This window comes from Rhamphochromis sp. 'chilingali', assembly GCF_963969265.1.
Source record: "Rhamphochromis sp. 'chilingali' genome assembly, chromosome: 9".
Taxonomy (NCBI): Eukaryota; Metazoa; Chordata; class Actinopteri; order Cichliformes; family Cichlidae; genus Rhamphochromis; species Rhamphochromis sp. 'chilingali'.
In genome coordinates, this window is record NC_137936.1 from 30,051,987 (window position 1) to 30,123,054 (window position 71,068).

A 71,068-nucleotide genomic window follows, 5' to 3' on the forward strand; every position below is an offset into this window, starting at 1 on the left:
AGAGGAAATATTGTTTGTTTTTCAAAAAGATTAGAGAAAGAAATTTTGCACTTAAAATTACTAATTCTGTACTAAACATTTTACAGCATAATCTGAGTTACCTTGCCTGCAAAACACACAGAATTTAGGCACTATTTAAATTGGCTTGAAATATAATTACTACTTCTTTCCTCTAAAACAAAATTACTTATGCACCACCTAAAATTACTTCTACATATTTCAAATTACATACAGACTACTTAAATTTACTTAAAGCATAATTAATTCCTTATTTCCTGTAAAAACGTGGCTCGTTACCCTCTTATTCTAGTGTACGTCCTCTACCTATTTGCAGGTAAATATAATTACTTTGTAATTTGACATAAAATATGCTAAAATTTCACTTAATTACAAGTACACCCTTAGTTGTGGGACATGTTAAAAAGTGCCACCAACTCATACATTAAAAGTTTGTCATTCCCCACTCATGCAATGGGATCATGAGTGTTAGCTTAGTCAAAGTTATTGATCCGAGCATCAGGCAGCAGATCTGCTCACTGTAAGGTCACCACTTTCCCTGATTCACATAATAAGTACCTCTCCATCTCCCTCCAGGTCTCCTCCTCTGGGACTTAATATCACCCAGGCACACAGGACTAAGATGCTGGCTCCACATGCTTTATTGTGTCAGAGAGCCCGCTGATTGGTTCAGACTGTGGGAAATCTCAGCCAGACTTAAACCCACACATTCATATGGAGATGGTGAAGTATAAATAAGAGGGATGAAGCCAGCAGAGATCAGAACACAGATCTCCACAGAGATCTCTGCAGGACATAAAACCAGGAATGGCGCCTAGAATCACTGCAGCAATGACCAATCCCCAGGAACATCAGACTCTGGCTCACAAGGTAAACTGAGGATTTTATTTGAACCAGTTTTGATATTGATTATAGGCACTTGCATTTTTTAAATTTTAACAAGTTTATTAACAACTTTGTTCTTCATTCTGCAGCTCAGAAAACCTCAGATGATTAAGCATAGAGCAAATCAATAGCTGCAACGAGTCCAAGTCTCTCCTTGGTCCAGAGTTCCTCAAACAGCAATGTGAGAAGGCAAACATCCTGGAAATGAGAGTTTGTTTCCTGATGCAGCTATAGCAGCAGAGAGACCTACTGACTGGCTTCAAGAAGATGGAGTTTTCCTCTGAGAAGAACTCTCAAGAGGTTGAGTTCCCTCATCTGAACTCCACAGTCCAGACAAGTGTCCAGTCAACAGCGCCCTCTGGGGGTGTGGTAGACACCTACAGACTGGAGTTAATAGATGAGCTAAAAAGGCCACATTGATCAAACATGATAGGACTGAATTCTTTGAAATTCAATGAACTTCTTCTTCTGTATGCTCAGAAGGCTTTACTTTGTGTGTTCTTGTGTGTGTGCAAGATGACATTTCCAGGGGAAATGACGGCAACAGTACCTTTCGTGTTAAGGAAGAAAACATCTTGTCATGTATGTAACATGAATGAAATCTGAAATATTCTTTATCCTTACTGTACATGTTATAGTAGCTTTCATTACCTTTTGGTTATGATATTTGTGACTTAAGTGTCCTCTTTAAGGACAGATTGTAACAAAAATGTAATAATGATTCAAAGCTGATCTGTTATAGGATCCACATGTTTACGAGGTTTTTTTTCTAAAAGGTTTTCTTACTGTCACAATTTTCTTGATCCTTATTGTGGGTTAAAAATGTGATTGTGATATTTGCACCTCTTGATCAATATTGACCTGTAAGGTCAGTTTTTGTTTAGTGAGTTTTTAATTAATATTTTTGTGTTATTTCAAATTAATTTGTCAAAGACACTGAGTACTGTAACTGCTGTAAACTTTGTCTTTCATAAAGACAGCTCTTTCTGATTACAGCTTTTCTTGTCGAAATCCACAAGTTGCTGTTGTGATGTATCATCACTTCCTGTTGGAGCTTTTATCATTGTTGAATAAACGGACTGCCTGCTGAAAACAATGTCTACTCATTATTTTATGTCATCACTAACATCTTTATAAAGATCAAAGACAAATGTTCTTCTATTTCTTAACTGTTAAGTTGACTGTAAATGCCTGTAAAATGTTGCTGTTGTAGCCAAACATACATGTTTAGTGCAAAACAAAGCACTTTTATGTTATTATTAGGAGTGTTATTAATATAATTTTACTCTGTTTGATTATAGTAAGTCATGTCATCAAACCAAATAAAATTCAAACACATGTTGTGCATATCTATTTATATCACCTTTAGGTGAATAAGAAGTTTAACGTTTTTGGAGTCTGGATTCACGTGACACTCTGATGTGACACTCAATAAGGCACACTTCTATTGCTCTTCCATGGAAAGCAGTCAAAGGACAGAGTGTGGGAAACCAGAAGAAGCTGACTCACAGACCCCCAGGGCAACAATAGATCAAGACCATTGCCCTGAAGGGACAGAGGATAAATGGGAGCATGACTTCAAAAACTGATGTTTTTAACTGTTATATTGGCTATTCCTCTTTTACCCAAAGTAGGATCACCATATCACTGTCTTGCACTACAACTACAAATTTTATAATAAGGTGTAAAACATATTTCATATGTAAAGTAGGAACAATGATGTGATGTAAAACAAAATTTGAAGACAAAACATCTTTAAAGTGTATGCAATTTTTAACAGAAGGGACAATTCAAGAATATTTGTATATTTTAAGAGATTTACCAATCATGGACAAAAAAAAGAATCAAGAATAAAGGAGGAAGCGTGGGAAAATTTTGGAGAACAGTGTTGACTGTAAATGACTATCACTCCACTAGCAGCTTGATAATTCTCCAGAGGGATTTGGCACACTTCGGGAAATTTTTCCCTCCCGGAAAGCTTCCCACCCTCACAGCTGAAACTACAGTCAATTATCAATCGTGATTGTAAATTTAAGTAGGACAGGCCAAAATATTTTGATCTTACTCTTGGTGGATTTTACAGTGTAATTGTAAGTTTAACTATCTGTCACAGCCATCCAATGGGATCTTTTCCCTCCAGATGGTTGGTGATGTAATGCTGTCTTTCTTTGACAACACACAGGCAGCATCTGTCACAGACGTCCCTTTGTAGCTCATTGAACACAGCACAGAGAGTCAGTGTGGGATACTGAAATCAACTTGCTACTCCCACTGACTTTACAGCATGTGTCAAAAGGACAGCAGAATGGTTCAGCAGTAATTTTAATAAAATCAATAGGCACAACACTTATAATGGTTTATTAAAAGATTAGGTTGTAATAAATTGAATATTTGATTAAATTTTCCATTAAAATTACACCAATTTTTATATATATAATTGTCTTGCTTCCCGTGAGCTAGCCAGGGAGCACAGCCGTTTATTGACATCTGCAGAAGAACACTGCCGCTAGCTAACTGCTCAGTGCAGCAACAGCACAGCAACAACAACAACAACAACAACACACAGGGCGCCCTCTGACCCCGGAAGGACACACCGTCGCAGTGAGAGGGCGTCACCCGTCACTATGGCAACATAAACAAAACATAACTGTACAAACAGAACCCCGAACAGCCCTGACCTGCTACAATATATATCCCGCTGCTTTTACACACGCACTCACATAACGCTCAGCGATTCTCTGCGCGATCAACCTCTCACATGTTTAAGCTTGCTGCGGGAGATTTCACTTGTCATGTTTGCATAGTAAGCTAATGATTGATAAGACGATGTCAGAGGAATTGGTGCGCAAATTATCATCACTCACCAATCAGTGCTGTCGCTCTCTATACACAGTTCGTGCAATTGCAAAGTGAAAGCAAAAAACAAGGCAAATTCAAACGCGATTTCAATAGGTCACATATTGGCAGTGGCTCACCGATGCCAAAGACATAATTACCCAGCTACATTTCCGAAAGAATGCAAAAGCATTGACATATATTTTTCCTTCCTACGATAGCCCGACGGGCAGGGCAGAGATAGATTTTGGTAGCCCGACTGGAAAAATCGCTAGCCCCGGGACGTCGGGCAGGCGATTTTGCGAGCCCTGTATCTGATTGAGGAATCACTCATCTTTGGAAAAGAGAGTTTATTACAGAGAAATGGCTTTTTCCAAAATAAAAGCTATACTATACGCTTCTTCTGGGCTATATTCTCAGCAGCATATTAAACATATCAGGTCCCCATGAGGAGAATCATGTGCTAACGGCTGTCTAAATGACTCGGGTAAAGTTAGTAGCATGCTTGTTATTTTTGTCTGTTTTCACTTGTCTTTGCACTAGGATGATGTCGGTGTAAATGTGCAGTCATATTTGTTGTGTTCCCACTAGTGCTGTCAGCGTAAATCTCGTTGAAATGACGTTAACGCCACAACACGGCAAATCTCCGTTAATGAGCTACGGCGGATGGCCTGTGCATGGGGCTGGACGGCCAACACGTTAACGAGCTAACTGCGCTAACACACTAGCTCCCACCCATGTAATTGAGCATTGCGTGGCACATCCAACATACTGTTTTACTTTAGTCCATGACGCGCTTACCTTCAGGGTAATACGTCACATGAAAACCAAAATAGTTCCAAACGCCAGATCTGAATGAGGGTGGGGGAGGTTCAATTTGCCATGTTGCAAGGAGAGCTTAACTTCTGTCTCGCTAGCTTGCCCTGCGCTCAGTGAATCTGCGTTCGACTACTCCGCCTAGGCTGCACTGTGGAGCGCAGATCCACTGAGCGCTCAACACAGACAGCATAGTCAGAAGGAAAGTTGATAAAATAAATTAAAAATTCATTTTGTATTGTTCGATACATATGGGTACCGAACCGAAAGCACTGTATCGAACGGTTCAATATCGATACGAGTATCGTTGCACCCCTAATATACACACACATATATATATATATATATATATATATATATATATAACACCCAGCACGCCCCTGCGGGCGGTTTATCCTTCAAGCTCGGGTCCTCTACCAGAGGCCTGGGAGCTTGAGGGTCCTGCGCAGTATCTTAGCTGTTCCCAGGACTGCGCTCTTCTGGACAGAGATCTCCGATGTTATTCCCGGGATCTGCTGGAGCCACTCGCCTAGCTTGGGAGTCACCGCACCTAGTGCTCCGATTACCACGGGGACCACCGTTACCTTCACCCTCCACATCCTCTCGAGCTCTTCTCTGAGCCCTTGGTATTTCTCCAGCTTCTCGTGTTCCTTCTTCCTGATATTGCTGTCATTCGGAACCGCTACATCGATCACTACGGCCGTCTTCTTCTGTTTGTCTACCACCACTATGTCCGGTTGGTTAGCCACCACCATTTTGTCCGTCTGTATCTGGAAGTCCCACAGGATCTTAGCTCGGTCATTCTCCACCACCCTTGGGGGCATCTCCCATTTTGACCTCGGGACTTCTAGGTTATACTCGGCACAGATGTTCCTGTACACTATGCCGGCCACTTGGTTATGGCGTTCCATGTATGCCTTGCCTGCTAGCATCTTGCACCCTGCTGTTATGTGCTGGATTGTCTCTGGGGCATCTTTACACAGCCTGCACCTGGGGTCTTGCCTGGTGTGATAGACCCCAGCCTCTATGGATCTTGTACTCAGAGCTTGTTCTTGTGCTGCCATGATTAGTGCCTCTGTGCTGTCTTTCAGTCCAGCTTTGTCCAGCCACTGGTAGGATTTCTGGATATCAGCCACCTCCTCTATCTGCCGGTGGTACATACCGTGCAGGGGCCTGTCCTTCCATGATGGTTCCTCGTCTCCCTCCTCTTTCTTGGGTTTCTGCTGCCTGAGGTATTCACTGAGCACTCGGTCAGTTGGGGCCATCTTCCCAATGTATTCTTGGATGTTCGTTGTCTCATCCTGGACTGTGGTGCTGACACTCACCAGTCCCCGGCCCCCTTCCTTCCGCTTAGCGTACAGCCTCAGGGTGCTGGACTTGGGGTGAAACCCTCCATGCATGGTCAGGAGCTTTCTTGTCTTTATGTCAGTGGCTTCTATCTCCTCCTTTGGCCAGCCTATTACCCCAGCAGGGTACCTGATCACGGGCAGGGCGTATGTGTTGATGGCCCGGATCTTGTTCTTACCATTCAGCTGACTCCTCAGGACTTGCCTGACCCTCTGCAGGTACTTGGTGGTTGCAGCCTTTCTAGCGGCCTCTTCATGGTTCCCATTTGCCTGCGGGATCCCCAGGTACTTGTAACTGTCCTCTATGTCTGCAATGTTGCCTTCTGGTAGTTCAATCCCCTCAGTTCTGACTACCTTCCCTCTCTTTGTTACCATCCGACTACACTTCTCCAGTCCGAACGACATTCCAATGTCATTGCTGTATAGCCTGGTAGTGTGGATCAGTGAATCGATGTCTCGTTCACTCTTGGCATACAGCTTGATGTCATCCATGTACAGGAGGTGGCTGACAACTGCTCCGTTCCGTAGTCGGTATCCGTAGCCAGTCTTGTTAATGATCTCACTGAGGGGGTTCAGGCCTATGCAGAACAGCAGTGGGGACAGAGCATCTCCTTGGTAGATCCCGCACTTGATGGTAACTTGTGCTATGGGCTTGGAGTTGGCCTCTAGTGTTGTGCGCCACATCCCCATTGAGTTCCTGATGAAGGCTCTTAGGGTCCCATTGATCTTGTACAATTCTAGGCATTCCAGTATCCAGCTGTGGGGCATTGAGTCATAGGCCTTCTTGTAATCAATCCAGGCAGTGCACAGGTTGGTCAGTCTGGTCTTGCAGTCTCGGCTGATTGTTCTGTCTACCAGTAGCTGGTGTTTTGCACCTCTGGTATTCTTGCCAATTCCTTTCTGTGTCCCGCTCATGTATTGACCCATGTGCCTGTTCATCTTAGCCGATATGATGCCTGACAGGAGCTTCCATGTAGTACTGAGGCAGGTTATTGGTCGGTAGTTGGAGGGGACCGGTCCCTTCTTGGGGTCCTTGGGGATCAGGACCGTCCGGCCTTCAGTTAGCCATTCCGGGTGTCTCTCGTTAACTAGCAGCTGGTTCATTTGTGCTGCCAGACGCTCGTGGAGTGCAGTCAGCTTCTTCAGCCAGTAGGCGTGAACCATGTCGGGCCCTGGTGCTGTCCAACTCTTCATACTGGAGACCCTTTCTTGGATATCTGCCACTGTGATGGTTACTGGACCCTGTTCAGGGAGGTCGCTGTGGTCTGCCCTCAGATCGACTAGCCACTGAGCATTGCCGTTATGGGTTGCATCCTTCTCCCATATGCTCTTCCAGTATTGCTCCATCTCCAGCCTTGGTGGTGCTGTTCTCTTATTGTTCCCTTGCCACTGAGAGTACACCTTTGCTGGTTCTGTGGAGAACAGCTGGTTTATTCTCCTGCCTTCTATCTCTCTGGTGTACCTCCTCAAGCGGCTGGCCAAGGCTGTGAGTCTTTGCTTGGCAGTTTCCAAGGCCTCAGGTATGGACAGCTTGCTGTATTTCTTAGGCACCTTATTTGTCGCACCTTTCTGCAACTCTGTTAGTTGGCTAACCTCCCTCCGTGCTACTTTGATCTTGCCCTCTAGCCTCCTTCTCCATGGAGGGTACTGCCCCTTGTGGCTGTTCAACTTGTAGCCAAGCATCTCACTGATCACTGCTGCCGTATTGTAGATCAGCTTGTTAGTGTCGGTAATCGTGGTTGTAGGTATTGCCCGTAGTGCTGCATTAACATCATCTAGCAGACCTTCTGAGGGTACTTCACGTAATCTTGGTAACCGGCTACGGGGGATCCAGGTTTCAAGCTTGGCCATGATCCTATTTTTCAGGTCAGTTCCTCTCGCACTCAACGATCCTTCTCCTATCGCACTTGGGGCTATGTACCCAATCTCGGGTGGGGGTGATGATATCTCCCCCCTGACCTGGCGTCCTGACTCCTCCTTGCCGTAGCATTTGTGTTGTACCTCGTCAATCTCTAGCTGTGAGAGCAGTCCCTTCTTTCGAATGTTGGAACACTATATATATATATATATATATATATATATATATATATATATATATATATATATATATATATATATATATATATATATATATATATATATATATATATATATATATATATATATAAATTCCCCCATAGGTGAAAATTCCCCAACGGGATGATAAGCGTGCGCTTAGTCAAAGTTATCGATCCCAGCATCAGGCCTCCCTGGGAGGTCACCACTTTCCCTGATTCACATAGAACTCTGAACCTATCTCTCCCTCTCCCTCCAGTCCTCCAGCTGTTTCCCTGAAACCTATTATCCCCTGGGCATACTGGAGCATGTTGCTGGCTCCACATGCCTTATTGTTTGACAGAGCCCGCTGATTGGTTTAGACTGTGGGAAACCTGAATCAGAGTAAGACTCACACATTCATATGGAGATGCTGTAGTATAAATAGGAGGGATGAAGCCAGCAGAGATCGGTGCTATCTACAGAGACTTCTAGAGCACAGAAATCCAAGCATGGCACCTAAAGTCACTGCAGCAATGACCAGTACCCCAGAGCATCTGACAATGACTCACAAGGTAAGTGGAACATAGAATTTACATAATATTCACAGCATGCCAGTAATCATGAAAGCTTGTGTTCTGTTAAGGCTAACTTCATCCTCCCAAATGATGTTATTAATGACTTTGTTCTTTTTTCTGCAGCTCAGAAAGCCTCTGGTGGAGAAGTTACGCAGAGAGCGAATCAACACCTGCATTGAGCAGCTCAAGTCTCTCCTGGGTCCAGAGTTCCTCAAACAGCAGCCAGACTCCAACCTGGAGAAGGCAGACATCCTGGAGATGACCGTTTGCTTCCTGACACAGCTACAGCTGCAGAACCAGCAGCAGAGAAACCTGCTGAACAGCTTCAGCAAGCTGCAGACAGCTTCTGATGAAAATCTGAGAGAGGATGACCTCTTTCCTCTGAGTTCCACAGTCCAGACAAGCACCACGAAAGACAACAGCGCCCTGTGGAGGCCGTGGTAGAGACTCACATAAAGTAGTCCCTAATACAATGGTTTAAAATACCATATTGGTCAAAGATTACTGGACTGAATTCCTTGAAATTCTTTGTACTTTTTCTTCTGTAGTTACAGAAGTCTTTACTTTGTGTGCTTAATGTGTAATTTCCTGGTAAATGACACCAGTACTGTTTTTCATGTTAAGAAAGAAAACATCTTGCCATGTATGTTGCATGAATCAAATTGATTGCATCAGCAATGATTATTATTTCTTTATTATTATTATTATTTACATTTTTATGTAGATGTTATTATTACATTGTGATTAGAACCTTTGATCTGTTTTAAGGTCACTTTTTATTTTGTTTAGTAATTTGGCGTTTTGTCTTTCATAAAGACAGCTGTTCCTTTACTCGCTTTGAGTACAGTGTTTCTTGTAGTCATTTACAAGTTATTGCTGTGATGTATCATCACCTGCTGTTTGAAGATTTATACTTTATGCGCCTCACTTTGTCTCATTGAATAAACAAACACTGCCAGATGGAAACGATGTCTCCTGATATCTTTGGGTATTTTTTAAGGGCATTTGATCATTTTTGAGTAGAAGCTGAAGTTTCACTCTGCACGTTTAATCTAACTCTCTGCTTTCAAGACGCTTTATGGTCAACCTTTCAAAGAGAAGAAGCAGTTTCTGATAGGTTACAGCTTTTGGAACTTTTGAATTCATTTTCAGATCTCTTTTACTTATTTGTAGTTTATATTTTTTATTTAAACGAGATACAGTTAACATGACAATTCAAAAGTCTACATCAAGAAACACCATCATTCCTATGGAGTATTATCTATGCAAGGTTTTATGCTTGTACCAAAGAAAAGTTAAGATAAAAAGCTGGTTTACAGTGTTTTGTTTTTTCAAAAAAGCTAAACTTTTGTTGTCCATGTGTCCATGTGAACTGTAGACTCAGGGTCTTGGTCTTAACTGAGAGGTGGGGCCCTCAGTCCGACAGGTGTGGTCTTCTGCTGCTGTAGCTCATTTTTTTTTCAAGGTTTAACAAAGATGCTCTTCTGCATAACTTGGTAGTTATAATAATTGGTTTCCCCTCCTCTCAGCTCCTCTGAGGAACACAGATTAACACACAAGGGATCTGAGAGGTGCACAGAAGTGAGCTACACAATTTGCAGAAGGGGCAATTTGAGATAGGAGACTTAAAGGTACAGTAGTGGCAGAGGAGAATGTAGCATCTGATGGTATCCTGTAGGATGGCTTTGGAAGTGATGCTACATAAAACAGCGCTCACTTCAAGAAAAATAAGTGATGATAGAGGCAAAAATTAAACAGTGTAAGTTGAAGAACATTGTCCATAGTTTTTGTGGAATGAGTAAGTACAGGAAAGTATTCAAAGGTTAAGGCGATTAGGGACATAAATAGACATGGGAAGAACAAGTGAAGAGCGTGTGTTGACAAAATAGAAGGAGCACTTTGAGGAGCGGATGAATGAAGTAAATGAGAGAAAGAGAGAGGCAGAGAGATGGAGAATAGTTAGTGAAGAGGAAAGTTCAGAGAATTAATAAGGAGGAAATGAAGGCAGCTAAAAAAAGTATGGAGATTGAAAAGCCGGTTGGTCCAGATGACTGGATGCCTGGAGAATGGAGAAGAAGTGTACTGGTACAAATTTTCAAGGACAAAGTGAAAAAAAGGTTAAAACGAAGATTAAACCAAGGTTAAAAGCAAAGGAGAGCAGCAGAGATGATTCATGTGGATTCATTCATGTAGAGAAAGAGCACCGCAGATACAGTATAATGCTTGCTTTGTGAGTGCTGGGGTTGCACTGTCTTTGTGGATCTAGAGAAAGCATATGATAGGGAGCCAAGAGAGGAACTACAAATGAGAAAGTAGTTGTAGCATATATTTGAGGCTGGTGATGGACATTTATGAGGACAGGAAGACAGACATGTAGTATGCAGCAGGTGAGAGAAAAAGGTTCAAGATGGGGATGGGATTACATCAGGGATCAGCTCTGAACCCCTTCTTGTTTGCAGTGGTGATGGACAGGTTGACAGACGAGGTCAGGCAGGAGTCTCCCAAGTGGCCACATGAGAAACTGGGACTGTTTTGGAGGCTCCCACCAATATGTTTATAAAGAGATTAAATTAATATTGAGCAGAGCTGAGTTCATCTTATTGGGGTGGCCCTCCAGAGTCCTATTAGACAAAGTATAAAAGTTTAACTTTTATACTTTGTCTAACTTTACCTTCACACAACCAATATATAAATGCCATGAAATGTGGAGGGACCCATTCGGTAGTTCTGTCAACTGGGCTCCTTCTGTCTTTCAGGTACTGGGGTACTGCATGTCTACTTTTTGGTACTTTTTCTTTTTTTGATAAATAGCAAGCGTATTATTCTGTCAGTATTGCGCAAAATCACTTCCAGCACTTTGTTGAAATAACATGTAAATAGATAGATAGTTACCCTGAGAAGGTATACCTAGTAAAGTATCTGGCGAGAGTATCCACGTGGGCACACCAACTAGTTAAAAATCAGTAGCCACTTTCAGTCTTACAATACTACTATTGTAGTCTGTCAAAAGAACATTTTACTATAAAACCTTTGAGAAATGTCTGTTTTCTGTTTCTGTAATGACTGATGTAATGTCTTTTTATCTTTATGTTGTGCTTTTAAATACAGTGAGCACCCTAAAAAAATGCAAAACTGACATATAACCAGGCTCAAGTGGGTATACATTCTCTGCTTATCTCCTCTCCATCTGTCTGTGCTGTCTGTGTAGGGGCTCAGGTTTCTCATTTCCCTGCCTCTGAGCCCCCCACAGCTCCATGCACAAGGCCGAACGTGCCCCAGTCACACGCCCTCCTCTTTCTCTGCTGCTGGGAGCCACAGCGACACACGGCTTCCCACACTTCTGTATGCAGCCTGCTCAGCAGCACACACAATAGAAGTGTGTCTGCTCTAACAAAGCCTCGGGACCATTCTCAGGCAGGGAAAGCACAGAGGCCCACTTCACAACCATCTGGTTTTGCTATAACTGGCTGCTGAGAAAAAGAGACTGAGAAAATATTAAACATTAAAAATATTAATAATGCTTTTACCTCATTTTGAAAGTTATTTAATATTATTCATTTGAGTTGTCTTTTTTATCATTAGAAATAATTAAAGACAGAAACAGTGGTGCTATTTGAGAATAAAAAGCCACGTATTTAAAAAATGTTGTAGTGAGTATTTGCTGTTGCAGTTGAGATGTTAATAATATGTTAGTAATGAGTTTTATCATCCACACAGCACATTTTACAGTCTTTTTAGTGTCGATTAGATTTGTGTCGTTGAAGTGTCTGTCCTATGTCCCATCATGGTCCATGTGCATAGTCTAAGCTTCACAGAAGGAAACAAAATTTTCCCGTGTCCACTTCAGGAAGAGCATTTTCCCACTGATCTCTCTTATGTATGGCATACAGATAAAGCATCCCACCTGTTCTCTATGACAGCCATTAAATGTGCTCTATTGTCCTGAGCTCTGAGGCCCCTGATTGGCCAGAAAGCAGTGAAAGCGCAAGATGAGCAGCATAAATAAGGAGCAGGCACACAGAAGTAAACAGAGACGTCGTCTGAACCTTTGCAAGCAAGACCAGAACTTCCCACAAGAAAAAACAGACCTCGTCATGGCTCTCTACGCAGATCTCACTCTTCAAGACACCATGAAGGAGCAACTGTTTAGGTGAGCTGAAGTTCTGTTTCTCTATTCCTAGTACGAGCTGTTCACCAGAAATGTACTTTTCACCAAAAGGACAAATATGTTAACATTGTTGTGACTTTTCTTTCAGATGTAAACTTCACATGCTGGAGAAGAAATGCAGCACCGGAGTGGAGAAGCTGAAGGCTCTGATTGCAGAACATCTGCAGAATGGTCTCCCTCTCTCAGACTTACTGGAGAAAACAAAGTCATTGCTCACGTTAAGAAAAGCCCTGCTGACACACAACGGCTACTCCAAATATTCAAGGGACATTTTACGCCTGTTTCCCGATGCAGAGGATGACGTGGCTCCACTGTGCTTTTAAGAACAAAACACGAACTACAAAAAGTCATCGAAACTGGATTCAAACCACCGCATTTTTAATGGCAGTGATGCAAGCTGGATCTCTGTGTTAAAAATCTACTGACTGTTAAAAGATGCATTATTTGCATTACGACAAGGAGACTCTCAAGGGCACCTGCGGCACATTTCAACCATTTTACTGAGTATTTCTTTTTTTAAAAGGAAACATTTATTTTAGCTCATACGATATGATTTCAGTCGAGCTTTAACAGGAGCCTGTGAAAGATAACTGAATTCAGGGTCAAAAGTGGTTGTTGACTGTGCAGAAGATGTGTTTTGCTGCTATTTGTGGGATTTATGTTTCTTGTGGTTGTCAGATTTTTATGTGAAGGCCACAGAAGAAAAATCCAGCCTCGAAACTATGCAACAATTAGTTGTTGTTTGTGTAATTACTATTTTTTTTTCACCAGAATTTTAGCAGTATAATTTTTACATTTTATACCAACAGTAACACTGTGTGATTATATTTTTGCATATGTATTTTGCTGCCTTGTTTCAAGGTATATTTGATAAAATCCTTTAATACAAACCTTTCTTTTGAAAGGAGATTCATCTCTGTTTATGCTGTGTATGCATATTTTGTTTATTCATCAGTTTCGTTTTTATTCATCCAAAGTGGATTTTAATTTGTTTTTATGTTGTTGTTTTTTTGCATATTTCAAGAAAATAAATATGTGAAGATCAAATTCTTGTCATGTGACTTTATTTGAATTAATTTGGGAGAATCAAACTATTTAAATATATTGTGTTGATTCAAGAAACTTTATTATAATTTTATTAAATGTATTATATTTTCACACTCCCTTGAGTGGAAATTTTAAACACCATGTTTCATGAGAAAGGCTTGATCAGTGTGAAAAGATGCTAATCGTAGACTATGATAATGTCTGAATTTGATGACATAGAGCAAGGGTTCCAATGGCAGCCCTTGACAACCATTCGTGTGTGACTGACAGGCACATCCAGAAAGGAATGTAGTGCTATGCATTGCCTTTATCCACTTTATTTCATGCTATGATATAGCAGCTTGGAATGAGACAAAAAGAGATTTTCATTCATTTCTTCGATTTTAGCTCCTCTGTCCTGGTCATTATAGCAGACCTCACCTTCTTAGCACTGACAAATATTGTGGTTATCATGGGAAAAAAAACACAAGCCAGCACAACAACTTGTGTGCAGTTTTCTTGTGCAATTCTCAGTAACATGCTGACTCCCTAAATAGACACTCAGTCATCAGAGCACTGGGAGCATCTGATCTACAGTATCATATTTTAACAGGAGGACAGGACTTTAACACTGCTGTTAAGCCATCATTCAAACACTAAATTTGCTTGTGAAAAAGTGCTGCTAATCCCATCAGCATATGCAGTAGCTATATGTCATGCTGTTTTATATAACACCACATTTTAGAATGATGAAATATGGTGTAAGCCAGGGGTGCCCAATCCCGGTCCTCGAGAGCTACCGTCCTGCAGCTTTTAGATGCATCCCTACTCCAACACAGCTGCATCAAATGGTTTGATTACCTCTTCAGCATGCCATCATGTTTGGCAAAGGCCTGATAACAAGCCATTCATTTGATTCAGCTGTGTTGGAGTAGGGATGCATCTAAAAGCTGCAGGACGGTAGCTCTCGAGGACCGGGATTGGGCAGCCCTGGTGTAAGCTATTAGCTCAAAAGAGAAGAGTTTTACCAGCATCTGTCTGTCTGTTCTACGGTCCGTCACATTTTTATGTGAACCTAACAAAAACAGTCATAGTCAAGTGAGAAATAAGCAGTTTTGCCAAAAGATGTTAAAACATTTTTCTCAGTAAACAGCAGGTAAAGTTACCCTGTTGTTTCAGATAACATTGCCTATTAAAAAACACGTTGCTAAACATGCAGAGCAGATTTTCAGTTTTATATAATTTCCATGATTAAATAATCAAAATAAGTCAAGCAAAATGTGTTGTTTTTTCTGATTGCTTTATTGCGCATCACTTGGCTTGAAGAGATACATTCATTTTGAGATGTTTTACAAATAACAGCGCCTTCATTGAAGGTATGTGTGCTGTCACTCACAGAGTCAATAAGCAACACGTTTGTCTTGAAGGTTATCTGCTAAAAATGCAGACAGTTAACACATTTAAAGACCAGAAAGGACATTTCAATCAGTAAAGTATGTGGATATCACATAAAATTTTACACATGTTCAACATGCATACATACATCACTGTCAGTGTAACCAACATTATATAGGAATTCAAACTGGGAATAATAACGTCTACTTTACAATGAATCGGAATGCGACTACTTTTGAAACACAAAATAACAGCCAACCCGTTGTCTGCAAATATTGCAGAAACACAGAATCTGACCTTTACAAAAGGCAATAATATAGATTAAAGGAAAATGCTGCACAGGCACCCTTCAAAATAAGACAATCCCAGAAACAAGTACAATTACAGGTACTTCTACGAAGATAGAGTTTTTACTTCCAAGCACACTTTTACACAAGTCCTTCCAAGGCTTCTACCAAGGTCTCCATAGAGCAGTGCTGACTGGACTTTTGTCTTTGATGATGCTCGTCTGGACTGTGGAGCTAGATAAGTTGGCCTCTCTCAGGTTCTTATTAGAAGAAGCATGCAGGTTGTTGACATGGTTCAGCAGTCTTCTCTGGGACTGAGTCTTCACCTCATCTTTGGACAGGAAATGGACCATTTCTTGGACACACCTGGAGTAGCCCTGATCGACTGTTGCAGAGTTCACAGCTTGACGCTGCTGCTGCAGTCGTCTCAGGAAGCAAACTGTCATCTCCAGGATGTCCGCCTTCTCCAGTTTGGAGTCTGGCTGCTGTTTCAGGAACTCTGGACCCAGCAGAGACTTGAGCTGCTCAATGCTGGTGTTAATTCGCTCTCTGCGTAACTTCTCCACCAGAGGCTTTCTGAGCTGCAGAAAGAAGAACAATAATATTACTAAACTTGTTCAGTGGCACAGTTTTTAGCACAAAAAAAATCAGTTGGCTGTATGTGATATTAAAATATCTATGAGTCTCCAGTTTACCTTGTGGGTCAGAGTTGGATGCTCCTGAGAACCGGTCATTGTCGCAGTGACAGGTGCCATGGCTGGATCTCTGTGCTGTAGCGAGAATCTGATCTCTGCTGGCTTCATCCCTCCTATTTATACTCCCACATCTCCATATGAATGTGTGGGTCTTGGTCTGACTGGAGTTTCTCACAGTCTGAGCCAATCAGAGAGCTCAGCAAGACAATAAAGGATGCAAGACACTGAATGGTGTTATTGCCTTAAGGATAATGGTTAGATCTCAGGGGAACAGCTGGCGGGCTGGGGGGAGGTTGATGGAGAGAGACTCACACAGCTCTGTGTGGATCTGGGAAAGTGGTGACCCTGTAGAGAAAGCTGATCTGCTGCCTGATGCTGAGATCAATGACTTTGACTGAGCACAGGCTCATCATAACAACAGAAAACACATCTGAAACGGTCATGAAAATATGTTAAGCTTAGACAACCACATATTTCTGCCTTATTTACAACAAACGTGTCACAATTAGGTGTCATTTTAACTTGACTAGAATGCATCAAAGTAATACTCTTGAGATATTTTTGTTGATACTGTTATCGCACAAAATACTATCGCAGATACAACAGAAACTTTCCTCAACACATCTCCCTATCAACAGCTGGATTAATGAGATTTTTAATAAAGTTTGATTATTGATACAACCTAAACTCATCAGACCACAACCAGCACACGATCAATTCATGAGTGAACACCCTTTATCCTATCAAAATCATTATCATCATCATCATCATCATCATCAAAAAAAAAAAAAAAACTTAAGGAAAAAGAAATTAAGAAAAAAAGCCTGGAATGCAGAGAGACAATCTGAGTTCGAAGAAGGAGAAAAGGAGCCTTTGAATTTTCATTAATCCAAAAATGTCTGCATTCCTTATAGCAGTTTTACAAAAGCCTGGTAATGACGAGTCTTGATGGCTGGAATTTCCATTCACAGGCAATGAGACAAAACTCGTAAACTGACTCCATAATTAATGTGATGTGCAACCAGACACACTTCTTTTGTTCTTGAAAGCAGTAAATGGGGAGAGTGTGGGAAACCAGAGAAAACCCACTCACAGAGCCCCTGAGGGACAATAGAGGCAGGCCAGACAAAGATGTCTGTGAAGGGGGAGGAATTCTTTACCACTGAATTTAAACTTTTTACATAATTTACTCACTCAAGATGAGAAAATGTTAATTTAGAGTTCTTAATAATTATATTTTTTGTACAGATATTAAATATATTCTTTGAAAACTTTTGTTATGATTTGTGGTTTTGTTTAAATAAAATCTAAATTATTTTTTTGAATAAATTTTATTTTTAAATACAATTTAAATTAAAGAAAAGTGCCAAATTATCACACTGTTTTTAAATTACATTTTTATTTGTAGTTCTACATTGTTACCAATGACCAATTTTAAACTCCCGACAGCTACATCATTATAACAATGTGTATTACCTGGATACATTTTCATGACAAAAGAAAAAGTAAGTAAAATAGTAACAGCTATAATAATGTACAATTAAAAATAAATAAATAAGACAAGGCATACTTTATCTAGTCCAAAAATAGCAGCCAATACATTAAATAGTTCAATAAAATACAATATGACAAATCAAAAAAGTTTAATAAAGTTAAAAAAGAGCCTAATTAACCTGAAAATAAAGTAGAATAAAATAAATGAAATATTTTAAAGTAAAAATATAAAATAAAAAAAGGAGAATGTCATATTTATTACATATTTTTCTTAATAAATACTTATAATGACCTTATATCATCTACCTGCTCAATCGTGTCTACACCCATCTGGACCAGCCGGCGAGCACTGTGAGGGTCATGTTTTTTGACTTTTCCAGTGCTTTCAACACCATCAGGCCGACCCTCCTGGGTGATAAGTTAGCAGCGATGCAGGTGGATGCTTCTCTGGTGTCCTGGATTGTTGATTACCTGACAGGAAGACCACAATATGTACGTCTCCCACAGTGTGTGTCTGACAAGGTGATCAGCAACACAGGGGCACCACAGGGGACTGTCCTCTCCCCCTTCCTCTTCACCCTCTACACCACAGACTTCAGCCACTGCACAGAGACATGCCATCTTCAGAAGTTTTCTGATGACTCTGCGGTGGTTGGATGCATCAGCAGGGATGATGAGACAGAGTACCGGGCTGTGGTCGACTCCTTTGTCACGTGGTGTGAGCAGAATCATCTGCAGCTCAACGTGGCAAAGACCAAGGAACTGATCGTGGACTTCAGGAAGACCAGGAAACACTTGACCCCTGTTTCAATCCAGGGGGTCAGTGTTGACATTGTGGAGGACTATAAATACCTTGGAGTACACATTGACAATAAACTGGACTGGGCTAAAAACACCACAGCACTTTACAGGAAGGCCCAGAGTCGTCTCTATTTTTTGAGGCGACTGAGGTCCTTCTACATCTGCCAGAAAATGCTGAGGATTTTCTATGAGTCTGTGGTGGCCAGTGCGATCCTCTATGCTGTTGCATGCTGGGGGAGCAGGCTGAGGGTCGCAGATGCCAACAGACTTAATAAACTAATCCGTAAGGCCAGCAATGTTGTGGGGATGGAGCTGGACTCCCTCAAGGTGGTGTCGGAGAGGCGGATGCTGTCCAAGATAAAGACAATGTTGGATAACACCTCCCACCCACTCCATGACATGCTGGTCAGTCACAGGAGCTCGTTCAGTGAGAGACTGAGATTACCGAAAAGCACCACTGAACGACACAGGAAATCATTCCTGCCTGTGGCCATCTCCCTGTACAACGCATCCACTTAACACACTGTTTGCTGCTACAACTACACATGTTTCTTTTCCAACTATTTATCTATGAGTGACTTATGTATGTATGTATGTATATATATGTATATATTGTACTATTCTTAGTTAGTGTATTGTCTGTCTTGTCTTAATGTTGGTTTAAAATGGAGCACTGTAACAAAAAATAATTTCCCCCAGGGATCAATAAAGTATTCTGATTCTGATTCTGATTCTGATATGTCTGTGCAGGTATAGAAAGTAAATGCTCATACATAAAATTTAAATATAAAATACACATCCAAATATACTTTGTTGACTAACAGTTAGGTCACATCCCTAACCAAAATATTTGTGTTTATACTCACTCTCCTAGCTTAATTACTGACAGTGTCTACACAACAAACTCTGCCCTCATGGGAGAGCCGGGAGCTGCTGGTGTGTAGATGAATTAGCATTTAACAAGGCACATGCCCATTGTTGAGTGAGAGCTCAGTCAATGAACAGAGTGTGGGAAAACTGTGAGAGAGCGAGTCACAGTTCAGTGTGATTAGCATCTTCAACCTCACCAGCACCTGACTATTCTCCAAAGGGGAATTGGCACACTTCAGAGGAAGATTTTCTTCACTGTTTATTCTCTTTTTCCTTGTATTTCTTTCTCTGCTGGTCTCTCTTTGGTGCCAATTCTGTAACTTTTGCCAGCTTCATTTCCACTCTGTGTCGTGGGTCATTATTTCAATCTAAACCTCTTTACTTTTTCCACTGATGGATACTAAAATACCATGGCAATGTGGTCCTTTTTAAACAGGTTATAAAGGCTTTTTCCGCAAAGTACATTTTGACAAAGACTTTTTTTTAAATCAATGCCACAATATATAATTTGACTAACGATGGTGGGTAATAAATACAGAAAGGGACTCTAATAGCTAATATCTCAGGTGATATCTTATTTCCTGACTGAGAAAGTTAAACTAAACTTACATTATGTAAGTTTGGTTTAACTAATGCACTCTATTAAAACAAAAAAGGTAATAATCAAACTTCAGCATATGGCCTTGTGCTATGTCTCAGATTATTGCTTAATCTTAAAACACAAATCTGCCTTTCAATCCTGCTATTTTATTTTAACATCATGGGATTTTTAATGTGAAAGGTGCATATGGCGTGTTCTCACATGTGTGATGGGATGATCAGCGTGTGCTCAGTCAAAGTTATTGATCAAAGCATCAGGGGGAAGATCTCCTCTCTACAGGGTCACAACTTTCCCAGATTCATACAAGCCCCACCCATTACCCCCACCCCCAGTCCTCCACCTGTTCCCCTGAGACCTAGCTATTGTTCCTCCAGCAATAAAACAACATTCAGCATGTTGCTTCATCCACATTGTCTTGCTGAGCTCCCTGATTGGTCAAAATGGTGAGAAACTTCAGCCAGGCCAGAACCCACATATTCATATGGAGATGTGAGATTATAAATAGTGAGATGAAGATGATAGAGAGATGAGATTTCTACAGCACAGATATCCAGGCATGGCACCTACAATCACTGCAGCAATGAGTAATTCTCAGAAGCATTCAACTCTGAATCACAAGGTAAATTGCCCACCAATACCTAAACATATCTTTACAAATTGTCTCATATAATGCTTAAGTTACACTCTGGATAAAGTTTATTTACTATTTTCTTTCCTCTTTTTGCAGATTAGAAAGCCTCTGGTGTAGAAGTTACGCAGAGAGCGAATTAACAGCAGCATTGAGCAGCTCAAGTCTTTCCTGGGTCCAGAGTTCCTCAAACAGCAGACCGTTTGCTTCCTGAGACGACTGCAGCAGCAGCATCAAGCTGTGGCTTCAGCAGCTGTTGATAAGGGCTACTCCAGATGTGTCCAAGAGGTGGCACATGTTCTGTCCAAAGAGGAGGCGAACACTCTGTCTCAGAGAAGACTGCTGAACCACATCAACAAACTGCAAAACTCCTCTGACAACCTGAGAGAGGCTCATATCTCTCGTCTGAGCTACACAGTCCAGACTACCATGACCAAAGATAAGACTCGAGTCAACAGCTCCCTCTGGAGGCCGTGGTAGACACCAACTGACAGAAGATGTTAACAATGTGACCATGTTGGTTAAATATAAATAAGATTTTCAATGTTAAATGAGAAATCTGTGACAGATTTTGAGCACAAAGTTCTGTTGCACTGATAGTTTCTTTCTTTTTTAGAAACACAATATTGTTTTCTATGATAACATACTTTCTCTCATTGATGCATGATATGATAACTACCATAAAAACTGACCAAGCTTGGTTAGGAATGATCATACTTAACTTATATTCCTGTTGACAGGAGTTGTGAATTTTCTACCTACTTTTTTGTTTTAATATCACCCTTTCTGATGCACTTTTATGCATTGCTTTCTTATCTGGAAGATTTGTTGACCCATATTGGGTACTGGAATTATGTGTTCTATTATTAACATATTTTGCAGTGCAAAAAAGCATAAATGTGTGCATAACTCAAAATGTATTTTCTCTGATTGAGATTTGGGTCACTTTCTTTAGTTTATATTAAATTATCCTGCTGTGCCTTTTTTTAAACATACTGGAGCTGTTCATTCTACTCTGATTAAGGGCATTGACTAGAAATACAAGTTTTTGCTGCCATGCATCATCACCACTCATGCCTCAGTGAAAGTACGTAAACATGATGTGACCTCTTTATTCTTCACGATCAAAAATAAATAAATAAATAACTGAATATTGAGTTGTGTCACCTCATCCCTTCTACTGACAAAAGATCAGTGTTGGTCAAGCTTTTAGTGGAGCAGAGTTGTCATTGTTTACTGGAGCATTACATTGTTGAGATACATGAACCACATCTTTCAGTAAGGACACTTTCTGTTATGGCTGCCAAATATCTTGTAGCTGCTGCTGAAACACAGAAATCGATTCATTTCTTAAAACATATGATGACTTGTAAAATAAAACTGACAATTTGATCATTCCCATCTGTTGTTGTGCCTTTATTAGTCTTAAGGTTGGCAAGCTCCTCTTATTTCACAGTCTAGGATCACACTTCAAACATGTGGCCCTTGAGCCAGAACAGGCCATTTAAATGGTTGAATAAAGCCCTGAGAATGGCTTTTCAAAGCTGATAAATGCAAAGCAGAAGGTTTTCATGTTTAGACTACATGCTGCATTTGTAACAGGACTCTATTACTGAAAAACTGCAACATAACAGTTCTGACTAAACTCCCAATTCTGTCCAAGCTAGAAGTCAAGCTAATCATCAGTTTGACAGATTTCTGACTTCTTAAGGAGTTAACTCAACATGTTTTTTTTCATTTACTAAAGTAGTGTTGATTTCTAATGACAGTGGACTGGATGTGAAAAAAAGAAAGATCATTAGTTCTTGTACTTTGTAACATATACATTAGTACAAGTTATGCATCATATACGAGTGGGAGTGCATGTATTTGAGCCTGTATGTCTACTTTCGATCGTGCGCAGACAGGGACAATTACATTCAAACTTTTAGAAGGCTCAGCTTCCAATCGTCTCATAAATGCAGCGCTCCATAATTAATATTTATGGAATATGCTGTTTACAAATCTAATCAACGTAAATAATCAGAGATTCCAATCTAATCCACCCATTTTAGGGTGGAGCCTTTAGGTATCAAACCCGAGGCAAAGACTCAGTAATTAGAAGTGAAAGAAATGTGGCAAAGCAGATAAGATGACAAACAAGCACAACATTATTTCAGTCTCTTAACCACAGCAGTCCACCGAATCATCAAGCACTTATCCAGTACAGACACTGGAACATCACCTTGTCACTCCATAGACCTGTAAACAAACCAAACTGGTAATACAGTTGTTTTATATTAAAGTTTTTGAATTCATACAGTGCAAACCCTCTATTTAATATGCAGTCACAGCACAGAGCATCATGTACTCCAATTTCATGAGTGGAGAATAGATTTGTAGTCCCTTACATGGCAGCCGTCCTGTTCAAGACAAGTTTAGAGTGGTATGAATCCTGTAAAATGCGACCATTCATATCAATATGGGATCAATATGATGTGAGTCAACAACAGTACAAAACACTGCTTAGTTATGAGAAATCATCAATGTATGTGAGAAAACAGAAGCTACAGCTTCATCATTTCTGGTGAATTTGACTACATGTCTACTCTTTATTGTTTCTTTTTGCTCGCTCTCTCTCTCTTTGCTGTCTCCATCCAGCCCTCTTTATCTTCGTCTCTCAGTCTTGGTGCCGGCACAAAGTTAAATATTACTGGTAACAAAAAGCACTAACAGATTCATATCTATTTACAGCAACATTCAAACTGAATGCAGGTTGCAGACGGTTATTAACAGTCAACATCCTTTTGACTTGCTGTCACCTGGATCTGGAGCTGTACACTAAACAAACACTGAAGCCCAATTCAATAAGAACAAGAACAGACAATTTTTAAGAACTAAAATAAAAAAAATCATCTCCTTGGCTCGCAACTTGTGACATACCAGCAGACTACTGGCTCAGACAGTTAAAATTAACTAATAATCTCTAGTGATTTAAGATAGATTAGATAAAGTTTTTAACGCTATTTATAGGACAAATAAAAAAGCAGACATTTTATAAGTCACAGCAATGTCCCCTCAGTTTGAACTTTTGCTATATGTCAGTTAAAGTGTGTTTTAAATCTGCGTCACTGATTTGTGTCATGAAATTACATCTTCATCTTCTTGCTGCAGCCAAAGTCTTATTCAGTCTATTAAAATCAAACCAGCAACGCCTCTGTGTGAGCACACTGTAACATCATGATATCATCAACACTAGACATTAAACCTGTTTTCATTCTATCCTGTACTGGCGTCAGTTGACAAGTTGGGAAAATAAAACATTTGAAGATAATTTTAGAAAATAATACTAAAATGCGCTGTTATTACTACTATTACTACTATTAGTTATTTTTAGGGGTGCTCTGATGAAATTTTGAGGTGCCAAAGGGTTTCAGTCTCACTTGCCTATGTGCCTGGATTACAAAAAAATCCAAAATAAATTCAAACTTGTGCGCTCAGTTCTTAGTTTAATTCTTTCACCCTGGAAAAAGAATACTTCAAATAAGTCATCAAAAGCCCCCCAAATATCATACCATTCACGTCTGTGACGAGTATAAGTAAACTTCTGACGTCAACTGTACGTCCACGAATTCTAAAATTATCCGTTTTTTTAATTAGTTAATACGTTTTTTACATAATAAAATAATTATTAGTGTGGAATGGGGGAAAAAACCCGCGTTACTACCTGTTAACGTTCACGTCGCTCCAGAACTTGTTTACCAGATGACGTGCACGCTCTGCACTGGGCGTGGATGCTGATTGGACGTCGCGGGGCACGCACGTACAGCACGCACACAGCGTCACGTAATTACCGACCATGGCGGAATGTGGTCGAGTTGACAGCAACACAAGTCACACCATGGATAAAAGCATTACTCTTCCTCCCGATGAAATCTTCCGCAATTTGGAAAACGCAAAGCGCTTCGCCATAGATATCGGTACTTGGAAATATGAGCGCTTTCTTTCATTTTGCGGCAACTTTTGTACACACTGAGCTAATCTTCGTGTTTGTAGACCAGCTCTGCCGCATCCTTAATACTCTGACAAACACTAGACTTTAGGTGAAAGAAGACAAAGCTAATGGTAGCGGCTTAACTTTACACGCGATGTTAATTTGTTTGACAGCCAGTCAGTTTATTCTAAAGATGGAAGTCTGATGAGCTTTCGGGATTATCGTTTTACCTTTAAGCGGATGTGTGCCTAAACACAACCTGGCCAACTTTGACAAGTGCACGAGCCTGCACGTTAGCTGTTAGCTACTCCGTTATAAGAACTTATCTCTTTCAAGACAACATCAGAGTTTGTCACTTCATTGCTCGTTTTAAATGTCGATTCGCCCTGCTGTTTTCTTATCGGACATTATCGATGTTGTTTTGCTTTAACAGGTGGCTCTTTGACAAAGCTGGCTTACTACTCAACCGTCCAGCACAAGGTGGCCAAAGTGCGATCATTCGACCACACTGCAAAGGTACGGATGAAAAATACACTGTTTATGCTTTAAAATGCAACCACCCAAAAATATGAATCAGCACACTTGTAGGATGTTCATTCAGCCTTGTTTTGTTTTTGTTTGTTACTTAGAATAACAAAAACAAACAAACAAACAAACAAAAACATAGCAAAATCAGATCAAGTATTGGGAGAAGTGTGCTGACCCATCCTTACATCATCAGCTAGTACTCTGTACTTTTCACGAAGTACATGTCAGTACTTTCTTGCACCTCCTCTGGGTGTTATGATGTGCAGGATTTTTTGAGGTATATGCTCCACTATAAAAACCAAAGCTCTCCATCAATCTCCTTCTAATAATTTTAACTATAATTTTCAATTAGATTAGTATCTGGGTTGTTTGCTGACCATGTCACGGGGATGAGGAAAAGCTTTAACTGTAGCTTTGGGACGTCCGTAAAAATCACTTAATCATAATGATTGTCATCTCCCTTGGTCCTTTACATTAGATGCATTCCTACATCTTGAAGTCAAACTATTCAGCTACTAAATATATTTCTGAGTTGTTGTTTTTTTTTAATTTGATTTGCTACAGAGTTTAAAAATAAGTGCTGGCTGTGCATCCTTCAAGTGTAGCAATTCCACATTTTTTGTCAGGGCTTGTATCAGAAGCCAACATCTGGACTGCTTGAAGTACTCAGACATTTCTCTTCCGTATGTCTGTTTTCTAGGCGGCTGCTGGTGACAAGCTGTATGAAATATCAATGCAGGAGGAGGTGACGGCACGCCTGCACTTTATCAAGTTTGAAAATGCTTACATCGAAACATGCTTGGACTTCATTAAAGACCATCTAGTTAACACTGAAACCAAAGTTATCAAAGCCACAGGTGGAGGGGCACACAAGTTCAAAGAGCTAATCGAGAGGAAACTGGGACTCAAGTCAGTATATACAAATCAATGTTAGCCATCACCAAAAAAAACCCTTTACCTGTGCTGTATCATTCAGCATTTGTGGCAGTGTGCTAAAGTGTAGAAACTGTAGGTATAAATGGAAACAAAGGGAGCTACATTTCTAGCATATTCTGGGTGACCAGCCTTGAATTAACAATAGTCCTCCGTTCTTGTTGTAACCAGTGCACAAAGCAATATCCTGTCCTCTTCCTGTAAAACAGGAAATTGCACGACAAATTGTATGTTTTTTTTTACAGAGACCTTTGGAAGACCTTATAAAGACTCCTCTGGAAAATATTTAATATTTGATGGCTTCCCAAGTTTGGCAGCCTTCTTTTTTTGTATTGGCTAATTAAACAGACGACAAAAAAATCATTAATGTGATCGAGAGCGAGATACAGTTTCAGTTTTCCCAGTTTGTTACTCTAGTCATTTAATACAAAAAAGTAACGTATTTGCATCAGCTGGTGCTTGTTTGTAATTATTACCTGTGTAGCCAGTGTAGCTTGAAGAGTGTAAATTTGTAGTCACATTGAATTAGATCGTTTGTTATTGTTGGTGATGATGCTCACCTGTTTTTGTGCTGTACTGTGGCAGAGTGGACAAAGAGGATGAGATGACATGCCTCATCAAGGGCTGTAATTTTGTACTGAAGAACATACCACACGAGGCTTTCGTGTACGCCAAGCATGCCGACTCAGAATTCCGCTTTCAGACGACTAATCCAGACATCTTTCCTTACCTGCTGGTAAACATCGGCTCCGGGGTGTCCATAGTTAAGGTAATACAATAAATAAGTAAGAGAATAAAGAATGCTCCTTCTTGTGCTGCATCTGCATTCATTACATTGGAACATGTTTCCATTTCTTCCCATCCTTTGCATTTGCACAGATTTTAAGAGTATACTTTGTTATACTTTCCAAATACCCTGTTTTTCCCACATGTCTTTGTGTCCTCTTAAAAAGCTCAATTATAGAAACAACAGACAAATACTGGCTTTTTAAAAGGACTTAAGATGCAGTGTTTTTTGTTAAATAGAACATACTATCACTTCTCTCAATGATGCAGTAAAAATATAATATTAAGAGGTTATATGATCACTTTCATTTGATTTACTAGGTTCTTTTGTGATTAACGCACTACGCTGTATCACTTTTTTTCTCACTTTCTCCAGGTTGAATCAGAGGACAAATTTGAGAGAATAGGAGGAAGCTCAATAGGTGGAGGGACATTCTGGGGACTTGGAGCCCTTCTCACCAAAACAAAGGTATCCTGAGTAATGTGGACTGGTTTTATTACAAGTCATTTATCAGCAACTACTTAAATCGTGTATTTAAGGTTGTCTTGACTTTTTTTTTAAATTTATTTAAACCATAGAGATTTGACGAGCTGCTACAGTTGGCCTCGAAAGGTCAGCATGCAAGTGTTGATATGCTTGTTAAAGATATCTATGGAGGATCATACGGGTATTTGGGCTTGACTGGAGATCTTATAGCGAGCAGTTTTGGGAAGTCTGCTACTGCCGACAAAGGTGAGTCATGGACGAACAGGTTTCATTTAGCTAACCTGTAGTGTTATATAAGTGTTGAGTCACTCCTCATTTCATTACATTTTGCTAAAAAATAATGGGAAAACGTGCAATAATTTATGTATTATTATTTATTTATTTATTGTAATTTCTGTAAGTAGTATTAAAGAGGACTTTTCCAGGCTTCTAGAAGGACATTCAAAGCTCTTCTTTGGATGTTGGCTGTGTTTTTGTTCTCACACTGCTTCAATGGGAAGGCCAATTAATGGCTGATAATGAATCATTATATCTTGGTTTGTTTTCACTGCATTGTCAGTGTGTTTGGGTTCACACCCATGCTGGACAATTAAGTTGTTGCCAGTCAGATACTTTACATATTGCACTGGATGATGGATCAAAATCTTTCTGTGATCTCCAACACCACTGGCTGAAACACAGCCGCAAACCATTACAGAGCCTCCTCTGTGTTTCAGAGATGGCTATAGACACTGACTGCTGTATTTCTACTCTGAACTCATCTGTACATATTAAAAATGAATTTAAACAAAAAAATAAATAAAATCATATCCGTCACTCCATGTGACCTGTTGCCACTAATTTTCAGTTCAGTTCTAGTGTAATTTGGCATACCTCAGCCTTTTTGCCCCGTTTCCCCTCCTGAAGAGTGTCTTCTTGACAGCCACCCTTCCACTGAGACCGTTTCTAATGAGGCTTCAGTGAACTGTAGATGGATCAACTGAAGGGCCATATTTATCTTTGGATTTTTTCCTTTTTCTTAAGGCAGTGAGTTTCATATACTGTTCATCTGCTGTAGATATTTGGCATGCCACTTCTTCTTTTATCCTCCAGCTTCCTCAAATATTTCTAATGGGTACACTGCACAGCATGCTGCAGTATGCCAAGCCAGCTAATAGCTCTTTGGGAATCACCTGGTCGTTGCAAAAAAATATTATCTTATGCCTGTTAACTGTTATCTTTAGCATTTTTTTGTGGATTCAACTAAAGAAATGGGAGCAAATTATATGTTAAGTGGCAGGCTGCTAATAAGAAAGTGCCTAAAGGGTCAATTTAAAATTGTTTCTTTTTTAAGTTGTCTGTTATGTGTGGACACAACACTGGTTCATCCCTTTAGTTATATTGCGCTTTTGTTTAATTGCGAAAATAGTACAAAAACTGGGCTGAAAATGAGCATAAAGCAGTTAATGTCCAAAGAAAACTCTCAAAGACCTTCAAAAAGCTCAAAGAACGTTTTCCCAAGAAAAAATTAGAAACTTGCAAGAATGTGCATCTCATGGAAGCAAATTATAAAGAAATTGTGGGTGGTTAAAGACAGTACTGTGCATCCTTGTAATGTCAGACTCTAACAACTTGGTTATATATTGTGTTTTGTATTTGCAGCTTATTCATTTATCATGACAAAAAAAACACCTCACATCCTTTTAGTATGTTTTTAGTCCTAAAATGAAAGAGGCTTGCTCTGAAGATCAACAGCTGCAGGGCAACAGCTGCAGTAAGCTCAGATTATTCATGGTAAAATGTATTTCAGTGATGGCCTAGTTTCAAAGCGTAATATATCTGAATTTGCATTTAAACTCAAACCACACTAGTCCACCTCAGATTATTACATTTGAGTAGTTTCTTCCTCAGTATGTGGAAAAATGGCTTCTTCCTTTTTAACTGTCATATAATGGTGATTTTTAAGTGTAGTTACTGCAGTTTAAAGACGTAATTGATTTAAATAAATTGATTATAACCAGATACTTTTATTTCTCTAACAAGGCAGGATCCCTGTTCTTTTTTACCTTGTTAACTACTTCATGTGATGTTTTTGCTCAAAGACATATGAGCATGGCTGTCATGGCTGAGCATTTCTATTGGAATTGCAGCCCAGTTTAATGCCTAACAATCCTCTCACATGCCATATCTTTTAGGGAGGGTTTAACTTGTCAGAACTTGCAATTACAAACGAGTTTGAGCTAACATTAGTGACACCCTATATATTAGGTAATGTCAGGAAAAAAATATCCTATATAGAGCTTTTCTACTTAGTTTTCTACACATGCTTTCTATCTAACATCAACAGCAACTTGGGGTTTAGGATCTTGCCCAAAGATACTTTGGCAGACTGAAGACTGGAGACACCAACCTTCCAGTTAGTGAATGACCTGCTCTACCTCATGAACCAGGGCTGGTTTATTCATATATTACATATTGACTATACATATTAAAGGAGGAAATCGTGTTGAGTTGCTTCTAAGCCATACTTGGCCCTGTTGCCTCACAGCAAAAAGTTCTCACCCTGTCAGGTTTTCTTTGTGTGCTCCTGCTTCCTTCCATAGTCCAAAGACATGCACTTCCTGGGGTTAGGGGTTAAGTGATGATTCAAATTGCCCATAGGTGTGAATGTTACCATAAATTGGAAAAGTAGAAGAGGATGGATGGGTGAAAGCCAAACTCTATCATGATAAATTGAATTTTGTTGTCTCCAGGAAAAAAAAGCATCTAATATTTTTCAGTTTTATTACAGCTGCAGAATCAAATTGATGCCTCTTCATCCGGTGTTGTATTGGTGAATATTATGGAATAAAGGGATGGTGTTATCCCAGAAAATTCAACATCTTTTATAATTTATTGAAGTGAAGTCTGTAACTGTTCAGCTGCTACTGTTGAGCAATTATTGTAGGTAAGTAGTAATTCTAGGTTATAGTTCCAGTTTGAAAATTAAGGAAGTGTTTTAATATGTTTTTTTTTTTGTTTGTTTTTTTGTTGTTGTTGTTTTTTGTTTTATGGAGGCTATCACAGTGCCATCCCGGTGCTATTTATATACTAATATAAAGTCTTACCTCTTTTATGCCTTTATGTTCATATAACCTGCTCTGAATTTTAGACTTTTCTAAAGAAGACATGGCCAAGAGTTTACTCCATATGATCAGCAATGACATCGGGCAGCTGGCCTGTCTTTATGCCAAGCTTCACAACCTGTCCAGAGTGTATTTTGGAGGCTTCTTTATTAGAGGACACCCTGTTACCATGCACACAATCACCTATAGCATCAACTTCTTTACCAAGGCAAGCAAAACTTTGTGCTCTGACACAGAAACAACTTTACAAAAGGCAGTCGTCTATTTGTTTCATGTCAGTATAGCTGTGAACTGTACAATATTTAAACCACAGCCTTTTGACCTCCTCTTGCTTTGTTGTAGGGTGAAGTTCAGGCCTTGTTTTTGAGGCATGAAGGTTATTTGGGAACCATTGGAGCCTTTCTTAAAGGAGCAGAGGAAGACAGTAAGAAAGAAACAGCTAATGCCTGTTGTGGTTTTCAAACAACGATGATTGCACTTGACTGTTCTGCTTTGGTTTAGACAACAACCTGATCTAGTTGGTCTTTGACAGGGCTCTTGTTCTTATCTTATAATTTCTGCTGCTAACTATCCATCCATCCATCCATCTTCATCCGCTTTGTCCGGGGCCGGGTCGCGGGGGCAGCAGCCTAAGCAAAGAGGCCCAGACCTCCCTCTCCCCAGCCACCTCCTCCAGCTTATCCGGGGGAATACCAAGGCGTTCCCAGGCCAGCCGAGAGATATAATCTCTCCAGCGTGTCCTGGGTCTGCCCCGGGGCCTCCTCCCGGTGGGACATGCCTGGAACACCTCACCCAGGAGGCGCCCAGGGGGCATCCTTGTCAGATGCCCGAACCACCTCAGCTGGCTCCTTTCGATGTGGAGCAGCAGCTGCTCTACTCTGAGCCCCTCCCGGATGGCCGAACTTCTCACCCTATCTCTAAGGGAGAGGCCAGCCACCCTTCGGAGGAAGCTCATTTCTGCCGCTTGTATCCGCGATCTCGTTCTTTCGGTCACTACCCACAGCTCGTGGCCATAGGTGAGGGTAGGGACGTAGATCGACCGGTAAATTGAGAGCTTCGCTTTTACACTCAGCTCCCTCTTCATCACAACGGACCGGTGCAGCATCCGCATTACTGCAGCTGCAGCCCCAATCCGTCTGTCGATCTCCGGCTCCCTTCTCCCATCACTCGCGAACAAGACCCCGAGATACTTGAACTCCTCCACTTGGGGCAGGAACTCATCCCCGACCCGGAGTGGGCACTCCACCCTTTTCCGGCTGAGAACCATGGCCTCAGATTTGGAGGTGCTGATCCTCATTCCCGCTGCTTCACACTCGGCTGCGAACCGCTCCAGTGCGAGCTGGAGGCCCTCACCCGATGAAGCCAACAGAACCACATCATCTGCAAAAATCAGAGATGAGATTCTGAGGCCACCAAAGCGAAAGCCCTCCGCCACTTGGCTGCGCCTAGAAATCCTGTCCATAAAAATTATGAACAGAACCGGAGACAAAGGGCAGCCCTGGCGGAGCCCATCACCCACCGGGAACGAGTCCGACTTATTGCCGGCAATGCGAACCAAGCTCTTGCAACGGTTGTATAGGGATCGAATGGCCCGTAGCAATGGGCCAGACACCCCATATTCCCGCAACACCTCCCACAGGACACCCCGAGGGACACGGTCGAATGCCTTCTCCAAGTCCACAAAACACATGTAGACTGGTTGGGCAAACTCCCATGCACCCTCAAGTATCCTGGAGAGGATAAAGAGCTGGTCCAGTGTTCCGCGACCAGGACGAAAACCGCATTGTTCCTCCTGTATCCGAGGTTCGACTAACGGATGAACTCTCCTTTCCAGCACCCTGGCATAGACTTTCCCAGGGAGGCTGAGGAGTGTGACCCCCCTGTAGTTGGAACACACCCTCCGGTCCCCTTTCTTGAAGATGGGGACCACCACCCCGGTCTGCCAGTCCACAGGTACTGCCCCTGATCTCCACGCAACATTGCAGAGGTGTGTCAACCAGGACAGCCCTACAACGTCCAGAGCCTTCAGGAACTCGGGGGGGACCTCATCAACACCAGGGGCTCTGCCACCAAGGAGTTGTTTAACTGTCTCAGTGACCTCGCCCCCGGAAATTGGCGGGTCATTCCCCTCATCCCCAGACTCTGCTTCCTCCTCGGAAGACGTGTCAGTGGGATTAAGGAGGTCCTCGAAGTATTCCTTCCACCGCCTGACAATTTTCTCAGTCGACGTCAGCAGCGCTCCGCCAGCACTATACACAGTGCAGGTAGAGCACCGCTTTCCCCTCCTGAGACGTCAGAATCTCTTCGAGGCAGCCCGAAAGTCTTTTTCCATGGCCTCTCCGAACTCCTCCCACACCCGAGTTTTTGCTTCAGCCACTGCCCGAGCCGCATTCCGCTTGGCCTGTCGATACCTGTCGGCTGCCTCCGGAGTCACACAGGCTAACCAAGCCCGATAGGACTCCTTCTTCAGCCTGGTGGCTCCCTTCACCTCTGGTGTCCACCATTTGGTTCGGGGATTACCACCACGGCAGGCACCAACCACCTTGCGGCCGCAGCTCAATGCAGCAGCTTCGGCAATGGAGACGCTGAACATGGTCCATTCGGACTCAATGTCCCCAGTCTCCCTCGGAATGCTGTTGAAGCTCTGCCGGAGGTGTGCGTTGAAGATCTCGCGGACTGGGGCCTCTGCTAGACGTTCCCAGCACACCCTCACTACGCGTTTAGGTGCACCAGGTCTGTCCAGCGTCTTCCCCCGCCACCTGATCCAACTCACCACCAGGTGGTGATCAGTTGACAGCTCAGCCCCTCTCTTTACCCGAGTGTCCAGAACATATGGTCGCAGGTCTGCTGATACGATTACAAAATCGATCATCGACCTACGGCCTAGAGCATCCTGGTGCCACGTGCACTTATGGACACTCTTATGTTCGAACAGGGTGTTCGTTATGGCCAAACTGTGATTAGCACAGAAGTCCAATAACAGAGCACCGCTCGGGTTCAGATCAGGGAGGCCGTTCCTCCCAATCACGCCCCTCCAGGTCTCGCTGTCGTTACCCACGTGAGCTAACTAGTAGCTGCTAAATCCTTTATATCAAGTAGCTTTCTAGATTCAACCTGTGGTTGGACAGACTCTCTACTCCCCCGTCACGGACTGCAGCTGGACAAAAGTAGTCTTTTTTTTTTTCCTGCTCTTGAGATCCACTGCACGTTGAAGGCCCAATCTAACCAGAAGCTGCAGCACTAGTGCTCCTTCACTAAGCTCTTCAAGACTGCACAACAGGGACTACCTTTGCTAGTTGGAGTCCAAGATGGTGAAGTTAAAGTCCATCCACAGTGACCACTGGAACAGTTATGGGTATTCTGTGGGAAACATTAAAAGGATCACTGAAAACTTAACAGTATTATGAGAATTTTTTTGGAAGCAGTTTTTAGTGAGATTAAGTATAAATAAAATCTGTGGAGGTGGTCCTTGACAAAAACACATTTCATAAACTGCCATAATAGTATATTAAAGGAATGGTGTATCATCAAAGACCAATAACGGTAACGTTTAAATACGTTAACTTTGCAAAAGACTTGTTTAAATATTAACTGTAATGATATTAAAATTCTCTGTAATCCAAACAGTGTTTGGTAAATATATTAACGTTTACATTTTTTCTCCTCTAGATCCAAACCAGTATAGCTGGGGTGAGAATTACGCAGGTAGCTCAGGTCTGATGAGCGTTTCTCCTGACATGAATCCTATGCAACGTGCTCGTAGTGGAACGGTGAGTCCACAGTGAGTTAGAGATTTGTGGTATCTGAAGACCTGAGGCTGGGCCACGTAGCACAACATGGCACATCAGCCCTCATTTGCTAATGTTTTTTTTCTTTACATCCTTTTCCATCTAATTATTGATAAGTTTGTCTATAAACTTCAATTAATGTTTTCGTTTTTGATGGAGATGCCATCATTATTGTTCTCGCTGAATACAAAGTCATAAAAAATTCATTCCGTTCATCTTTGTATTCTAATTTTTTTCCCATTTTCTGTCCACACACTCTTCTAACTCTCTCCTTCAGTTTCCTGTAAGTACCTCTGCCTGCTTTGCTTGTTTGGTGGTTTGATGGCACATTGGTTGTGTTCAACACGTCGTGTAACTGCAAACACTTAAACAGTTGTTGTGACAGGCATTCATTTGTGTGTTCACATTAGATGAACAATAGAAAATAATAGGTTGTTTGATGGTTTTAAAAGATGTGAAGTGTTTCAGGTGTGCACTTTGCTTTTTTTGTAATACCTTGAGCTTCTAGGCCACTGTAGTAGCAGGAGCAGCTATGTGCCCTCCCCACTCCCAGTCTCCCTCCCTCAGCCCACAATCACTGAAATACCCTTGTGCCCAACTTGCATTCACTAGTTTTCATTACTGCAGACTTCTTTGCTTTTCTTTCCTCTCGAGAAACCATCAGCAGATGTACTAAGTTCTTTAAAAGGAAAGGACTTCCTCTAATGGACTATTGATTGTGTCCATTTAATGAATCTGTTGGCTTTCATTGGCTTTTAGAGTTAAATTCTGGTTTAACCTCTCCTCTTTACTACATCTCACGCTCATCGTTTTTGTTGACACACTGAAGAAAAAATACTGACATGAGTGCCACAAAGAAGGGGAAATATTTTAAAATACATCCTGGAATGATGGTGTTTAAGAAGGGTAGTGGGAATAGGCTTGTACAATTTAACAGCTGGAATAAACGTCAAGTTATCTGAGTGGTTAGGCTTTTATCCATAAAAGCCTTTTATGGGCAAGGCGTGATAGTGTGAATGTTTTCTGTGTCTTTGTTGTACAGTTTGACATGTTGGAGATGGACCGTCTGGAGAGGCAACTGGTGAACCTGCCTCTGCTGCAAGACCCTTCCTCTTACATCCCTGACACTGTGGACCTCACAGAGGATGCTCTGGCCCGTGAATACTGGCTATACTGCTTCGAAGAGGCCCTAGATGGGGTAGGATGGCATCATAGTTGTAATAGCAAGACAAATGTGGTAAATATCTGCAAAATTATTCTTAAAAAATGGGGAAAAAACACAATGACAAAAATCAAGTCGGAGCCCAGCATTCGGCTTTGAAATCGAAGGTATGAATTCTAAGGTGTCTGTTTCTATTAATATTTTAACTCTGTCAGATTAGACAGCTACAAAGTAATGTTGTCTTCTCATTACTATAGACATGACTGACTGCACGTTCTTCCCACGTTACTCATGCATGCAGCATCATGAAGAGCTGCTAGCTAGTAATTTCCAGTAAAGAATGTAAACACAATGGGAACCAAAGCAGTGTTTGTAATGCTATCTGCCAGTCTAGTCACAGTTCCACCTGACTGCACTGGCAGCATCGTTGGCTGTCAGACTGCTCTGTGTTTATTTTGGTCAACCTCAATTAAATTGCTCAAAATAATTCTAACATGCCAGTCTTTCTGTTAGGACGTACTGAGGGATCTCAGATGAGGCATAGGTTCTCATAGATTGTGACACATCATGCAAGACAAAAAGAAAATGTTGTGCATGACATCCATTTTTTTCCTTCTGAACCCAAAGAAATTATCCCATCTTTGCTCATAATTGGGTTGATATATAGTGTAGTTTGATTTTTGGGTCACTGTTGGGGAGATCTGTCTCTTATGTGGTGGGATCTTTTTTTTAACAAAGGAATGAATTTTGACATGATCCTGGTCTGACAGTAAAGCTTCACGTTTCCCTTTTGGATCTGGGAAAAGTTCTAGTCGAAATATTTGCCATTTACATGGTGATGTATACACATTTCTTTTATTTCTTTGCTCAAAAGTTGAAGTGTTTTTTGATTACTTTTTTTTTTTGGTCCTTGAGCAGGTGGTTAAGAGAGCTGTAGCGAGTCAGCCTGACATGCCGGAGGCAGCCCTGCGTGCTGAGAAGTTCCGTCAGAAATACAGACACAAGCTTCAGACCCTTCGTCAACAGCCGTTGTAAGGACTGCTAGTGGCTCTGCTACTGCATCTAGTTTACTCAGAGGTTGCTTTAAGTCGAACTCTTTCTTCACCGTCTGCATTAGTTTCATCTCTTTATACCGGCAAAATCTTGATGTTGATCCTGTTTACTCTTTCAGTTTTTAGGACTGGGCTGCACTCCATAAGTGTGGATTAGTAATAGAATCACAGCACTAGGTCTGTAACAGTCTATAAAATTTAAAGAAGAAATACTTCCAAATTCCAGATATTTATATATTTTAACTTTCTAATAGTTTATTTCAGAACATTAAAAAAGGGGGGGAAACTGTGGAAAAGTGCTTTGCATTTATTATCCCAGCCCGGTTGTTTCTATATGTTTCTCTCTTGCTAACATAGAGTGCTTCTCTTCTCACCTAGTGCTTATGGATCCCTCACTGTCAGAAGTTTGTTAGACACGAGGGAACACTGTTTAAACGAGTTCAACTTTCCTGATCCCTACTCTAAGGTGAAATCTATCAAATGTGTTGTTTTGCTTTTATGCACCTTTCTTGAATTTTACAGCTGAATTGGCCTTTAGTGACCAATGTCATGACTCTGTAGTTTTCTTTTTGTTGACTTTGTTTTTGTTGTATTGTTTTTTTTGTATTTCAGATTAAACAGAGGGAGAATGACATTGCTCTCAAGTACTATCAAAAGGCAGTGAAGTCCTTGGATGAGCTGAGCTGGGAGGAGAAACAGTTTGCCCTAGTCCAGGGTGTCCTGGCTGGGAATGTCTTTGACTGGGGAGCCAAGGCCGTGTCAGAGTGAGTGGTCTTTTTTTCATCTCTTGCTGGGTTCATAGATTACATCAACCCAGCTGCACAAGCTTTTAGAGACACAAAACATTTTAGCCTCAGTCTTGAAGTTTTGTTATTTTTTGGTAAACTGTTGCTGGTTTGAGCTCACTTTAGTCTGTTTCGTTTTGACACTTACAGCGTCCTGGAATCTGACCCCGAGTTTGGGTTTGAGGAGGCTAAACGACAGCTGGAAGGTATCCAAGTACTTTAACACAATTGCAGTTGCAACTGCACTGCAGAAGTATTGTTAACTACACGTTAGCAGGGCATAAGCACTGTCAGAGGTCTATCTGTGTCTCAGTCCATGCAAGCACATTGTGTGCAATGTGAGGGTCAACTGTGTTTCATAAGCACTCAGACAGACAGAACGTTTAGGCTTATTTTTATTATACTAACATGTCTCCTTGCTTCTCTCACTTGCTCTTACATTTTATCTCCTTCCAGTCAGGATGTGAGAGATGAGAAGACCGAGGAACCAAATTCAAACTTTTGTTCCTCTTAAGTAACTTGGTTAGTTTTAATGTCATCACATGGGTACACCTTGGGTTGATTGGATTGGATTTCCAATCACATATTAGTTTAAGGAGAGAGAAAAAACATTAAGCCTTAAGATAGCATATTGAAAATCTCCCAGCATCACATGACAACTGAAGCATGAAAATGAACTTTTAAGTGCAAGTAAATATTGTTGTACAGCTGGTGTGGAGGCAGATTGATATTTTCAAGAGGAAGGTATCTGTTTAGTTTGACATCACTTCAAACATTTCCTATAAGCTGTGTGCCTTTTTGCTTGCTGTTACACCTTCTGATGTCTGCACTGTCGGATTTTAGACCTGCTTTTATGCCTCTTGGTGGTCAGACTGACATTTGCATTTTCTTTTTTATTCCCCTCTCAGAGCGGCCATGGCTCGTTGATTCCTATGACCAGTGGCTTGAAAGACTAAAGGTCAGATTCATTCTGTTGGTCTTCACACTCACAAGCTGTTTTCACATGTGATCTTAGGGCAATATCTATAAAATCAGGCCTGGATCTTGGCTGAAGTTGTGCATTTTTACATGCATCACACAGCAGCAGACAGTTTGATTCAGACATGTTTTCACCTCTGTGTTGGATATAAGTGTATTCTTTCATTGGATGTCTCATTAGAAATTAAGCAAACTTTGTTTCCCTTTGGATCTGACTATGTGATTGAAGCTTTTTCACACATGTACTGCAGTCATGTACCTTTCTAGACGTTTCCCTGGAGGAGCTTCGTGTGAAAACACAAACTGAGACAATAAATGGTCTTAAACCTACCATAAACACCTTATGTTCAACACTTTTTGAACTAGGGATAAGCATGTTTTGATGAACCACAAAGGGATAACATCTTCTGGGTGGTCATTAGTAGTGTTTTGCATACTTGCAGGAATGTTTCTGTGTTTTATTTTCTTGATAATTAATGGCTGAATGTCATCCATCCTGGTTTTCTCTTGCAGGGTCCTCCTCATAAGTGTGCCTTGTTTTTCGTAGATAATAGTGGAGTAGACATCATTCTAGGGGTGATGCCTTTTGTAAGAGAGCTTCTCTCTCGAGGAACAGAGGTAGGAAACTGACAGAATAATTACAAAAAGAGAGTATTTGGTCAGATGTTCATTAAACTCTGCAATGATTCTACTGTTTAGGTGGTTTTGGCCAGCAACTCTGGTCCAGCTCTGAATGACGTGACGAATGGTGAACTGCAGATACTGACAGAAAGAATTGCTGCTATGGATCCCGTCATTGAGTGAGTGTATATAAGTGATTTTAAATGTGGTTATTGATGAGACAAACTCTTTAGGGTATAGATTTTTATTATTGACCTAAAGGACTAGATAAATTCCAATTTGCTTTAGTTGTTTGCTATAAATTAGTTTTACTTGTCATTTTAGTTTTACACATCTGAACAGTGATAAACATGAACATGCTTGTTTTTTTAAATCTTGGGCCATAGTGACTGTATTGAGAGCAAAACAACAAATAGTTGTGGAGATGTGAATGACTGATTAAAAACAACCTTCACCCCCAAAGATACAATAAATGACAAATAGCTTGTACTAACAGCTCATTCTTAAGGGTGAGCTGCCTTGCATTGTAAACAAAAACATTACTCATTAGGAGCTAGCATGAGCAACAAAATCCTTGTTGTAAATAATACTGTACACATGGCTGATGTCTACAAAGCACTGGGCTGTGGTGTGTTTGTTGTTGTGTAGGGCTGGCCTGAGAGAGGACAGGTTGCTGCTGGTGCAGAGCGGTTCCAGTTCTCCGTGTTTGGATCTGAGGTTAGTTGTTTTAGTTTGCATTGAACTTTTTAAATATTTTTTTAAATACTTTAAGTAAGATTTCTGCAAACTGCAGCCTGAAGCTGACAGAATGAGCTCCTCTTGCTATGAATGCATGCATCCAAGCTTCAGTCCATGTCTGTCGAATGAATGAATTAATAAGCACATTACATTTGACCTCCACAGCACTGATGGATGAACTGACTATTTTTTTCCAAAATGCCAAAAAGTCCCGTGAAGTGATAAGAACAAGGTTAATCTGCTTTCAGACCTGTGATACTAATATTCTCTCATACAGGCCATTCTGGATTCACTTTAAAATGTTCTCACTACTTTTAAAAACCTATTTGTTTTTGGTTGTTTGCAGGTATGGTTGACGAGAGTACCTTGACTTTTTGTTATGCAAACACAGTCTTATTCGCTTTGTCTATTTGATTTTTTTCTTTGTATTTATTGTTGATTTAGTCACTAATATGTATAGTGTATATTTTGTATAACCTGTACAGCACTTTGATCAACTGAAGGTGTTTAATATGTGATGTAGACTCTGACCTGATATGACTTGACTTCTCTTGGCTCTGTATGTATAATACTGATATTAAAGTAATCAGCATAAGATAATAATATCACATTAGTGATGGCGGGAGAGCCGAATACTGATAAGATAGTTCCTTGTTTTTGGACCATGTGATAGTCGTGGCTGTGCTTCTATAATGATAAAAATAATAGTGCAAAGTGTGGCTAACATAAGCTGTTAATTGACTCCTTGGGGAGGAGGAGTAAGATAAACTGATTAAAGCCCCTGTCCTGACAAGAAATCAGGTGATTCTACGTCTTTGTTGTTTCCCAGCCGCCTGGACAAAGTTTTGGCAATGGTTGTGCGGGAGCGGCAGACCGACCTGGTGATCATCGAGGGAATGGGTCGAGCCATTCACACCAACTACTACGCCATGCTCAGCTGCGAGAGCCTCAAGATGGCCGTTATCAAAAACTCGTGGCTGGCCGACCGACTGGGGGGAAAACTGTTCAGCGTGGTCTTCAAGTATGAAGTACCAGCCGGGAAACCAAACAAGGACTGCGGTGCTTTTTCTCCTTCCTGAACGTGACAGAAGCAGTTTGAGTTGAAGCTCTGAATGTAAGGAGGATGATCGTATACTGCCACTGAGTGAACAACCGATTTTAACGCTGACTGTTAAAAGTTTATGTGGGTTTTTAAGGGTGATCATTAATTGGGAGATTTGTATGTTTCATTTTAAAGTCGACTTTTGGCTTCATGAACATATTGCTTTCTTGCACATCCATCAAGTTTTCTGTTGAATCATATCATAGCTATCAGTACTACCAGTTTATATACATAGCTTTTATTTTGAAAATGTGCGCCTGTCATTCCCAACATGGCTGTGTACATCTAAGGGATTTGACTTTTTGGCTAGATAGAGACAGCAGCAGGAATAATTACAGCTTTCAGTGGTGAGACGTTTTTAATGTGCCTTAAGGTTGATGTGATTTCACTCACTCAGTTTTGCATTTAATTCCTGTTGTAGGTGTCATGTTACACAAATGTCAGTTTTTTCCAGCACTCTCAGGCCATAGACAAAGAAAAACTCACATTTCTTTTTATGACATTCACTCCACTAATCGAATTGAAATTAAGAATCACTGTCATTGTCATTTATGTAGCTGTTGATGTGGAATCAGGGGAGATCAGCTTGATCAGTGGGAGAAGCAGCACTTTATCACAGCAATTCAAGAAACCTACAGTGTTCCTCCACAAGGTGGCAGTATTCTACTGTGATGTAGATTTTTAGTCTTTAAGTCTTTCCAAAGGTGCTTGGTGTCAAAATTAACACAGCATATTTCAGGTTCAGTAAACTGTAAGCATCACATGGAACTTGATGTCACTGAGCTGGCTGTGGCATGAGTCCATGCATTCACTGTAATTACCTGGCATGTACAAATACACACTGCAGTCCATCCCAGAGTCAAAAGATATTTGTTTTAAGGCAATAATATGGCAGCTTCTAGTTGTAACAAACATCAAACCTGATGTGAAGTGGTTTATTGTATTGTTAACTTCATCACAAAGGTCTAAATTCAAGGCAGGCTCTGATTAAAAACATTCTTGGTATGAAAATATCTCCCAAAGTCACAGTTGCTTCACTTCTGTACTCATATTGCAATATTGTATTTTTCATTTGTACATATATGTGATATACAATTTTGTGCATGTGTATGTGTGTGTGTGTGTGTGTGTGTATATATATATATATATATGTATGTATATATATATATATGTATATATGTATATATATATATATATATATATATATATATATATATATATATATATATATATATATATGAGAAATTACATCACTTCAGTTAAGCACACCAAGCACAATTTTGAGTATTATTATTCTCTTGACAATCAATTTTAATTAAATGGTAGAAACCTATATTTTACCTTTGTGAGTGTGTGTGCGTGCGCGCGCGCGCGCGTGTTGCATTTTCTTTGTAGATGTGTCAGAAGAGTTTTGAACTGAGTAGAGAAATCGGGAAAGTTGAAAGTTGCCCCATATTAAAAAAACCAAACATGCCCCTGGCAGTATGAAAGCTCAGCACCCTAGTATGTGGCAGTTGATGCCTGCTGGGGAGCTTCAAGCTGATAATGCATGAGGAGGCCTGGCAGGGGGTCCTCCTGCTTTCTCTCTTGCTCATCACTCCCACTGCCAAAACCCACACGCAACCAGTTCTTCAGCCTGCCCTTATGGATGTGGTGACATCTGCTTATAGCCTATGAAAGGTCTGCTCGGGTGGAGGTTTTGTTTTTATTTTTTTGCTAGTTTTGGGGGGGTTTTTTTTACACTTTCCAGTGCAGACAGGGTTGTCTATCCATCAGTGCAGTCATGCACACATCATGAGATAATGGGCACCCCTTGCCTCCTACAAGCTGTCTAGGTCCTACATAGGACCTAGACAGCTTGACAAAGTTTGGCTAGCTTGATCCACAGAACTGACACACCTGATGCTGTATGACTACCATCAGTGTTTGATCATAATCTGTGTACATATACACCACTCTGCTGTTTTGTACACAGTGATCAACTCACATAATGAACATTTATTTCCACCATCTTTAAAAATGCACGTGATTAACAGAGAAAGATTTTTAAAAAAGAAAAAATGTCTAATTTATGCCAATTATTTAGTATTAATTGAAATATTCAGATGTAGCCTGTTAACAATCAATTCATTCCATAAATCATTACATTTCTTTTAATCTTGCATGATGCCAGTAGCTGTCCACAGCTGTTTTTAACAATAACAGCTATGAATGAAATTTATAAATGTCAGTATTGATGCTGATGGTCCCGACAACCCCTGGTGTTTCAAATCATACCAGACTCGTTGTTTGTAGCCATTCGGTATTTTTATAAAAAGCAGGGGTTGTTGGTTCGAGATCTGCCACTGAAAAAAGTAGTTTGTATAGAAAAGAAACAGCCTCATCTTGCTCGATGGCTAAATCTTATTCTTTACAATTTTTATAATGACTACTGTTTTTGTTTTAAAGAAATGTCAGTGTTGTGACAGCGTAGCGTGCAGCTGTAGCATATTGGACTGTATTTGGTTAGCGGTCTAATGGGGGCAAACTGGCAATCGGGACATCCTTAAGCTGTTTGAATTTAGGGTGAACTGCTCAAAGCCACTTCAAACATAGGCTCTGGCTCCAGGGAACAGGAACTCCCATTTGGTAACAGGAAAGCCTGTTAGATAATCCACTCTGGATACACACAGTATCTGGGTGAAATGTTGCTACATACAAAAAAATAAATGTTTTCCCCAAACAAGCAGATGACTAACATTTAACTAACAAAATGCTAAACTAAAAGATCTACAAGTACAAGATGGACTGGCACCAAACATTCACGGTTACCAGAATGTTACAAATTGGTTCAAAGGAAGTGAAAACTAGCATGTAAGACATCTGGAGGTTAATTGGCATTCATGGAAAATCAAGAAAACAAAGCAAACATAAAGAGATGTGAAAAAACATACTGAAACAAACTTAGTGAAATCAGAGACTTACAATGACACCACTCTAAATTATGCCAACATGTTTGATCACCTAGAAACCTTTTTTTATAGATTTGGAGAAGGAAATAAAACCTGTTGTGTTTCTTAATTCTGCGGGTATTCAGAAGAAACTCACTGCCATCTTTACAAAGTTCTCTAGTAGATATGCACGGATTGATTTATTTTTCGTAATGAACTCATTAAGTGACGGAGAGCATACTATGAACAATTGTAGACACAAATAAAATGTCTATAAAGTTAATCAAATTTGGAAAAAAACATGTTTATTTAAAAACGTACAGTTATGATTTGACTTTTTGCATGATATTTTTAAGGCCTGCTTATAAAGTCTTTCTACTGACTGTAATGTGGCCCAACTTGTAGGTCATTTAAGTGAGAATGATGGCCTTGATGCACATTTTGATATGCTAATGATTCCTGCTTAAATGACACTTAAAACAGTTTGTAACTTTTCAAAGCATGCAATACAAACGCAACAGCTAAAAAGAATGCCAAATAATTAAAGATGATGAATATTATAATTTAAAATATTAGAACTATTAGAGACATCAACATTTTAGCATTTTCCTCATACTGCAGACTGACAGAGATGGTGGGTGGCTGTGGGTTCTAGGTTTCAAGATTCAGTACATTATACTGAGGGAACAAATTACACATGCATGCATACTTATATTAGCATTGTATTATGTCAGCCGGTCATCAATAATCTGACCTAAATGAGTAGTTGGTTTGATGTTGTGAAAATCAAACCAACTACTTCACCAAACACTTGACAAGGCACAAAAACGACTTCAAAAAACCTCAGCAGCTGCAGTGGAACAGACCATTTGTCACCTTTTGTTTTTGTACAACTTTCCAATTATAGATAAGGCTCATAACACACTGATACCACAGCCCCAGTGAGACAGTGACGCATTGACTGTTACTGTTTGCATAACACAAATCACTGTAGTTACAGTAAACACAGTCGTTTGAAAAGAAGTTTTCTTCTCAAGTTTGAATTTCAACACGCTGTGGCTGAACCTTTTGTGACTCTGAGCAACAATAACATCAATTAAATCAATCACGTGACCTTAAACATACAACATGACAATGTGGGTACCGCCACTGTTTTAGATAAATGGCTTTTCTGGTTTTACCTGTGGAAGTGGTAAATAGAATTTTTTCTCACACATCTGAGTTTTTTCACTCAAATGTTATCCACTACTGACTTATTCTTTCTTTTAGAAATGGTGGAATTTAGTGTTCGAGGAGCACAGTGAGTTTGCAGAGGGGTGAAGTGCTAAAATGGCCTTCAAAAAGGTCGCATGTCTCAATTTTCAGCAACTTCACTGGTAAAAAAAAAAAAACCCAAGATAGTTCAGTTTTTGTTTATTTTATTGAGCTTGGCTAACTGCTCATTTCTTTTACTGACACTTTGGTATTAATTATACAACACAGCCTTGTATCTTGTATTACTTTTAGGTGCCTTTTCAACTCATTGTAATTTTTATGCATACTCAATCACAACACATCGTTATTCAAATTGATGGGAGGTACATCATCATCATCATTGGCAGCTTGTAATTTAGTTGCTGCTGTGACAATAAACAGTGAAAATATCATCAGCTGTTTAATTTGTTACAGCAGTTGTGTTTCATCTGGTATATACATCAGTCTGACACAATATTGAAAACCTATGACGGATTTTTCTGTTACACTGCAATGTGTTCTGGGAAATCTGGGTTCCTGTAACATCCTCCTATGTTCACATACCACCCACTGCACACCCTACAGTGGTTGGTACTGAACGGGATGATGTGCGCACCATATAAAACTGCTTGGGAATGGCTCAAGCATTACAACAAAGGGCTCAAGTCCTGCTTCCAAACTTGCCAGATCCAATTCAGCTGAACATCAGCATGTGTTGTAATAAGCTTGATACCAACAGGCCTCACTCTCAAACCCCACGGCCAAAAAGAAATAAATAGAAGAGGCCTTCCCAGCAACCAGTGTTCTTGCTTTATTGGGTGAGAACTGTTTGGTGGCAAGTTAATGGCCTACACAATATTAGGCAGCTGATCACTGGATGTATATGTTATTAGTTGAGAAAGTTTATTTCAAGCAGAACTGCTGTAGAAGTATTTTTAAAAGGGAATTACAAAGCTCCCCCAAAAAACATCACCCTCCTATATTTCCATCGTAAATCTGCAGCTGTTCTTCAGAATCCACACTGCTGTAAAATCCAAGCCTGTGAGAATACGTTCTGATTCCAGCATGTGCACCACCAACTCCCATCATGAGCTCTCAAAAAGAATTTTTAGTCTCACAGAAGTCACACAGGAGCTACAGGGGTCCCATTAAAATGCTATCTTTGACTGCTCATATCATTCTGCACCTGACATACACTGTAAGTATGAAGCAATATGTGGAAATTTAAATCTGAAGAAAATACAGTCAGTGTTCAAATGTTTTTAGGTAGTTTCAGCAGTAAAGCACCCAAAAGTGTGTCAGTTGTTGTCTGAACTGATGCTGGAATCTGTTTGTGGAGAGGTGCTGGCCAGAACTATTTCTTGTGTCATTTGGTGGAAAAGTAAATGTGCTTCAAATTTCAGAACTCCGCTCCAACTTGTGATTTCTGTTTTCTGCCTCTCGGGCCGCTCGATCAAGCTCAAACAGAAATAGTCACCGTGGTATGTACAGGCAAACTAACCTCCTTAGAAATGTTACACCAAGTAAAGAGATTATGAAATGATATGCTAAATAAAGATGTTTGCTTCATATGCCCATACTAAGCATAACTAAACCCAAGGATTGGGGATTTTATACACAGCGTGTCCTTTTTTTGGTTAGTCAGAATTGGACCCTTCACAAAGTAAGATGTTTGGGCACTCAATATTAATTTCTAACGGCATGTTGGAATTTCCGTCTGTTATCTGCCTTCTGCAGACTCAGTCCCTCTGCGCTGCACTCACAGTTTGCTAAGTGGCTTGTCACCATTGTTTGCATTCACACCAAATGACTATAAAGCTTGTTCATTGGTTTCAATAAAGCTAACAAGCGCATTTTTCAGTGTGGATGCACAAAACAAAATAGCTGACTGTTTCTAAATGTCAACCTATTCCCCCAAGTGATTTATACACAATCATACTGCAAATACACAGAATTGAATTTGCCAACACATAACAGGCTCTCAGTGTAGATTTAGAATGAGACTGGGCTGGATGCCCTGCAGACTTTGTAAGATCGATTTGCGTGAGAACCGTTCATGAAAGATGCAGTACCAGAATTCACTGCAGAGGATATGTAAAAACCGAACTCGCTGCTGAATGTTATTAAAAGTATTGCTGGAATCTTCTTGAGCCGTGTACTTCGAAAAGATAGATTTATAGATGATGCAACCAGTTATTTTTGGCATAAAAAAATAGGGTCAGAATTATTTTCTCTTGAATGAAATGTTTCACCTCAAATTCTAAAACTACATGCATTAATGTGCCTCACTGGCCATCTCCACCACCCTGTGAATGCTTTTCACCTGACTTCTGAACCTGGCTGCAGGAATCTGCTCTCATTCAGCTACAACAACTTTGGTGAGATTGGGCACCAATTTAGTTGATAAGGCTGAATTTAGAGCAGTTAGTCTTTCTAATGTCCTGGCTATAGTTGTATAAAGTCAGACAGGTTATGTTATTTTGACTCTGGCAGAAAGTACATTGAAAGTCTATTTCTCTCTTTGCAGGTGAAATTCAACATACTATATCTCCAAAGTAAACCCCATAAGTGGCACATATTTGCACTATTTCTTCTGCACGCAGATTTTGCACGCAGACTTAAAATCTGCGTGCAGGCAAATGCAAATAGAAAATAGGCAAAATATTAATTTCTCTTTTTTATGGATTTGGCTATTTATTTAAGTTAAATAAAAGCTATTTAATGCATGCCAAGTTTAATTCTGCACCTGTCTTGTATACTGGTTAGCACTGCACAGTAAGAAGGTTCTTGCTTTTCTGGGACCTTTGTGCTCCCTGTGCCAGGTGGATTACCTCAGAGTGCTCCTGCGGCCCAAAGACATGTTTAATGTTTTTTTCTGTATTAACTGGTGCAGTTTAGTTTGCTGCAGGTGCTGATTTGATATACCTATAAAGCTTTGTGGTGTCAGTAAAACTGGAAAACTTACTGGAAACACAATTTTGCTCCCTCTGAATGTGTAAAAAATGAGAGGATTGTCAAGAGTACATCAGGCAGTAGCCTACCTACTACAAGTACTGCTGCAGTGTCAAGCTCTTGTACCCCTAAAGGTAAACTAGCTTATTTTCTGAGCGTGTAGTTACATCAGATTGGGAAGCTCTTTTCTTTATGCTCGGGCTTTGTCCACAGTTGAATTTTGGAGAAAAGAAACAAGCACATGTGCTGACTGGAAAGCGAAAATAATCAAAAACTACGTAGCTTTGTTCATATTGGATAAGCGAGGAGGCTTACTGGGGCAACAAATCACAAGGAATATTTTTGACACGCTGAGAATTTCACATAAAAGTCAAGTTTCTGATCATTTTGTTTGATCTTCTTTCCCAACTTGGAAAACTGATAGAAAATGCTGATTGTGTCAGTATTACGTCAATGCTCTAGCGACCCCCCCCCCCTCCCCCTTTTTATCCACGTTTTACCTGCCGGGACAAGCCCCATTTGGAGATAAAGCTAGCCCTGACGCTGACGCGCACTCGGGAGCGCGCACTCCGGAGTGGTTGACTCTCCTCATTATAAAGAAGCAAGAGACAGTCCGGATACTCGGCACATCCCGGAGAGCGGACTACAGAGCTGCTGCTGCGCTGCGCTTCGGTCCTGTCCTGTCCTGTCCTGCTGTCAACCTGCAGCCATATGAGCGAACTGCTGTTTGAGGCTTAAATAACACCAGAGGAAAACAAGGAGAAACAAACAGAAAGTAAGGAATCATCTCTGTTATAATCCTGGAAAAACGAATTACATCATTGCCAGAGCAAGTGCTTAGATTGCTTACTATTGCGGCTAATATCGTTTCTTTGGTTTCCAAACATTGTTTCAGGTGTTTCTGTGACGTTTGTAAATTCCTGCTATTTTATTCGCTCTGCCCTTTTTAAATAGATATTCATACTCAAACAGCAGACTGGGTCCAATTCCCAGTTCTGATGCCATCATGGACTTGCATCTTTATTTCTGAATCCTTTTATTGCAAATGTTTTAAAGAGGATTGCTTCTGTCCGTCTAGTCCTTAATATTGTCACACAGACCATTTTAATAACTTAATTAATGCCGAGGTTTTCCTTTCAGATTCACTGATTTAAAAAAAAAACGCGGTTTGACTGGCAGGCAGAGCGTCGTTCTTAACGGTTGTGTGCAACGAGTGAGTGTTTGCAAACATCGGATTAGATATGGCTTGATGGCGGAAAAACAGATTTGACTCGACAATTAATTTAACTTTTGTGTGTCCTGCTGTCATGCTTTTAAATCAGATCAGCATTACAAAGGAACTTAATGGATGAATGGTGTGGATAGTTATAAATGATCGGAGCGATTATCTCTTCCTGACAGCTCATTGTTGCTCACTGCACACCAAAGACGCTGTGTGTAATGGTGCGTGCGCGTGTGTGCTCGCGTGTTTGTTAGAGAGAGTGAGTGAGAGAGAAATGGGGGGAAATGTGTGTCACCTTGCAATTAAAAGTGAAAGGAGCAATTTTTGCAGACTCACTTGAAGGAGTTAATGCTAATTAATAGCAAGTCAATCAAGCAGGGGCGCATTAGACATGATCAGAGGGAGTGTGGAGGAACCCCACCGTGAGTGGACCTCGGGCCCAAATAAAACTGATTCGATCTTAAGTGAGTTGGAAATGAAAAGATAACTCAAGGACACATTTACAACATTTGATGTTCAAGTGGAAATTAATTTTGTGTCTTTTTCTAGATTCGTTTCAAAGACTTGGAAGATAGTGGTTTGTCGTTAATGTTGTGCCTGGCAGAAGCCGCACACACTGTGATAAACCGAACTAGCATCTAGTCTACTGGTATCAAAGACCGATTGAAATTACCTCAAAAGAATCACTGTTTGTTTTCATTTTGCTCTTTCACTCACTGCACAATCAAATCTCCTCATTTCTTTAATCTTTTATTGATTTTCAGCCAAAAAAGCTACATTGCTAAACTCCCATCCAGTCTCCTCCACCGTGGTGTGAATCTCGCCTTGATCGCCACTGCCAAGCATGGCTGCATCTGTTTGATCAAGATGCTTTCAACATTGGCAGGCAGTCAGCGCCGCTCGCTTCCACGGAGCGAGCGGGGAGAAGGGAAACTTTGCGTTCATATAATACGTTTGCATGCTTCACTTGATCATCTCTAAACAGGAGTGCCTCCCCCCCCTCCCACCTCGCTGACCGGTCAAACTGTTCCCATGCAGAATGTCCAGAGACAGACCCAGGTGTCCACATTTCATGGGTTAGAAAGGGGCAAGTATTGTTGTCAGCTGCTGAAGCCAGCTCTTTGTTGTTTGTTGTGTGTAAGACGGGACTCAGCTGGTGCCCTTATCTGCCACAAAATACGAGATGCCACGACACTTTGTTCTAATTAAGACAGGATAAATCCTCCCTCTCTTTCCATCTCTCTCTCACACTCCCGCTTTGATTTCAGTCTCTCTCCTCTCCCTCCCTCTCTCTTCCTGCCTCACTCCTTTCTTTCCCGCTCTCCTCTCTCTTAGAATTACATCTTATTTTCTCCTTTTCACTCAGTCCCCCCACCTCCTTTGTCTCTCTCATTCTCTTTCCTCTCTGTGGGATGCCTCTTGCTGTGCTTCTGGTGCTGTTTGTGTCTCACAGCATTTTTGGAACATGCCTCTATGTGGGTGTCTGGAGGAGGTTTCCCCGCTGTGAGTGTGTATTTGTGTGCATACGATGATTGTAAAAGAGAGAAAGTGTGTGTATGTGTGCATTCAGACGGGCGATAAGGGCCCCATCCCAGGATGTTGCTGATGTTACTTTGCATCAGTGACAATGTTCTGGCCTCGTTCCACATCTGTTGTACCTGCGACCAAATTACCACCGAATCATTTTGTCTCTCCCTGCTCCCTGCTCCGGCTCACTTGGTGACAGATGGACCTTCCTTATGGCTCTTGTTTTCTTTTTTTATCACCCTATGTTGCTTCCAGGGGCCTCCGCCATCCAATAAACACCTAAAAGCTGCAAAATCCTCCCAGTCTATGTGTGAATCCCATTGATATTGTTTGTGGAGGATTGGGGGAGACAAAGCATTTTATATTGCTGAAGTCAGTGGTATTGGCCCTTGAGGAAATGAAGTTTTATGGCGTTAACTGCAGTTGGCAGACATGTTTATTATGCACAGGCATTTACTGGAGCTGTAATTTAGGTGCTTGTTATTGAGATGATATTTATGATAATTTGGTAGCATAAACTAGAACTATTTTACAGACGATAAGGAGACAAGTGCAATACATCAAATATTCAGCATTATTAAAATGGAATGGAGCAAAACTGAGTTATATTTGTGACACAGCCGATTACGCATCTATATTTCTTTGTTTAAATGTGCATTTTTTTTCTTCTTCTCCTGGTTTTCTTTCTGGTTCAAGCATAAACTCGAGCTGCTGCTCAGTGAACCAAGCAGCTGAAAAGAGATAGGTGGCTTTCCTTTTTTCCTGTGCAGCCACACACTCCCGAAGCGACCCCTGGTCTCTTTTTGACAGCCTGTAATAAATTTGCAAATTGAGCATATGCTCACAAGCCTGATTATTAGCTGGTTGATAACTTTCTGCTCCAGTGGATAAGATCTACTGAGTAATTCTGACATTAATCAACAGGAGTGTATTCCTGAGTTAAACTTCAGATCGCTGTATGCGGCCTGGAAACAAAGAAAAAAAGTATCGAAGGTGGCCTCTGTCTGACAACAGTCTGTTCCTGGATCCTTTGTTTCCTTTATCCTTATGGCCCTGCTGGTTGCTATGAGGGATAAAACAAGAGGAGCAGATGGCTCCTGGAGGTTTGGTGTCACAGCAGGTGAAGCTAAAAGATGCACACGTACAGCAGTTTAATACCAGGGTGGCCTCCTGTTCCGCCTCACTGCTTTTCCTCTCTCATTTTCCCAATATGAGCCGCAGATCTGGGTTCAATCTCTGTTAAGTCTATTCTTATATGAGTGTGTCCTGCTTAAGGGACTGACCAATTGATCAAAGCCCAGATAGACGCCCCTGATCTCATCAGAGCTTAATCATCCAGCCCTCTAATAGTGCCCCCTTTGCAATTTCTTGTGAGATTACCTATCATTTCATACTTACTCCGCTCTGATTCATGTGTCCCAGGTGGCACCACACTGTACGCCAGGCTTATAAAAACTGCTACAATATATATTGTGTTTTCTACACACTGTTAGAGATCACCTGCTTTTCTCCTACCTGCTTCCAAAAAATGTGGATTTTGTAAAACATTTTATTGGATTTTATATTACTATACACAGCTTCCCTCTGTACACTGATGAGCTCAGACACCAATAAATCTTTACACCTTTGAGAGTTGAGGTTCAAAGTATTATCCAAGATGCGTTCCTATTAAAAATCTGTTTTTGTGTACTTGGTTGTTATTACTTCTGGACTTTAAATTTCCCATGGCATGATGTGAATCCTCTCCACTTCACATTATAAATATAGTTACACATAAACAGCCAAATATGAGCACCAGATTGCTGGTGATAGATTTTTGTTGTTGTTGACATTAGGAGCAAATAATAAAAATTCAAACTGGTTTTTCAGTTCCTTAAGTTTTTTTTCTTCTTTCTAAGTCTGGAAAAAAAAAGACACAACTTCATGTTATTTGACAGTGTGTAAGACAGTCACTCACACACTTTGCATTTGTTAGTTATTAAAGCCTTTTCCTAAAATCAAACATTTCTGTCTATGAGAAGACCTAAATTTAGTTGTGGTAAAAACAACTTTTTAATATCTGCAATTATAATAGGTTCCAAATTCCTAATATACTGTTAAAAACACTGTTGACTTTTGTTAGGGAGTTTTTATTGTTTTATTTGCTTATGCTTCAAAAGTTATGTTATACATATTTCACCAGACAGTTTTCTGTATAAACAGGAAGCTGACCCTGTGACACTGACAAGAGACCAGCACAGAAATACATATCCGCAGAGGTTGACTTGCATTATATTATTCTCAGAAATTGACCTGCAACACACATACTCTGTGACAGACACACACACACACACACACACACACACACACACACACACACACAGCTTGCATGCAGACAGACATCAGGACCTGCGTGACAGGAAATGTGATTATATTTGCATATTGACGATGTAATCTATAAAAATAAACGAATACTGCAGTTCGGTGTGATTTGCTCTGAGCTTCTCACCCGTGCAGCACGTTAACCTACACAAGTGTCTCATTGTTGTTTATTCACCTGACTGTTTGTTAACTGTAAATCTCTGACAACTTTCCACCAAAAATGCAGCAATGCACAAAGTCAGAGCCAAACCCTGCAGGGTTGCTGACATGAATGTAAAAATACAGGATTTAAAGCATTCAAAATAAAATAGAAAGCACAATGAGGTTTTTTTGTGAGAAAAAGAAGATAAGACCAGTCAAAGTTGATGTTTAAAAAAAAAAAAAAGCAGAAAATGTGAAAGAAATAAGCAAAACTCTCCCAACATCGGCAGAAATCCTTGAACCCCCTCAGTGCTATTAAAAGTGTCATTAAATGGGTTTTCGGAGTCTTTTATTCTTTCAACCAATAGCTATCTCACAGAAGCCATGAAAGCTACCGCCCAGCTATAATTTGCTTGTTTAAATGTTGCCATTCAAGTTGCAGATTACCTCAGTGTGGAATTAAAGTTGTCGGGCTACTCGTTTGGCCCGTCATCGCCTCAGTAGCAGAGGCCCTGCTGTGCCCTACCTTCAACACACAGGCTTGTATAATACAAGCTCTGGCAAGAGGCTGTGTTGTTCATGGAGGTTGTTTATCACACACAAGAGACTATGCTTAAAATGTGGAATGCCACCCGGAGTGCTCCATTATCATTCCCATCCTGTGTCTCCTCAAAGGGCCACCTGTTAGCAGCACTTGAAAGTATGAGAGAGGAAAACAGGGAGCTACTATGCCGAGATACGTGGCCTTCCTCCTTCACCGCCTACTTTCTCTTTCACATAGCACATCTATGAAGACCTTACTTTGGAATGGGTGCCTTCTTTTTCTGTGGAGATGTAACAATGTTACTTTTTTATACTGGGAAAAAATTTTTTTTGAAGAGCACCATCACAGCAGCATCACCAATTCAGGTGATGCTGCTATTTCTAACTCCACATGCGTGTTAATCCTAAAATATGTAGGTGTATGAAAAAATTCCTGACACAATAAACCATCAATAGAATAGATCTATTTCTTTAAAGAAATACTTAAAAATCTCTGTAGAAATGATTTATTTATTCCTCTTTAAAGCCGCCTAACCAAAACTACAAGTTTATTCAAACAAGAAGCTGTGAATTAGGTACTAGAATGCATTAAAAAGATGATCGCGCATACATGATTTTTATTTCTTTAGTTTTTTAGGGCACTCTGATGGGCTGGTGCCCTGGTCCAGGTGAAGGGTGTACGCTGCATCTCACCCTATGGTAGCTGGGACAGGCTCCAGCCCTCCTCGCAACCTTGATAAGGATAAGCAAAGAGAATGGATAAATGTATGGACTTTATTTCTTTAGTTTATTTAGAGCCCTCTGATGGACTGGTGACCTGGTACAGAGTGTACCCTGCTTCTTTCCTCATCACAGATAGGCTTCAGTCCCTCCAGATAATGAATTGTACAACTAGGTAAGAAATGGATGGATGGATGCTTTATTTAGCAACATATGTTGTGTATGAATTTTTATAACTAAAAGTCATTTTCGGCCATAGTCACCGGACAAAACTCTTACATAGATATCAGGTGTGGTCTAAAGCTACATGACTAAACCTGGAATGTAAAAGCATATACACAATAAAAGCCTCTAAAAGAAAAAGAAAGCAGAAAAATATCCAGATTACAACAAACCGAAAACAGATCATCAGCACAACATACCATTATTGCTATAGTCACTTGACTGTATAAGCAAACAGTGACAGAAATAATTGTGTAAGCAACTAAAGTAAGAGTTAGAGATAACAGTAACAGTCAGCTTTCTCAATCCACTAATTGCCCACACAACTGAGCAATTAGAGCATTAGTAGGTGTGATGAGGTCAAATGGGGAGTTCTGAAAAGGGTCTGAGTTGCCAAAGCTGTTTAGCTAACAGACAGGCATGTATCACAGGAGTAACATAAGCTGGGGCATCGCTTAGGCGGCAAGAAGGCACATTTCCCCAGATGTCAAGCCATTACTGTGATAAATGTGTACAGAAGACTTTGGAGATGTAATCCCTTAATCAATCCCCTTGTTTCACTGCCCTGCACCACAGTTAACTTTAAATGTTTTGTTTGTTTCCCTTCTAAATCACCCCTTTGACCAGATAAGATCCGAGCCACTCGATACCCGCATCAATTCATGTGTCAAACAGACAGAGTGTAATCCCAGCTAAACACTATATATATGTGAGCGACACAGCTGATTACCCTCCCCTTCGACACTCTGCGGACCTGTTTGACGATAAAGGTCTCGTCTCAGTGGCCAGCCCCACACTCTTGTTTGTTTGCTGCACAACTGGTCGAACTCCCGGAGGCAAACGGACAACGTTTGCCTTTAAATCCCTCGGAGCAATGCCGGCACTCGTAGTGCAAACTCCTCCTGACATCACCAGAATCCTCTGCAGCCCGCTCACCCACACACCCTGGCACCTGTGTGCTGTTTTTAGAAACACCTAAATAACTGACTTTAAAACCAAGGGTGTGCTTTTTTTAGCTTGGTGTGTGCGCGTCGCTGTGATAAAAGAACTGAGAGCTTATCAACCCCCCCAACTCCACCTTGGAGACACACACAGCACATGTGCCCACCATCACTGATGGCTCAATACTTTCCCTCATTGATTTTCTGTATGCCCTGCACTGCCATTTGTCTTTTAACACAAAGGAGTTACCTGCCACAGCGCCATAATAGCACTGTGTATGTCTGTCACAATGGATTGTGCTAGCCTATTTAAGTGGAGGAGAAAACAAAACATCCCATGTATATGATTTGCCATTAAGTTTTGGATTTTTTTTAATTACAGGGCAAATTGTGTTATGATTAAAGAAATAAACAAACATTTTCTAACATAAGGTGCAGATCAGTGTAAGCATCTTTAAAGTTTAATGACGGCTAGAACACATCAAGTTTTATAGTGAATCATTTCTGTAGTATTGAGAGGTCAACATGTTTTAATAGATTAATTTCGTCATTATGACAGTTATTTATTTTATGAAATTACTTTATTTTTCCCATTATTTTTTTTCATAATCTAATTAATTGCTAGTAAAATAGAAACAATTTCTCACATCTAGCACAGGGCAGGATAGTTAGCAGGACGACTAGTTAGAGCATGCAGGAGGCAGGATACATGATGTCAGTACACCAGTGCTATTATCACACTAGCACAAACTGCAACAATCAAATACCACACAGGCCTTTTGAGCTGGGAGTGTAAAGGCTGCTTAGTGTCCAGTCTCACTGTGTTGGACATTTGTGTTCTTACCAATGACTGTAGAAATTGGTTCTAATATAAGCACATAGTACTCTGTTGGATTACAATTGAATCTGAGCTTCATTGCAGTGCATGCTGGGATATCAAGATGGGAAAAGAAAAACTATTTTTACTTTTTTATTAAGCACCATTTCATTCACATTTGGATGAAGTGCCATTGTAGATATACAGAACCTCATATTTTAGTTCAGTCACACCTCACACATATGTTGACCTTTGCAATAAAAGGTACGGTTGGAGAGCTCTTGAGACCGTGATGAAGCATGTGCACACTGCAGTATCTCATAATGAGTAAGGCATAGAGGTCCTTGAATGAAGGTTGGAAAATCATTTTTTTAAATGAACAAGCGTCTCACGATTGTCTCTTCAAATTCACCAGAATAAAGGTGTGTGCTCGAGAGGCTGGCTGTGAAGTAGTCGGAATTTGTGGGATGATGAATACAGCAGAGTACGCATCACAACACTCAAGGACCTGTGGTCTCCCAACTTTTGCTTCTGCACAAAAAGGCTGATAGTCGGGGCTGAATGAGGGATGCCCCCTTTGGAAGGAAATTGCGCTAATTGTGTGTCTGATATTTTTCCAGAAGGATATGTCACTGAAGGAAATAATAATTGTTCAGGAACTGTCGTAGGAGAATGAAGAGGTCACAATTTATTGGAAAGGGAACTTGCAATATCAACTTTATAATGATGCTATGGAAAACCTGTGGATCATTAAAATAACTGGGAATAATCTTTAATGTGTGTACATTAACGTTTGTATATTTCTTTTGTAACTTTTTATTCTGGATAAATGCAGAATATGCAGATTATACAAATGATATAATAAAATAGAGTGCTGAAAGATAGGCAACTAGTATTTGATACTCAAAACGAATTATTTTTTAAGATGTACAAATCCTCAACATAGCTTCTGTGGAAAATCTGATCAAATCTGCAGACACCGCAGAATAAATTATGTGCAGCACTGAGAAATATTTTCTCCTCCCAGTAGGTGGTGTTGTGCTGGACAGACAATGGCTCTCTCCTGGAGTATGTTGCTGCTGTTTGCCACCCTGGCACTGTCATACAGCGCTGAGCATGGGGCTCCTCATGGCAAGAGGAGGCAGGCGCAGACCTCAGCAGGTGGCAGCAATGCCCTACAGTACCGCTCGCAAGTTCTACAGGGCCGCGGATATAGCAGGAACCGCAGAGGGCACGGTGGCCGGGGTGCCAAGGCTGGAGCTGGGCTGCTCTCTCACAGGCCCCTGCAACCCTTGGCCAGACCTGAGGATGATGGGACAGGCCTAGAAGGTCTCAGCCCAGTGAGACTGGAGATGGGTCCAGGCAGGGACAAAGACAGAGCTCGAATGAGTGTGAAGAGTCCATCCCAGGTCCAGGAGAACCACCTTGTAGGAACACGCAAGGAGAGAGGGCATGGGCATGGAAATGGACATGGGCACCATTCTGAGCACAGGAGACAAGGGAGCCGGCGTGAAAAGGGGCGTCACAGAAAAGGTTAGTGCTTCACAAACCCAGACATACATTTGCGCTCAAAAGTTTGCATGGGCATAAATCATTAGTCATGGTAATTTGGGGTTTTTCATGATTTACTTGAGCTGTTTTTGACCTTTCTTTTTTCCATGTTTGAATGAATGTACAGCAAACATCTTTAATTATTAAAAAAAAAAACAAGGATTGGTGTACAAATTTTAGTCTATTTTGTATTTTCTTTGATCTGTACCAGGTCAAAAGTATGCAGACAGTCTGAAATATATCCATTTACTCACTCAAATCTTTTGGTGCTGAAGGTTCTGCAATGTCTTTTAATTTGACAAGGCCAAGATTTATTATCTTCTTGTTATTATAATTGACTACATCAGATAGTTTCTATTTGCAAGGACAAAAAGGATTTGTTTAAAAGCACTCAGACCAATATGCAGAACAATGGGAAAATTCAAAGGAAGGAGAATTGTAGATTTACACAAGCATCAGAGGTCTATGGAGCCATTTCTAAACAACTGCAGATCATCAAATAAGCATCAAATAGTTGTACATAAGTACAAGTTATTCACATGTGACACCACTTTGCCTAGAAGGTCAGACAAGAGAAAAGTACCAGTGGCACTGTACAAAGTAGATGAAATAATGAAGTAGGACTACCTCCAAATTCCTCAACTTCACCTCAGATCATTGTCCTGCTGGGATATAGCAGCGTTCCAGCATGACAGTGATCCCAAATACAAAGCAAAACTCTATTGGATAGAGTATTGCCTACATTTAAAAGCCAGGTTCATGCCAGGAAACCAATTTAAATGAATTCTTAAATGTCTTCTGTCAAGACGAGAGATCAAATATCTACATGACAACTTTCTACACTCCATCTCGATCTTAAATGATCAGATGTCAGAATTTAAAACATGAATTAAGAGCAACATCCTTGCCTAAATCTATGGTCATTATATTGACACTGATATTGCCAAAAAGATTTCAGGAGTAGAGGAAAGCAAAGCAAAAACAGTTAAGCATCCCACTCTATTTATAAGCAAGTAGCCACGCCTCAGGGGCACAGCTAAAAAAAAAAGATCTTTCTGCACATTGTCATTCTTCCCATGGTGCTCAATAGAACAATTGCTGTTACCTTAGAAACCACTGTTATATGTCATAACACTGTCAATTTGATCGAGTGGACAGTTTCAGCAGTTCTGACACAGACAAACCTGTTTGGCTTTGAACCTAAATTAATAACAGTTACATTTGAAAGGTTCTGTAAATATGACATAATGTGACAAAATACAGTACTTTCAGGTTTTAAAAGGAAATTTAAGAAGTTCAGGGACTGCATGACAGCTTGAAATACATTCTGATTTACCACTACTGACTCTGAATTTATATTATGAATGATTGTGGAGGTGAACTCAAGTTTTTGGTCTGGTGTTTGCAGAGTTCCAAACTGCAACAACAGGAACATTATCGTGGTGCACAGATTACACTGAGAAGCTTTTTATTGGACTCGTGCTGCAGAATAAACCATAGTTTATGGAAAATTTGAAGAATTAGTCATAGTAAACAGAAAAACAGCAACAATAGCAATAAAAATTAAAGGTTAAAAACATCTAAACCCCTTCAGTTTGAAATGCCATAGTGACAAAACTATCTCATCTTAACTGCAGTTCAATATTAGTTTATTAGTATATTTGTATTGTTATTATTATTTTATATATTAGTATTTTAGATTAAACTTTCTCTAATAATCTGCTGATATGATTTGCTGACACAAAAAAAATAAATGTATCTCTCTCTGTTCAGGGTTTTCTCCAGAGCTGAGCTCTGCATTGAAGGACAGAGATCTATTTGAGGATCCTCTCTCCTCCTCTGCTTCTGCCACCTCCCCCTCCCTCAGCATGACCCCACCCAATGAACCCCCTTCCCCCATCATTGGCGTCTTTGGCTCTGGCTCTTCTACGGTTACCACGGTGATGAACGAGCATCCCCCAACGCTGTCCCCGGCCTCAACCAAACCCCAGGTAACCAACGAAACTGGAGTGGTTATTAAAGGCTGGGTGTGTTGTGCCTCAGTGTGATTTCAATGTGTGGTGGAAATAGAGTGAAAATGGGCCCCATTACAGCCGTTATGCTGCCACAAGCCTCATAGCTCATCATAGAAATGGCACTCTCTACAGTGTGAACCCAAAGGTGCTGCTTGTGAAAAATGTCATCCAGCAGGCCAAACTGGCTGGTTGTTGGTCACAGTTTGTATGATAGATATGGCCTGTTCTGTATAACAAAACGGCACCTCTGGAACCCAAAATCATGGAGTTCAGAGTCCAGCAGCACATTTTTCTGTAACTACCTTCCTATTCTTTATTAAAGACCACCTCAGGACAAAATCTATGGGCGCAGAGAGTCTTTTTTTTTGTGTCTGGCTGTGCATGTGTCATGAAAAAATCTGCAGGGGTTATGAGGTATCACTCACCCCCCGTCACAGCCACCCGGAATGATGCTTAAACAACATTTATAATGGAAAATAATAATATATGGTTTCCTGAGACTCCTCGGGTCTGTTACAAATGAAATGTGGGGACAGAGAGTCTCTACATCAGGAAAGTTTTTGGATTTGCCAAAACTGCCGTTAAAACCCAACAGCCTGTAATATGTTTCAGGGAAATTTCCGGTTGATTTTCTGGATGAAAATACGACAGTTAGGAACTGTTGAACTGCAGTTTGTAGAAAATTGAAGACATTTTGTGTTTCTTTTTAAATGGTTCTTTAGCACTCACCATCCCCCATTAACTTGCGTGTTGTGTGTGCATGCTTGACACCTTTTTCAAACCATTAGTAAATGCTATTTCTTTCAACCACGACCCTTCTGTAACCTTAACTGCGTGTTTACTGCTAAAGTCCTTTAAACCTTCATCTTTCCCAAACCTAACGAGCTCCTTTTGTACCACAGTCTAACCAAGCCTTACTATTCTGCTGTCACTAAAAATGGTTATTACATAGAGGTCTGCTTTTAGTGCCGCTTCTCTGCAGGCAAAATAATCCAAAATTATCCGAGTCATTTCCATTAAATTTGGTGGCGCACAGGCAAAGTGAGACCCATCCAATTTTGAGTATCCCTTTCTTTAAAACTGCACGACGGACACTGACCTCAGCAGAGTTCTTTATTTTTACACAGTAATTTTTAACAGCACATCTTAACACCTGTAAGTTTAAAACAAACAATGGTTTTTAGTGAGGACCCTGGCGATGAATTATCATGTGTCTCAGATCTCCTAATCACTTCTGATGGCATGCTCATGTTTGATTCATGAAACCTTGCCTTAGGATTGCTCCTTTAAAAATGCCAGCACATTGCTTGGTCACAAATGGAGTCAAAGACAGAGGAAAACTTTTTGGATGAGATTATGGTGATAATAGCGGAGAATATAGTCAAGCATTCTCTAGTATTTAATGGACTAAGCACTGTGACTGCTAACCAAACGACTGTAGTGCTGAAGTGTGTGGTCACTGCATTGAATAAGGTAGAAGCAGACAGACAGAGCTGGAAAATTCATCCCAGCTTTGGCCTCAGATGTATCCTGGACCTTATAACCAACAAAAAATTTATTTTTACATCAAATCTAGAGCCTGATTAGAAATAATTTCCTCATGGTTTTCAACTTAAAGTCATTCTTATGAATGAGATCCCTGACGTTTTGCTGCCCTATAATAATCTCACGCTAACCCATTGATTCTCTGATTCTTATTTGCAAAAGGTCACTCGTCCTTTTTAGGTCATCAAATAAACAACTGGCAGTTGGCTCATTAAAACAAGTGACATTAAGAATGAGGATGTTGGTGCAAGCTACCGGGACACAGATGGGATGAAGTAGCAAAATGTGATAAAACTTTTGAGTGGCAAAAACACAAACAAAATATTTCCAGGAATGGTCAGGCTATTTTCCAGGAGACTGAATAGTCTGTTGTTTTGATCTCTCATCTCAAATGTAATTTGCTCTGGAGCGGTTAAGCTTTAAGAAACGAATCACCCTTGTAACACTAAAAACCCAGGATGAAACTTTTAGTGTCTTTGCTTTGCTTCTAAATCCGCTTCAAATTAAAGGAGGGAAAAAACAAAAGTGGGTAAAATAAAGACATTTACAATACACAGAAGACACAAAGAGACACAAAGAGATTATAAAGGAACAGACAACTATGTTTAAAAACGACAGGTGAAATCAATTAAGACAGGATAGGCAATCAAAAGAGGTAGAAAAACAACAAAGACAGGGAGTAAAAAACACATGACACAGATAAAGATCTTTCAAAATAAAATAGGATGTCAGTGAGGAGACAATGCACACACAAGGCAAGAATGGGGAAGCAAAGCAAACAAGGAAAAGGACAACGCTCAGGAAATGCAAAGGAAAAAGAAACTATGACTCTTCTGAGACCCCAGAGAGTACAGGAGCATACTGTACTCTGACAGCAGTCAAATATTATTGGGCCAAAGCAGAAAAAGCTGTTAGCCTCTCCTGAACCCAGATCCAGTTGTACAAAGATGCTGAGAGGCTTCTTAATTAATGTTCGATTTTATGCTGATGGTTTAATGAGCAGTAGAGGACAAGCAGGTAGCCCCCTGCAATTAAACTGATTGTTATTTTCACAGGCACATTTCCTGAGGGTAAAAGGACACAATTTGGATCTGTTTCCAAGAGGAGCTTTTTTTTTTTTTAATTGATCATGTATTCCCCGTGAGATATCACAAAGTCCTACTGTGTTACATTTCTATTTTGTTTCACCTCTCTGAGGAAAGTGGCAGTAACCGTGTTCTTATGGCTTTTATTCAAGTTAGGGATGTCTTAGCAATTCATCAAGAAATTTTTCTTTATGACTAGACCATCAAACGCCGATCTCCACAACAATATTTTATTAAAGTACGACACCTAAATTTATGGCACTTTTATATAAATTTGGATCAGTCACAAGGTATTCAGCTACTGACATGAATTTTGAATATCCTATTAGGAGCCTCAGAGTGCTATGTTTATGTGCCATGTACATAAACAGTACCACATGTGCTTTACTAGATTTTTTTTTAGCCATTCTTTGAGCCGTATAAATAGGCAGAACAGGAAAAAACTATTAAAGATTCACAAATAAAGAAAAGGCAAGAGCAGCTAGAGGGGCAAAAATGTATCCATCCTAAAACAGCTGTTTTCTCCCACCTAATATAACAACACAATGGCTTTTTGATGATAGGTTTTTAGAAAAAGTCCTTAAAAAGACCTGTTATAATTATTATTTTTGTCAAGTAGCCTAAGGAGCTTGGAAAGAAAAGCATCTGGACTTCTTTGAGTTGCTTGAAGACGTTTCACCTCTCATCCGAGAAGCTTCTTCAGTTCTTTTTTGTTTTGTTTTGTTTTGTTTTGTTTTGCCTGTCCTGTTTGGATCTTTAGCCATCAGAATTGTTGTCTGAAGGCCAAGAAAGATGCCAAGTGGATTTACTTTACCAAGTGGATCATCATGGCCTTGCCATATTGGTCCATTTGATTGACCTTTATTATAATTATGTATTTATTTTATTTTTGTTTTTTAAAGACGGGACAGACATGACTGGGGGATAGGACAGGGAGAAAGAATGAAAGAAAGAGAGGGAGAGAAAGAAAAATAGAGGGGAGAAGAGATGGTGAGAAAGGGGAGAAGAGAAAAAAAGAAAAACAAACAAAACACCTGGATCACCACGATCACCAAAGAGCAACATAATAAAAACAACACCATCACAATAAACTAGCTAATAATAGATAACAGTAGATACTTTTTTAATTTCACCTGTTGAGAATGAAAAAAGAAAACAAGCAGAAGAAAACGAGAGCAATAGAATAAACAACATCACGATGATCTATGGGAATATAACTGTAAATACTAAATATTAAACATTATTGTGCAGCACGTAAGATCGACAGCGCACAGTGTGCTTTGAGGTAGGAGCCAAAAAGGGTGTAGTTTGTGTGTGTGAGCACCCGTGTGTACACCTGTGAGCATGAACGTGCTTGTTTTAAAAGGTTCCTTCATGTAATGATCTGCTAGAGGGTGTGGGGAGCCACAGCCCCGTCCTCCAGGGCATGAAGCAGGTATGGAGGAGATCAAAACTCCAGACATCCAGAGGCCCTCAGAACACAAGAGACCAAGGAAGACCAACAGAGGGGCAGCCGCGCCACTGTCCCAGAAAGAGCTGAGGAGAGTCCCAGATGAGGGGTCACTCAGCAGCCGCGGAGCAGAAGCCAGGGGGGGTTGCAGTGACGTGCCCGTGAGCTCCGCCGGCAGCCAGCCGTGCCTGAGTGACCGAGCCCCAGGCCGAGAGGCCGGGGGCACCCCACCTCCGAAGTGGCCCGAGCGAGCCCCAGGCTCCAGGCCCCGATAAGCAGCCACCAAGGAGTGAGCCGGTGTGTACCTGGACGCCCATCCTCGGACACAAAGAACCACCAACGCACCGATGTCTGAGGGCGTCTGCCACTGGCAGGGGAAGTGGTGGGGGAGATAGGCCTCCATACCTTGGAGGACCTGGGATGTCCCCAGAGAGGTGGAAGCTGCTTCTTCAGTTCTAAGGGTCAAATGGTGGAGAGTCCCAGATTTAAACCCAGTGGGAGTTTCCCCCCAAAGAGGGACCAAGGACCCCCTCTGTGGTTTACGACACCAACTGTCTGCCATCTATAATCCAGTTTTGAGAACCCTTCCCAGACGCCTTAACGCCCACTCACATCCTGGGCCATCTGACCTCAGGAAATCACATGATAGGGTGGGGCCAGGTTTCACAATGAGCTCACCCGAAACCCTGGCTGATTGTGACCCACACCTGCTTTCACACCTTGGCTCATGTGATTAGGTACTGTAGATGATCATCAGGAGGTCCTTTGTCCCTTTTTGGGGGGAAACTCCCACTGGGTTTAAATCTGGAACTCTCCACCATTTGACCCTTAGAACTGAAGAAGCTTCTCGGATGAGAGGTGAAACGTCTTCAAGCAACTCAAAGAAGTCCAGACGCTTTTCTTTCCAAGCTCCTTAGACTACGATGACCTGGATGACTGAGAACCTTCACAAACATTTTGTCAAGTACATTTTCCTTCAAATACAGCAGATATCCTTAAAAGGATCTTCTGTATTAAGGATATCTTCTCTGTGTTCTCTGGCTTTGAGCATATATGTCCCGCTTACCAACTGTTCAAATCTTCTGTTTGAGAGGATCAGCCAATTAGAAGAAAGTTGGCCTAAAATAGCTTGTTTCAAACAGAGATAGAACAGATGCAAGGGCCTGTCTCCATCTAAAATAGAGCGAAGATAAATAAGGATCATTTTAAACTCATAATTGTGCATAGGTACTCGAGGAGATTCTAAGAATTTGGTTCAGCAAACCTTGATTTATTTTCTTTGACACATAGGAAAAAACAGTTTTAAGTGGTTCGGGTCTTTTGGGTGGGCTTTTTTCTCACTTAGCCTAGAAACCATCATCATCAACCATCATACCTTTAGTGCATCGCATGTTGCACTCTACCATCCTGACATAAACGCATAAGGCAAAGATTTTCTTGCATGCTAATCACTTCCATTTGCTTTTATAGATAAGACAACAACAAAACATAATGAAGTAAGAAATTACATTCTGTACGTTTCCATAACTGCAATGCAATTTCTTTAAAAAATAAAAATAAAAATACAGCTGGATTTCATTTAAACCTGTCACCTCACCATCCACTCTGTGCTGTATTTGATCTGCAGGCAGTGGCTGTCCCCACTGACTAGAAAGAAAAGGCGTTTGTTCAATGAACTGCAAGTCTGTAAACTGTTTATGTATTAACCACACAAGTACTGCATGATGTATATTTGTATGCTGGTGTGTGGCCAGCCATGTTCTCTGTTACCAATCGATTGGTTTTTAAAGCTCTGCTACTATCCCTGTTGTCTCCGTGGGGGTATTTTATAAATCAATGAAACATCACTGCTGCTGGTCACAACACAAGTCCAATGAGTTTCATTAAGAACACACCGAATACATTTACTAGCAAAACACAGTGAGCAAACCAAAACACACTCATTTATTGCTGCTGTGGTTTAATTGAAACAACTAAGCATTCATCACAGATGACAGAAATGTATTTACTGTCTATGCTTGATAATATATGGGTAAAAGGTAAGGTGTAGTTTCAAGGTACACTTTCATTTTCAGAGGTCTGGACGAGGAAAAGGACAAGGAGAGGTGATGCCAACGTTGGACATGGCTCTCTTTGACTGGACAGATTATGAGGACATGAAACCAGCAGACAACTGGTCATCTTCCAAGAAGAAAGGTTAGTAAAGTTATTTTAAAGTTATTAAAAACAAAGACAGATGGATGAGTTCCTACCTAGAACCCAGGACACCAAAGACCTCATTCTGTGAAAACTCTTAGAGAAATTATGGATGAGGACCTTAGTTTCACTGACCATATTAAGACTAACTAAAACAGCTTCTGTATTCGACAAATATAGCTCAAGTGAGATGTGTCAAAGCAAGATGTTGAGACGCTTATCAATAGCTTTATCTGTTGTAGATTTGGGTACTGCTATGCTGTCTTTATCATCCTTCCTAAAAAAGACTATTAGACAGCTACAGTTAGGTCAGAATGCTGCTCCTGCAACTTTAACAATAACTAAGAAAAGCAGTCAAATCAAACCAGTTATTAGCTCTCATTATTTTAAAAAGAAGTTAAAAACAGCATTAATCAACACTGCTGGACTTTTTAAAACTATTTAACTCCACTTATTTTTATTATGTTAATTTTGTCATAAACAATAAACAATAATTTTAAAATGTTTTTTTTTTTTAATTTTATCTTGTAAAACACTTTGAATAACTGTGTTTGATAGGCCCTTTATGAATAAACTTCCCATGACTTGCTTGTGGCTCCACAGAAACATCAGGATATCTATGTTTTTAATTTATCCACAAGAGACCTTGAATACAGTCAGAAAATCTCACGGCAATCTATTTAACACGTGTTCACTGTTTAAGTAAAGGCATTTGCTGATGGTGCCACAGACAGGTTAGGTGACGCTAATATCTGCATCAAATTTCATGGTAATCTGTCACCACTGTGATGAAGAGATTGACTGACTCAATATTACCATTACTAGAGACATGTTAGGATGGCTACAAACTGCATTATTAACACTTTATTTAAATTATATTTTAAATTTAAACAACTTGAAGCTACGGTGGCCCTGAGAGGCCAAACGGACTGCAACTTAAGAAAACACCAGCAATAAGAAAAACGCTGCAAAAGCACACAAAACATAGAGGAAATGGGAAAAATGACAACGGAAATAGGAAAAAACAGAATTCCAAAAGCACAAGGGAAGTGTTTCTGGGGAGACAATAACCCGACGGACCAGTTGCAGGAACCAAAATATGCTAATAATTGTGCTGGAAGACACTTAAAAGAAGTGGAGGATCTATCGGTTTTGTGAGGAAAGAAAAGAGGAGAGGTAAGTGTGTTAGCATAACTATTTGCCTAAAAATCTGTCATCAGTATTATATGAATCATGATAAAACACGCCTACCATGTTTTGGGTTCCTGCAGCTGGTCCTTTGGGTTATTGTCTCCCCAGAAACACTTCCCTTGTGTTTTTTCCTATTTCTATTTTCGTTTTTCCTATTTCTGTTTTGCTTTTTCCTATTTTCATTGTGTTTTGTGTGCTTTTGCAGCGTTTTTCTTATTGATGGTGTTTTCTTAAGTTGCAGTCTGTTTGGCCTCCCGGGGCCACCGTATAAAGCTCAAGTAAATGAAATATAAACTCAACACACATAATTATTTTGTAAGAAGTAACAAAGCACTTACTGCTGGGGGGCAGCTGGAGGCCTTAAATCTGCCATCAGTGTTTACGGGTGTCATGTTAAATATGTGAAGTAGAATTTCTTTTTTTATACATGAGGATAGCAGCAAGATTGAAGGGGAATGTTTAAAAGACAGGTTTGAAAATGCTGACACTGACAAAAAGGAGGCTGAGCTGGAGGTAGCAGGGTTGAAGATATTGAGACTTTCATTGGGAGTGACCAGAATGGACAGGATTCAATATGCGTACATCAGAGTAACAGCTCAGGTTGAGCGCTTTGGAAACAGAGTTGGAAGACAACAGAAAAGATTTTTGGATGTAGTGAAGGAGGACACGCAGAGGGGTTGGTGTGACCTAAAAGGAGGCTAGGGATGGGGGTCACATGGAGACAGATGATGATGGTGACCCCTAAAGGAAGCAGCCGAAAGAAGATCACACACCAAGTAGAATTTTGTTACTGCGTGAAAAACCCAACAGTTTGCTTGGATGACGCTGCACACTGATCAGTGGTTTGATGCTCAAACAGCTGTTTTCATTTCTTGTTCTGCAGACAAAAGGCGGAGTAAGAACCTCAGCAGTGGAAATATGACTGTGGATGCTGATGCAATTGAACCATGTGACCACCACCTGGACTGTCTTCCAGGTCAGTATAAACAAGAGTCATATTTATTTTTCAGGACCTTACTGTGACCTTATCGCTCTTGGCAGTTATCTTAAAATCCATTTATTGACTGTTTATAAAGTGATAAAACACCACACAGACCATGTATTCACCAGCATTGAAAACGGTGTTTTACACTGTTAGGACTGTGGTGTTGGTGTTGTATATTAAATGTCTATGCACACATATAAAACATGCTTGATTGATAAAAGACGTGTTTTTCTTGAACAAGGTTCCTGTTGTGACCTGAGGCAACATGAGTGTAAACCTCACAACAGAGGTCTCAACAACAAATGCTACGACGACTGCATGTGTGAGGAAGGTGAGAGATTATTACTTTAGTTTTTTACTCACTACTAGCATCATTAGGCGCTTTAGCATCAGCATCAGCTTATCTCTTCATGTGCAGTTGTGCATTTGGGTCACTTCCCCCAAGTCTTACTGTTTACAATTAAGATTTTAAAAGTCTTTGACTTGTAATGGGTCCCCAGAGGGACTAAAAGATTAGAGGCTGACTAACATAGCAGTAAACAGTAAATCTCAAAGTGTCAGTAAATTGAGATTTTTTGTGTTTCATGACATTGTTTTGAGCTTAAAGTTGTTCATTTCATAGATTATGTGATGATGATGCAGAATTCTAACAAATATTAAATGTAAGTAATTTAATTTATACCTTCTCAGCTACATTAGCGTTGCTGATTCAGCTCTTTATTCTATCCTAAAATAGAGCATTTCTACTAATGTTAAAGTACTGCCTCTGGTAATTTAAAACTCATATTTTATCCAATTCAATCACCTTTTCAGATAATGGGTCACTTGTTATCTTTCAGGGTTTCGTTGTTATGCTAAATTTCACCGGAAGCGACGCGTGACCAGGAGAAGGGGTCGCTGCGTGGTGCCGGAGTCAGTCAGCAGTGACCAAGGGGGTTTCATTACCATATAAAGAGGAGGTGATGAAGGCCAAGGTGGAGGAAGAACATAAATAATGACCCCCCCTGACCAAGAAGCCACATGACCCTGCTAAACTGACCAAGTACTTAGAGGTGATGACTTGCTGGTTTTTCAAATCAAACCCACAATATATAAATCACCCTGATGCCAACACCTAGTCAGCTAAAGCGAAGTAACAGGTGGCCAAAGTGGAAATAACATTTCAATGTTGCATTGTGGGATACGTTATGCAGCCTAATCCAGCAAATCACCAACTTTAAGCACGCTTGTTTTAATTTAGTGTTGTTCATTCCCTGCAGGAAGACGGCCTCTCCAAATTCTTGTCATTAAGAAAACCTGCAGGGTTTTTTTTGTCTTTTTATTTGCCTGGTTGAAAAGATTCACTCATTGGGTGACACATCAGTGACTAAAGTTTGTAGCTATCACACAGATTAGGTTTGAATATTTACTGCCTTCATGGTTCCTGTTGATGTGGTTTCATTTTTAGGCAAGAACAGATTTTGTAACTTTTCATCACGCTGACCTGTTCAAAATAATTTTTAGTATTGCTTTAAGATCTTTGGAGTCCCAGAACAGTGGCGTTTTCCGCTTCAAGACTTTTAGACCAAGTTAAATAAAAATGGAAACAAAAATAATGTTAAAAATTCTTTTTTATCTTTGACTATTTGCCGTGACTATGTGAAGAAGCGTGTCAGATTTCGTTCCCTGTCCTCTTCTCTGAGCTGGTATTCCAAACAACTGCTAAAAGTTATTTTTAAAAATATTATCTAAACTGGTCTGCTGTCCTGTACTGTATATATGATTGTGTTTGAATTACCAACACCTTTTTTAATTGACACCACTGTTAAAAATGTGCTTAATGATAGTAAGATAAACAAAATGCTTGTCTGACCTTCCACTTTACATGTCTGTTTTATTTATTCAGTACTCAAACACGTGTTTATATATTCAGTTCTTCTGCCTGTTTTTATTTTTACAATTAAAACACTTACTAGGATGCACACTGTGTGATGCTAAGCTGTTTCTACACGTCTACACACTGTTTGGCTAAACCATTTTTACTAATCCTAAAAAGCAAACTCTCTATTCTTTAGACCAGGGGTGTCAAACTCAAATACACAGTGGGCCAAAATTCAAAACTGGAACAAAGTCGCGGGCTAACGCTAATATTTATTGAAAAAAAAAATCTCTGGATATAAGAATGAATCTTTTCTTATGGACTCAAACAAGTTTTGCTGAAAAACTGAATATGGAACAAGCAAAGCTTAATACTAAACAATATATATATTAACTGTATAATACCAGTAGGCCAGCGCTAATAGTAATTTGGTATGGCTTCGCGGGCCAAATGTAATTAGGCTGCGGGCCAAACTTGGCCCGCGGGCCAGAGTTTGACACCTATGCTTTAGACGGTCGTTTTATCGACACTATTGTGTGATGAGACACAAGGAGAACATTTCTAAATGCAATTTTTATATCACATAAAACAATTATTTAAAAAAAGTGCTTTACTTTTTTTAATATATTTTTGGACAAGAAAAGATTTGATCTTCTTTTAAACTAGTACTCAAACAAATATGATTTAAAACTGACATTTTTTGTTCATTTTCATAATTTCAGTAAATAAATGACAGATAAATAAGTAAAAGCACGTCTACATTTCCTAAACCTTCAAATAGATAAAATGATAAGAGCATTCTTAAGGGTTCAAGTTTTTCTCTTTGCTAATCAGGTGTACGGTGTCACAAATCTAAAGCGCTCTCCGAGGCCTTCACAAGTAAAAGGTTTCGATTCTTGTGAGTCTGCCATGAGATTTAAAAAGATTTCCAGAGAGAAACAAATTATTATTCTATAAATGGTGCAGATTTTAAATAACTTAATTTTTCCTGCCTGCCACAGGAAATGTATCTCATTTTGAAGAAGTGAGAAAGAAATCAAAGCCTCCAAGTACCTGAAAATGTAATCAC

General features: G+C 40.4%; 4 protein-coding genes, 1 long non-coding RNA gene and 2 pseudogenes across 8 annotated transcripts; 6 read left to right on the plus strand and 1 right to left on the minus strand.

The window, feature by feature from the left end:
* The first annotated feature begins 619 nt into the window (after positions 1-619).
* Positions 620-1,999, plus strand: LOC308403020. Its single transcript, XR_013972847.1, has 2 exons — positions 620-888; positions 993-1,999. It is a non-coding gene; the product is annotated as an uncharacterized lncRNA (long non-coding RNA).
* A 6,388-nt stretch (positions 2,000-8,387) lies between these two features.
* LOC308403016 (transcription factor HES-1-like) lies at positions 8,388-9,470 on the plus strand (annotated as a pseudogene). The gene is made up of 2 exons (XR_013974833.1): positions 8,388-8,509; positions 8,636-9,470. The product of XR_013974833.1 is annotated as a transcription factor HES-1-like (transcript).
* Positions 9,471-12,486: 3,016 nt separating this feature from the next.
* LOC308403018 (uncharacterized protein) lies at positions 12,487-13,727 on the plus strand. Its single transcript, XM_080892230.1, has 2 exons — positions 12,487-12,662; positions 12,769-13,727. The coding sequence occupies exons 1-2, from the start codon at positions 12,502-12,504 to the stop codon at positions 13,001-13,003; spliced, it is 396 nt and encodes a 131-aa protein (XP_080748356.1). The 5' UTR covers positions 12,487-12,501; the 3' UTR covers positions 13,004-13,727.
* A 1,267-nt stretch (positions 13,728-14,994) lies between these two features.
* LOC308403012 (transcription factor HES-5-like) lies at positions 14,995-16,242 on the minus strand. The gene is made up of 2 exons (XM_080892226.1): positions 16,084-16,242; positions 14,995-15,969 (listed from the first exon to the last, which is right to left on the minus strand). The coding sequence occupies exons 1-2, from the start codon at positions 16,189-16,191 to the stop codon at positions 15,553-15,555; spliced, it is 525 nt and encodes a 174-aa protein (XP_080748352.1). The 5' UTR covers positions 16,192-16,242; the 3' UTR covers positions 14,995-15,552.
* A 4,050-nt stretch (positions 16,243-20,292) lies between these two features.
* LOC308403014 (transcription factor HES-5-like) lies at positions 20,293-22,360 on the plus strand (annotated as a pseudogene). Its single transcript, XR_013974834.1, has 2 exons — positions 20,293-20,468; positions 20,577-22,360. The product of XR_013974834.1 is annotated as a transcription factor HES-5-like (transcript).
* A 1,946-nt stretch (positions 22,361-24,306) lies between these two features.
* pank4 (pantothenate kinase 4 (inactive)) lies at positions 24,307-41,641 on the plus strand. Of its 2 annotated transcripts, none has more exons than XM_080892790.1 (19): positions 24,307-24,436; positions 24,884-24,966; positions 25,679-25,887; positions 26,497-26,680; positions 27,074-27,166; positions 27,277-27,430; positions 30,315-30,496; positions 30,631-30,712; positions 33,958-34,058; positions 35,119-35,274; positions 36,157-36,269; positions 36,669-36,756; positions 36,903-37,054; positions 37,226-37,281; positions 37,984-38,033; positions 38,567-38,671; positions 38,753-38,853; positions 39,323-39,391; positions 40,242-41,641. In XM_080892790.1, exons 1-19 carry the CDS (start codon positions 24,316-24,318, stop codon positions 40,489-40,491), a joined length of 2,349 nt encoding a protein of 782 aa, XP_080748916.1. In that variant the 5' UTR covers positions 24,307-24,315; the 3' UTR covers positions 40,492-41,641. The 2 variants fall into 2 exon arrangements, with proteins under 2 accessions (XP_080748916.1, XP_080748917.1); XM_080892791.1 differs by having other exon boundaries at positions 24,381-24,436; positions 25,679-25,723.
* Positions 41,642-48,217: 6,576 nt separating this feature from the next.
* On the plus strand, positions 48,218-70,098 carry draxina (dorsal inhibitory axon guidance protein a). Its single transcript, XM_080892281.1, has 7 exons — positions 48,218-48,404; positions 57,151-57,656; positions 59,448-59,665; positions 65,845-65,965; positions 68,040-68,132; positions 68,383-68,472; positions 68,981-70,098. The coding sequence occupies exons 2-7, from the start codon at positions 57,176-57,178 to the stop codon at positions 69,091-69,093; spliced, it is 1,116 nt and encodes a 371-aa protein (XP_080748407.1). The 5' UTR covers positions 48,218-48,404; positions 57,151-57,175; the 3' UTR covers positions 69,094-70,098.
* The last annotated feature ends 970 nt before the right edge of the window (positions 70,099-71,068 follow it).

Bases quoted from the DNA above. Each gene is read 5' to 3' on its own strand.
- LOC308403018 (XM_080892230.1), top strand. From the start codon at position 12,502: ATGAGCAGCATAAATAAGGAGCAGGCACACAGAAGTAAACAGAGACGT. The intron at 12,663-12,768 runs GTGAGCTGAAGT...CTTTTCTTTCAG, and splicing joins ATGAAGGAGCAACTGTTTAG to ATGTAAACTTCACATGCTGG.
- pank4 (XM_080892790.1), top strand. From the start codon at position 24,316: ATGGCGGAATGTGGTCGAGTTGACAGCAACACAAGTCACACCATGGAT. The intron at 24,437-24,883 runs GTACTTGGAAAT...TTGCTTTAACAG, and splicing joins GCGCTTCGCCATAGATATCG to GTGGCTCTTTGACAAAGCTG. The intron at 37,055-37,225 runs GTGAGTGGTCTT...TGACACTTACAG, and splicing joins GGAGCCAAGGCCGTGTCAGA to CGTCCTGGAATCTGACCCCG.
- draxina (XM_080892281.1), top strand. From the start codon at position 57,176: ATGGCTCTCTCCTGGAGTATGTTGCTGCTGTTTGCCACCCTGGCACTG. The intron at 57,657-59,447 runs GTTAGTGCTTCA...CTCTCTGTTCAG, and splicing joins AAAGGGGCGTCACAGAAAAG to GGTTTTCTCCAGAGCTGAGC. The intron at 65,966-68,039 runs GTTAGTAAAGTT...CTTGTTCTGCAG, and splicing joins GTCATCTTCCAAGAAGAAAG to ACAAAAGGCGGAGTAAGAAC.
- LOC308403012 (XM_080892226.1), bottom strand. From the start codon at position 16,191: ATGAAGCCAGCAGAGATCAGATTCTCGCTACAGCACAGAGATCCAGCC. The intron at 15,970-16,083 runs GTAAACTGGAGA...TTCTTTCTGCAG, and splicing joins ATCCAACTCTGACCCACAAG to CTCAGAAAGCCTCTGGTGGA.